This window comes from Stegostoma tigrinum, chromosome 49, assembly GCF_030684315.1.
Source record: "Stegostoma tigrinum isolate sSteTig4 chromosome 49, sSteTig4.hap1, whole genome shotgun sequence".
NCBI lineage: Eukaryota > Metazoa > Chordata > Chondrichthyes > Orectolobiformes > Stegostomatidae > Stegostoma > Stegostoma tigrinum.
The window spans coordinates 674084-746172 of NC_081402.1; the positions used below are offsets into that span (position 1 = coordinate 674084).

General features: G+C 44.4%; 1 protein-coding gene across 4 annotated transcripts; it reads right to left on the reverse strand.

Moving 5' to 3' along the window:
• Positions 1 to 7569: 7569 nt before the first annotated feature.
• LOC125450070 (uncharacterized) lies at positions 7570 to 24546 on the reverse strand. 4 transcript variants are annotated; one of them, XM_059643192.1, is made up of 4 exons: positions 24354 to 24546; positions 22022 to 22134; positions 15713 to 15863; positions 7570 to 9247 (listed from the first exon to the last, which is right to left on the reverse strand). In XM_059643192.1, exons 3-4 carry the CDS (start codon positions 15808 to 15810, stop codon positions 8596 to 8598), a joined length of 750 nt encoding a protein of 249 aa, XP_059499175.1. In that variant the 5' UTR covers positions 15811 to 15863; positions 22022 to 22134; positions 24354 to 24546; the 3' UTR covers positions 7570 to 8595. The 4 variants fall into 4 exon arrangements, with proteins under 4 accessions (XP_059499175.1, XP_059499174.1, XP_059499177.1 ...); XM_059643191.1 differs by lacking the exon at positions 22022 to 22134; XM_059643194.1 differs by lacking the exons at positions 22022 to 22134; positions 24354 to 24546 and adding an exon at positions 22602 to 22727.
• Positions 24547 to 72089: the final 47543 nt, after the last annotated feature.

The window sequence follows — 72089 nt, forward strand, 5'->3', positions numbered from 1 at the left end:
GAAAGGTATGACAGAAATGTGGAAGTTGTTTAAGGAGCACTTGCTATGAGTACTGGATGGGTTTGTCTCACTGATGCAAGGAAGGGATGGTAAGGTGAAGGAACCTTGGATGACAAGACATGTGGGACATCTAGTGAAGAGGAAGAAGGAAGCTTATTTAAGGTTGAGGAAGCAATGATCAGACAGGGCTCTACAGGCCTACAAGGTATACAGGAAGGAACTGAAGAATGGACTTAGGAAAGCTCGAAGCGGATATGAGAAAACCTTGGTGGTAGGATTAAGGAAAACCCCAAGATGTTCTATACTTGTACGAGGAACAAGAGGAAGGTCAGAGTGAGGGTAGGGCTGGTCAGGGATAGTGGAGGGAACATGTACGTGGGGTCGGAGGATGTAGGGGAGGTCCTTAATAAATACTTTGCTTCAATATTCACCAGGGAGATGGACCTTGTAGCTTATGAGGACAGGCAGATATGCTTGAACAGGCTCATGTTAGGAAGGAGAATGTGCAAGAAAGTTTGAAAAATATGATGATGGATACGCCTGCAGGGTCAGACAGGATATATCCAAAGTTTAGTATGGGGATCGAGGGAAGAGATTGCTGCGCCTTTGGTGATGATTTTGTGTCCGCACTGTCCACTATTTCTCGTTCCCAGCCCTGACCCGATGATCAACCTGACCCGCCTTCAGACCCCAGCCTAACCCCAGCAATCCCTGAATAATATCCTGGTTGCTACTATTAAATAGAAACTCAACTTCGGATCAGAATGTAATTAAAAAGCGAAGGGAAATAGGTACTCTCAAATGAACTGTGATTTCTTCTATTCTCACTTGCTGACTCTCAAAGCCTGCCCACTGAACAGGAATATGCAAGGAGATAGTCAAATATCCATAGATAGTCGGAACTTTCAGATGCTGCAGATGCACATCTGCCAATGTGGTATACTGCATCCACTTGATGTAGAAAGTCTTCTTGGGGCCTGGCATGTGGGTGAGGGAGGAGGGATGGGCGCAGGTGTAGCCCTTCCGGTGGCTGCAGGGAAAAGTGCCCGGTGTGGTGGGTTTGGAGGGGAGTGTGGAGCGGACAAGGGAGTCACGGAGAGAGTGGTGGCTCCAGAAGGTGGACAAGGGTGGGGATGGAAGAAATGTCTTTAGTGGTGGGATCAGATTGCAGATGGCGGAAGTGTCGAAGGATGATGCATTGGATCTGGAGGGTGGTGAGGACAAGGGGGATTCTTTTTTGGTGGTTGTTGCGGGGGCGAGCTGTGAGGGATGAGTTGCGGGAAATACGGGATACACATCGAGTGCGTTCTTGACCACTGTGGGGTGGAAGTTGTACGGGAGTGTAATGCCTCATCCTGGGAGAAGATACATCCTGTTGTGGCCTCCTCTACATCGGGGAAACCAAGCGGAGGCTTGGGAACCACTCTGCAGAACACATCTGCTCGGTTCGCAATAAACAACTCCACCTCCCAGTCGCGAACCATTTCAATTCCCCCTCCCATTCCTTAGACGACATGTCTATCCAAGGCCTCCTGCAGTGCCACAACAATGCCACCCCAAAGTTGCAGAAACAGCAACTCATATTCCGCTTGGAACCCTGCAGCCCAAGGGTATCAATGTGGATTTCACAAGCTTCAAAATCTCCCCTCCCCTACTGTATCCCAAAACCAGCCCAGCTCGTCCCCGCCTCCCTAACCTGTCATTCCTCTCACCTATCCAATCCTCCCACCTCAGGCTGCACCCTCATTTCCTTCTTACTAACCTTATCCTGCCCCATTGACCTGTGCGTCCTCCCCGGACTGACCTATCCCCTCCCAACCTTCCCACCAACACTCACCTTTACTGGCTCCATTCTCTCTTTAACTTGTCTGTCTCCTCTCCACCTATCTTCTCATCTATCCAACTTTGATTTGTTTCCCCCTCTCTCCCCATTTCTTCCAAAACCCTCTCCCCCTCCCGCTTTTCTGATGGAGGGTGTAGGCCCGAAACGTCAACTTTTGTGCTCCTAAGATGCTGCTTGGCCTGTGTGTTCATCCTGCTCTACGCTTTGTTATCTCAGATTCTCCAGCATCTGCAGTTCCCAACAAATGATAAAAATGTATAGTTTCTTTATGTGAATGCACACAGTGTCTGCAATAAGGGAGATAGACATGTGGCAGACAGAAGTGAATGTCTTTGATGACTTTGGTCCGCATGCACAAAAGGTGGGACAGAAATATCAGACAGTATCAGAAGTTGCAGGAACTCAGATGCTGGAGAATCCGAGATAACAAGGTGTGGAGCTGGATGAACATAGCAGGCCAAGCAGCATCACAGGAGCAGGAAAGCTGACGTTTCGGATCCAGACACTTCACCTTCACCCGAACCCTATCACAGGCCCGAAACGTCAGCCTTCCTGCTCGATGAAGCTGCTTGGCCTGCTGTGTTCATCCACCTCTGCACCTTAATATTAGAGAGGAGTCAGTTTTGCAGAGAGACAGGCAGAATGGAAATGCAGGAGGGAGGAACCTGTTAGTTAAGAATAATAAAAGCAAGACTGACAAAGTATTTCCCCTCAGGTTATGAAATACAGTCAGTAGGGAAGCAATTTGGAAGGACGATGTGCCAGGAAATGAAAGTGGGAGAGCAGTGTTTTTTCGGTCTGTCTAACAGCATTGCATCTTTAGACACTGCATTAAACTGGAACTTATTGGAATTTGTTTAAAAACAAGGCAGTAACTGTGGGAGAAATCAATCTTCATACAGTCCGGGTCAATCACATTGGTAAGAGTGATCTGGAAGAGGAGTTTGCAAAATGTTTATGTCGGTGCTTCCTGGAACAACAACAACATTGTGCAACTGATTCGGGATTTACCTGTTTCAGATCAAGCATAGCATCATGAAACTGAGTAAATGAGAAATGTCCCAGTAAGAGATCCTCCGTGAAATTGTGCTCAGATGGAATTCAAAGGGATGAGTGAGTTTTAAAGTGATCCCCATAAAGTACAAACAATAAATGGGGAAACAGAAGCAGAGGCCCATGAGTTGAGTCTGAGAGGAGCACTGACTGAGATAAACAGGTGAATCAGAGTAAAATGTCTGCTGGAAATGAATACTGCAAAACGTCTGCAGGAACAGGGGAAAATATTCCATAAAAAAGGACATTTTTTTGGCTCTGGGCACTCTGACCATCTGTTCCCCTCAGTGTACAACACGAAAAGCAGCATTTTCCAGCCTGAACAAGAGTTTGATCAGACGCTAGACATTACCTAAAAAAAAACTCGGATGCTGTAAACCAGGAACAAAAACAAGATTGCTGGAAAAGACTCAGATAACCTAGTTTGGAGCTGGATGAACACAGCAGGACAAGGAGCATCTCAGGAGCACAAAAGCTGACGTTTCAGGTCAAGACCCTTCATCAGAGATGGGGATGGGGAGAGGGTTCTGAACTAAATAGGGAGAGAAGGGGAGGTGGATCGAAGAGGGAGAGAAGAGAAGCTAGGTGGAGAGGACAGTACAGGTGAGGAAGTCAGAGGGGGCAGGTCAGTCCAGGGAGGAGGGGGCAGGTCAAGGAGACGGGATGAGATTAGTAGGCAGGAAATGGAGGTGTGGCTTGATGTAGGTGAGAGGAATAACAGGTGAGGGAGGCAGGGATGAGCTGGGCTGGTTTTGGGATGCAATGGGGGAAGGGGAGACTGATGTAGAAGACTTGTATTCAAGCCCCACGTGGTGCAGGGGTGCATCATAACATCTCTGAAGACGTTGGTTAAAAATACATATCCTGAGCAGCTCCTGCAGAGATGTGGCTGGAGGTGAGATGGCTGACCACTGATGACCACAAACATCTTCCAATGTGCATCATCCTTCCTACCTTGGAGTAAATGAGAGCGAAAACAAGTCTGACTAAAATACATCAATTCTCAAAAGGCTTTAAACGACATTGCTTCAACAGAGATAACAAGGAGTAGAGCTGGATGAACACAGCAGGCTAAGTACCATCAGAGGAGTAGGAAAGCTAATGTTTCGGGCCTAGACTTTTTTTCAGAAATTGGGGACGGGAAGGGGCGGAGGAGTTTCTGTAAGAAATAGGTTGGGAGGGGGAAACGGATAGAAGATGGATGGAGGAGAAGATAGGTGGAGAGTAGACAGACTGGTCAAAGAGGCGGGGATGGAGCCATTAAAGGTGAGTGTAGGCGGGGAGTTAGGGAGGAAATAGGTCAGTCAGTGGAGGTTGGACAGGTCAAGGGGACAGGATGAGGCTAGTAGGTAGGAAATGGGGGTGGGGCTTGAGTTGGGAGGAAGGGATAGGTGGGAGGAAGGAAAGGTTCGGGAGGTGGGGACAGCTGGGCTGGTTTGGGATGTGGTAGTAGGAGGGCAGATTTTGAAGCTTGTGAAGTCCACATTGATACCATTGTGCTGCAGGGTTCCCAAGCGGAAAATGAGGTGCTGTTCCCTACAACCTTCAGGTGGCATCGTTGTGGCAATGCAGGAGGCCCAGGATGGACATGTCGTCTAAGGAATGGGAGGGGGCGTTGAAATGGTTCGTGACTGGGAGGTGTTGTTGTTGTGTGCGAACTGAGCATAGGTGTTCTGCAAAGTGGTCCCCAACTCCGCTTGGTTTCCCCAATGTGTAGGAGGCCACAACAAGAACAGCAGATAGGGTATACCACATTAGCATCTGTGCAGGTGAACATCTGCTTGATGTGGAAAGTCTTCTTGGGGCCTGGGATGGGGGTGAGGAGGGAGGTGTCGGGGCACGTGTAGCACTTCCTGCAGTTGCAGGGAAAAGTATCAGATGTGGTGGGGCTGGAGGAGAGTGTGCAGCGGACAAGGGAGTCCTGGAGAGAGTGGTCCCTCCAGAAAGTAGATAAAGAAGGGGAGAGAAAAATGTCTTTGGTGCTGGGATCAGATTGCAGATGGCGGAATTGTCACAGGATGATGCATTGGATCCGGAGGTTGGTGGGGTGGTATGTGAGGATGAGCGGGATTCTGTTTTGGTTGTTTTTGCGGCAAGGGATGAATTGCGGGAAATGCGGGAGACATGGTTGACGGCGTTCTCAACCACTGAGTGGGGGAAGTTGCAGCCCTTGAAAAACGAGGACATCTGAGATGTTTGGGAGTGGAATGCCTCATCCTGGGAGAGATGTGGTGGAGGTGAAGGAATTGGAATACAGGATGGCACTTTTGCAGGAAGGTGGGTGGGAGGAGGTGTCTTCTAGGTAACTGTGGGAGTCAATGGGCTTGAAATGGATATCGGTTTCCAGGTGGTTGCCAGAGAAGAAAACGGAAAGGTCCAGGAAGGAGAGAAATGTATATGGTTCAGATGACATAAGATTGGGGTGGAAGGTGCTGGTGAAGTGGATGAACTTTCGAACTCCTCGTGCGGCAACGCCGATACAGTGTTCAATGTAACGGACAAAGAGGTGGGGCATAGGGCCAGAATATCAATGTGGACTTCACAAGCTTCAAAATCACCCCTCCCAAAACCAGCCCAGCCCGCCCCTGGAAGAGGTTCTTCAGGTTAGGCATACCTGGAAGAGGCCAGCTCGTCCCCATCTCCCTAGTCTGTTCATCCAACTACCCCTTCTCCCACCTCAAGCCCCACCCGATCTCTGACCTACTTGCCTCATCCCGCCCACTTGACCTGTTCTCCCTGTGTCTCTTTATGCAGTCCCTTTCACAGATCCAGGCTCAGCTGCTTCAAAGGGAAGTAACCGAGGTCTCTTTCCGAGTTCCTGAGCAACCACAAAACCATTTGCAAAATGTCCAACATTCTCCAATCGAGAGGAAGCAGACGAAATTCTCCCTCTCCTCTCCAGCTCTCCCTAATTATTTCAGAACTCCCTTCATCTCCGCATTTCTGAAGAAGGGTCTAAGCCGGAAGCGTCAGCCTTGCTGCTCCTCTGATGCACCTTGCCCTTCTGTGTTCATCCAGCTCAAGTATCATAGTACCTTATACTTGTCTTTAAATAGGAGAAAAAATGGAGCTCAGACTATCTCCACAAACTGTTTTGAGGGGGTTTGATCTGATCCATAACAAATGTCTTAAACATGTCCAAACTTTTTTGAAGACATGGACACAAATATTGCCAGATCTCCCTGATTCTGCATTCACTTTGATATGGTGTCATTTCCTTTCAATCCAATCATCGAACTGCCTGAGTGAAAAATCCTACAATATAGAGAGCACAATGGGATACTTTAACTGCTCACCTCAGGCTTAAGAATCAACACTCAATTCCCTGGAATTGAAAACTAATACCAGCTCCTGCAAAATAAAAATTGAACAACTGGCTCAGAAACTGGTAACAGAATTTGAGCTCAGGCTTTCTTGATCTGAAAGGCAAGGACAAAAATTTAAAAACAGGATTGCTGGAGCAGTGTCAGTTCACTGTTTTAGACACACATTCACATGAACTCTTTGTCTGATCTTTGTACTTTTATCTGAAAGTGATTCCAAATTCTGAGTGAGAAATTAATGCAACTGAACGTAATTTCAGGCCTACGCTGTTCCACCAGAACGGTGAAACGTTCAGAATCTAGCAGGCATTGCACAAGTTCAAAGGAAGGTGAGTGGGTGGAGGAGAGTGGAGCAGAAACTGGGATATATTCTATAAATGAGTCAAATGAAAACATCATGCAACAGGGCTCACAATCCTTGTTTTCAGAAATCTGTGCCCAAACAAATAGTTTAACTACTCAAATGATAAAGAGTCATTTGTTGATGTTGGTCGCATTCAATTTGTAAATGCGGCCTCATGTTGTGTCATATCAGATAGGGCAAGGTTATTCTAACAGTCACTATCATCATTTTAATTTTGTAAATTTACAGAAAAACATCACAATGGGTATTGTCAGGAGATAATGCATGGGGCAGCACCAGTGGCTGTTTAAGTGAAACTGCTGGGCACTGTTTCCATCAGGAGTCCGGGTGTTGAGTTCAGCTCACTGTCAGCCCCTCTGGATCTTCCATTCATGTCGATGATGCAGTTGAAGTCTCCGGCCAGAATGACCAGTCTGGATGTCGCCAGCAGCAGTGGGAGCAGGATGGCCAGCCCCACACTCTTTCCCAGTGGAGTCTACACGTTAATTACTCTAAGGGCAACTTTTCTGGATGAGTCCGGCCTAATCTACACACATCCCAGGAAATATATGGTGCCTGTAAACAGTCTCAAAGTGAGCCTGATTGATTCGCCCTCCTGTCAGTACCTTCCCAATGATTGTTGCCTGTTTCACAGTCAGCCTCGTCTGATCTTCTCTTCCTGTGAGTGAATCCTGTGCGTCCTCTTCCATTTAGCCCGTGCCTTTGAGAATGCATTTGGATTCCCCTTCATGCTGCATTTCATTCTCTTCACTGTCTCGGTGCTCCCATGCACATCACTAGTCTCTCCATTTCCCTCCAGAATAGTTCTTGTGAATCCCACTCTCCTCCCCGCCCCCACCTGCCAGCAGCAATGTTGGAGAATCACCACAATGGGCATTGCCATTACTGCTCCAGCTCATTCATACTTCTTGACAAAACAGAAACACAACTCATCGACAGGAATATCTGGCATGTGAATGAGATAAACCATCCATCCAAAAGCAGAATGCTGTTGAATAATTGGATTAACTTTATTTTATAGCATATAACAGAAGCAGAAAAAAATCACGTGTAGTTATACATTCAACTCATTTCAGTGAATACAACTGTGCAAAGAAATGAGATCTCTGCTGTTCAAAAAATTCCATCAGCACAGCACTGGAGAGAGAGAACATTTGGAAATGGGATAGAAATTATAGATATTAATGATCAAGCTTGGGGAAAATGAGCATGGTGTGCACTCAAACTCTTAAACCATTTCACAAATGTACTGCTTCATTCAGCCAATTAAACCAGTCTCCCTCATTCTTTACTGGCCACCCTCCCATTGAATCTGTTCCACGCTCTGGGCCACCCACAATGTGGGACTCCCTTTCCCTTCCCAATTTGTCCTCATTACTCCAGGGATGTAGTTGATTCTTTTTCGAGTGTGTTTGATTTTTGGTGGACATCGTACTGTAGTTGTGACCAGGTTGGCCAGCTGTACTTCATAGAATATGAGTTTGCTGATTGGGCCTGATTTACAGCCCAAATGAGGGATCCCTGGCTGACAGATGAAAAGGGTGGGTGTTGGAGATGCTGACACTCTAGCACAGCATCAGTCAGAGGCAGCTACCAAAGTCAAAGACAGTTCATGCGTAAATAAAGGGTGACTTGAAGGTGGATACCAGCCTCAGTGTAGTTATTTCACATATATCTCCAGCACTGGGTTTGAATGTTACTATATACCATTCCGATTGTTGCCAAGTGATCAGCAGGGTCAGAATAAGTATGATATGGAGAATGTCAGAACAGTATTGTGTTGCTTTTGCACAAGCCTTGATAGACAGGAAGGAGAAGTTCTGCATGGAATCGATTTTGACTGTGAGGGACACTTGAATTTATTGAGTTGCTGATCGGCTCGATTCATTCAGTGATAAGCACAAAGGATATGAACGTATGTTGGTAAATTCGAATTATGATACTGATGCAAAATATCATAGATGTGTTCGAATCGGCCTGGCAGCCATTCACAGAAACACCCAGATCCCTTATTATGTGACATTGATCGTTGGCGCCTGGGAGATGCAATATTCCGGTGCAGAGCATTCTGTGCATCTGGTCCTGCCGACTCTATTACACCTTCTGACATGAAACCCCAAATTCCTCACTGCAGCCAGTTTATCCCTTATTTCCTGATCTGGTCTCGGAGCTTCACCAGATGCATATATTTGGCTGAAGGCGAAATATTTGTGAATGTGAGGTTCAGTCCATATGTCCTGAAATGGGGAATTTTGCAAGGGAGTAATTATTTCGCAATTCCCTGTGTTCGTGAAACAGTGATCCAGGCACGGGCTGTAGGTGGTATAGAGAATGATACAGCCCACCGGTTGGTCATTGTTCTGGGTTCTGTTATTCAGCAGATTTTGCAAAATTTGAGTCGCGTTTCTGTTCTCATTGATCTGGCCAGGGTACAGCAATTTACTTTCTGGGCAACGACTGCCGCTGTTCGGGGAGGCAGCGAGGTAATTTTGTCCTGGGTAGTTGAGGGAAGACCTCACACTGTGCATAATAAGATGAATGTTGGTGGGTTTCAAATGGACAGGTCCATGAGGTGTTCCACATTGCGAAGCAGGTAAAGCCACCAGGAAGGCCACATGTCCACTACTTTCATCGTGTGACACGTACCCGGATGCTTGGAGGAAACTGAAAGGTGTAACGTCAGGATGTTGGCCAAGAACGTAGAACAGACAACACTGCAGCACATTACAGGCCAATCAGCCCTCGATTCTGTGCTGACCTATTATCCGACTGTAAGATCAAAGTACCTTGCAGAGCCTACATTTCACTACCATCTATGTGCCTATCCAAGAGTCGGTTGTGCGTCCCCAATGTATCTGACTCCACTCCCACTGCTGTTAGCACATTCCACACACCCACCACTCTCTGTGTAAAGAGCCTACCTCTGATATCTCCCCTATACCTTCTCCAATCACCTTATGCCCCCTTGTCTTAGCCCTAGCTCCCCCAACCTTTCTTCATAAGACCTGCCCTTCAGTCTAGGTAGCATCCCGGTAAATTTCCTCTGTCCCCTCTTTAAAACTTCCATGTCCTTCCTATAATGAGATGACCAGAACTGAACATAACATTAACTCTGATTTTAAAGACCTGCAACATAATCTGGCAGCTCTTCAACTCAATTTCCCTGCTAACGAAGACCAACACACCATACGCCTTCTTAACAACCCAATCAACTTGGGTGGAAACTTTGAGGGATCAATGGACATGTACCCCAAGATCCCTCTGTTCCTCCACACTGCCGAGAATCCTGCCATTAACACTGCATTCAAATTCGAACTTCCAAAATGGATCACTTCACACTTTGCGAAGTTGAATTCCATCTGCCACTTTGCCCAACTCTGCATCCTGTCAATGTCCTGTTGCAACCTACAACAACCCTCCACAGTATCCACAACTCCAAAAACCTTTGTGTCATCACCAAACTTACTAACCCATACTACCCATACTTCCACTTCTGCATCCAAGTCATTTAGAAAGATCACAAAGAACAGACGTCCCAGAACAGATCTCTGCGGAACACTGCTGGTTACTGAGCTCCAGGATGAACACTCTCCAACTACTGCCACCCTCTATTCGCTATTGGAAAGCTAGTACTCTATCCAGACAGCCAAATCTCCCTGAATCCCATGCTTCCTTCTGATCTGAAGGAGCCTACCATGAGCAACCTTGACAAATGCCTGACTGAAATCCAGATACACCACATCCACTGCTGTACCTTCATCAATGTGTATTGTCACATCCTCAAAGAATTCACGAAGGCTTGTGGGGCATGACCCGCCTCTCACAAAACCATGTTGACTACTTCTAATCAAACTATGCTTTTCGAAATAATCATCAATACTATCTCTCAGAATCCTGTCCAATAACTTGCTCATCACAGAAGGAAGACTGACTGGTCTGTAATCCCCAGGATTATCCCTATTGCCTTTCTTGAACAAGGGAGTAACATTTACTCCCGTCTCGTCATCTGGTATGACTCCAGTGGGCAGTGAGGACGCAAAGATCATTGCCATTGGCGCAAGAATGTTTTCCCTTGCTTCCCATGGAAACCTTGGGTACATCTCATCTGGACCAGGGGACTTATCTATCCTCATGTTTTTCAAACCTTCTAGCATATTCTCCTTTTTCACATCAACCTGTTCGAGCATATCTGCTTGTTTCACGCAGTCCTCACAAGGTCGCTCTCACCGGTGAATACTGATGCAAAGTATTCATTAAGGACCTCCCCCACTTCCTCTGACTCCACACACAAGTTCCCTCCACTACCCCCGGTGTTTCTACCCTCACTCTGACCATTCTCTTGTTCCTCACATAAGTATAGAACCCCTTGGGGTTTTGCTTAATCCTGTCCGCCAAGGCTTTTTCATACACCCTTGTAGCTCTTCTGATCCACTCTTCTGTTACTTCTTGGCTACCTTACAGCCCTCCACAGCTCTGTCCGATCCTTGCTTCCTCAACCTTCAATAAGCTTCCTTCTTCCTCTTCACTAGATGTTCCACATGCCTTGTCATCCAGATGTCAGTCACCTTACCATCCCTTCCTTGCCTCAGTGGGACAAACCTATCCAATACACATCGCAAGTGCTCCCTAAGCAACCCCCACATTTCTGTCATGCGTTTCCCTGAGAACATGAATTCTCAGTTTCTTCTCCACAGTTCTTGCCACAGAGCATTGTAACAACCTCTCCACCAACTACATACTTTCACATACCGTCTGCTCCATGAATGTTGCGAAGGTCAGGAAGTTGTGATCACTATCAGCAAAACGCTCTCCCACAGAGAGATTTGACACCTGGCCTGGTTCATTACCAAGCACCAAATACAATATGGCCTCCCCTCTAGTTGGCTGACCTACATATTGAGTCAGAAATCCTGCCTGGACACACCTGACAAAATCTGCCCCATCCAAACTATTTGCACTCAGGAGTTTCCAGCCGATATTATTGAATTGGAAGTGATCCATAATAACAACCCCATTACTTCTACACCTTTCCAAAATCTGCCTCCCAATCTGTTCCTCAGTGTCTCTGTTGCTATTGGGGTTTCTCTTGAAACCTCCCAATGAAGTGTCTGTTCCTTCCCTGTTTCTGACTTCCACCCATACTGACTCAGTCGACAAATCCTCATTGACAATTTCCCTTTCTCCAGCTGTGATAACATTCCTGATTAGCAATGACACTCCTCACCTCTCTCACCTCCCTCCCTATTTCCTTTGAAATATCTAAACCCCAGAACGTCCAACAACCATTCTTGCCCCTGTGTTCTCCAACTCTCTGCAATGGCCACAGCATTCTCGTCCAAAGTACTGATCCATGCTCTTAAGTTCGTCACCCTTATTCTAGGCACTTCTTGCATTAAAATAGACACACTTCAATCCATCCCTCTGACTGCAACTTTGCCAGATCAACTGTCTATTCTTCCTCACAGACTCTCTGCATGCTGTACCTGCTTCTATACCAGTCACCACTTCCTCTGATCCGTAGCTCTGGTTCCCATCCCCCTGCCAAACTCGTTTCAAACCTCCCAAAGAGCTCTAGCAATCATCCCACCCAGGGTATTGGTGCCCCTCCAGTTCACATGCAATCCATCCTTCTTGTACAGGTTCTACCTTCTCCAGAAGGTATCTCAATGATCCAAATATCTGAAACCCTCCCTCCTTCAACAGCTCTGTAGCCATGTGCTCAGCTGCACTCACTCTTTATTCCTAGCCTCACTAGCCCGTGGCACTGGTAGTAATCCTAAGATTACTACTCTGCTCACCCAGCCTTTTAGCTAACTCACTATATTGGCTTTTCAGGTCCTCATCCCATTTCCATGCTAGTCATTGTTACCGATGTGTACAACAACTTCTGGCTGCTCTCCCTCCCTTCTGTCAACTTCATCCGAGACATCCCTGTCCCTGGCAGCCGGGAGGCAACATACCATCCAGGAGTCTCGTCCAGGATCACAGAATCTCCTGCCTGTTCCCCTAAGCATTGAATCTCCAAGAACTACCACTATCCTGTTCTTCCCCTATTCCCTCTGAGGCTCAGTGCCAGTGACCTGGCTATTATGGCTTTCCCCGGAAGGTAAAACCCCCAGCGGTATCCAAAGCGGGATACTTATTATTGAATGGAATGGCCACAGGGGATCTCTGCACTGTCTTCTTATTCCCTTTCCCTCTCCTCACAGTCACCCAGCTACCTTTATCCTGTAAAATGGGTGTGACAACTTCCCTGTAATTTCTATCTATCAGCCCCTCTGCCTCCCGAACGATCCGGAGTTAATTCCGGTCCAGTTCACGAACGCGGTCTGTGAGCAGCTGGAATTGGGTGCGCTTCTCGCAGGTGAAGTCAGAAGGGACATGAACAGTGACCCTTATCTTCCACATCCTACAAGAGGAGCGTGCAACTGTCCAAGCTTCCATCCCCTCTACTCTAGTTGCCAAAAGAGATAAAGATAAAAAAAACCTTACTGTGCCCCCACACAGTCTTTCACCTTTGGTGAGAGGAGGAGGATGGATGGGAGACACTGCTCGTGTAGTGTTTTGGGTTTAGCCAATGCCTGAGTATATTAGCTCAGTTAGTTGGCTCCCCCCTGTGAGCGCACTCACCACTCCCACTGCTGAATTAGGGATGGATTGTGGGTGAACCATTCTTTTTGCGCTGTCAATGGGCTCAGTTTGAGCTGTGTTACTTGGAACATGTCCTATCATTTTGCAGAAACTGTAAATTTGCAATTCACAATTCAACTTCCTGCATTGAAAGGTCCAAGTTGATTGAGTTTTTTCCCCCCGCTGTCCCAACATTGTGGCAAATTCTGGGACCACATTGGTGACTGAGAAATTTAAATAGAGAGCCAGGGCAACAGGTCATGTGATGGACAGAAACACAGAGACAAGTAGAAGGAACTGCAGCAAAAATAGTCAAGTGGTTACATATGACAACAGAGAGAAAATGAAATGAAAGAAATCATGGAAAGTGTGAGTGAAATTTTGAGAAAGATAGAGATGTCAACTGACACAAAACGCTTCATGTCCAATTCCCTGCCTTTTCCCCGTCTTCCTTGATTCCCCGACTGATCAAGAGTCCATCAATCGCAACCTGAAACATACACAAAGATTCTGCTCCCACAGATCTCTGTGGCAAAGACGTTCAAAAAACCTGAACATTCTGCAAGAAGAAATTTCTCCTCTTCTCAGTCTTAGGTTTACATACAACTGTGTAGAAAGATGGAATGGTCCCTCGAGCTGTATTTGGCATTCCACAAGATTATGCCATCTCAGTGTTTCCAATTCCCTTTTCCCACCTTATCTTAATTATCTTGTCGAAGAAGAATCTAACCATCTCAACCTTAACATTCACTGAAATTGTCTCTACTGCATTGTGGACAGAAATTTCAGTGTTTCACAGCGCTCTGAGAGAGGAAAAAATATAATCTCATCTCTGTCTGGATAGGGGAAAACCTTTTGAAACATTGCCCCTAGTTCTACACTGATCCATAAGAGGAAACACCCTTTCCAATTCCATCCAGTTAAAACCATTCTGAACATTATAATGCCATCATTGCTGACTGCTCTGAATCCCAGTGAACAGAAGGGGAGTCTGTACAAATTTTCTGAAGACGCAGCTTGCTGAATGAAGGTAACAAATGAGCAAGCATCTCCAACTTATCTGCATCCTGCCTTAACCAAGGAGTCCAAAACCACATACAATATTCCAGACTGGTCTCATCAGTGCCCTGCATGACAGAAGCAGAACATTGTTACACGTCTTTGTGCAAATCCTCCTGCAATAAATCACAGAATGCCACCAGCCTTCTTCAGAACTTGCTGCATCTTCATTTTAAGACACTTTAACTGATTCACAATTCGATACCTCATGAGGGGTATAGATAAGGTTAATGGTGGGTGCCTTTTCGTTAGGATGGGGCATTTCAAGATGTGGGGGCTTTTTAAGTTGAGAAGCGAGAGATTTAAAATGGACATTCGGGGCAACTCTTTTTTTTAAAAAAACACAGAGAATGATTTGCAAGTAGAATGAAATTCCAAAGGCAGGAATGGATGTGAGTACAGTTATAAAGTTTAAAAGACATTTAGATAAATACATGAATAAGAAAGTTTTGGAGGGATATGGACCAGATGCAGACAGGTGGGACTGGTTTAGTTTGGGATTTTCAATGGATAGGACTGGTTGGACTGTGCTGTGTGAAACGATCATTCCATAATTGTGACCATGATGGAGGTACCAGTTTTGGACTGGGATGGACAAGGTCACAATCCACATAAGACCAGGTTAATGTCCAGCAGGTTTACTTGGAATCACAAGGATCAGAGCGCTGCCTCATCAGGTGGTGATTGTGTAGTTGTGGAACAGAAAGAGTTTGGGAGTTAAAGAACAGGTGTAGCACAACTCTTAACCAGAAGAACTGAAGTAAGAGACAGAAAGAAAACATTTGCAGACAGTCAGGAAATGTGTGTAATATTGAAGCAGGTTGAGGGAGACAAAGGCAACATGAGAGACAGAAATAGTAGGAATTGCAGATGCTGGAGAATCTGAGATAACAATGTGGAGAGTTGGATGAACACGGCAGGCCAAACGGCATCAGAGAAACAGGAAGACTTGATGTTTCGGGCCTAGACCCTTCTTCAGAAACGTTGAGCCTTCCTGCTCCACTGATGCTGCTTGGCCTGCTGTGTTCATCCAGCTCTGCACCTTATTATCTCAACATGAGAGATAAGCTGGATGATGCAGTGAACAGTCAAATCTTGCCTGAGTGTAATTTGGGCATTTTCTTCAACCCTCACTTTGATGATTTATTGCACTCTCCTTTTTTTAGGCTCAGTGGTCAGTGTCGAGTTCCCTCAACACTGTGACCCCGTGAAACCTGGCAACAATTTCATTGGATGTCCGTTCCTCAGGGGAGCAATGAAAATCTTGGTTTGTGGGTTGAGACATAATCCACACAGCTACAGAATCCTCACAAAACCTGCTATGCACTTTCCATTTATTACCAGTGTGCAACAGGCAAGGAGGCTAGATTTGATTGAACATTGAGTGCAGCCAGAAGCTCACAGAGCTGGTCAGGTAAGATCTGCTTCAGTTCCACTTACCGGAGAACAAGGAAAGACAAGACATCGTTATTCAGTTCAGCTGCATCTGACATGGGGATCGTGAACAGCAACAACAGGAACAGACAGAGTGTGCGCATTTTGAAATTTGTCAGCACCCTTTGATTGTACCACAGGGAGAACACGGATGAAACTGAAAAAAATGAAAAGAAAACAACTTGTTCAATTCATGACTTCATTAGGGAGAGACTGAAAGACTTCGAGGGACTCATGTCAGCAAACAGAAAATTTATCGCTATTGTTGCAGGTGCTACATTACCATTTTTTATACAGAAGTTCTGGTTGTAGCACGTGGGTACGACTTGTGGATAAAGATTGGGATTTCTTCCAGGAGTTACAGATTATAGCCCAGCTTTCTTGGTAAGTGTAACAGGCCAAAAGTTCTCTTGGGAGGTCATTGGAGGATATGTGTAATCAGTCTCCAAGACGAGCTGAAATTCGACAATCTCCACAACAATTTGCACTTAATAGCACCTTTCAAGGCTTCATCCATCCCATTGGATATTTCACAGCTTTCCAGCACTGCAGACTGATCACAAACTTGCCCTGAGATAGGAAGAACTGCCAAAGCAGGAGTCACAGATAACGCAGTGTCGAGTTGGAAGATCGGAGCATGCCAGGCAACATCAGAGGAGCAGGAAATTAGATATTTCAGGTCAGAACACTTCTTCAGAGCTTGGGGAGGGTAGAGGGAGCTCGGAAATAAATGGGGCGTTGTGCTGGGGAAGGTAGTTGGGATGGTGATTGGTGAGTGCAGTTAAAGGGTGTGGGGATTGGTCGGTGAGGTGGGAGGAGCAAATAGGTGGGAGAGAAGATGGAGAGTTTGTGTCAGGTCCAGGAGGTGGGGGTGAGGGGGAGGGTTGCTCATTGGAGGAGGCCAGGTGGGGAGATTTTCAAGCTGGTAAAACCCACATTTAGGCCATTGGGCTGCAGGCTCCGAAGGTGGAATATGAGATGCTGCTCCTCCAGTTTGTGGGAGATATCGTTGTGACAGTGGAGGAGGTCCAGGATGGAAATGTCACCCAAGGATTGGAAGGGGGACTTGAAATGGTTTGCGACTGGAAGGTGTTATTGTTTGTCACAAACACAGCGCAGGTGCTGTACAAACTGACCCTACTCTTGGTCCAGTTATTCACAATACATGTCAGTAATTTTAATAAGTAAATCCAGGGGAAAATATCCAGGTTTGATGACAATCCAAAACTGAGAATCATTGTGACTGATGTGAAGCAGGTGAGGAGGCTTCAGAATGATATAAACACATTGGGTAAACATGTGGAAGATGCAAATGTGAAGTTATCCACATCAGTAAAAATAAACAGAGCATGAGAGGATTCTTCAAATAATGATAGAATGGGGCACTATTGGCATCTGGAAGGAGTGTATGGATAGGATGGGACATTTAGCACTTGTGTGCAGGAGGCTGAGGAGTGAGTGACCTGACAGAGGTTGAAAAATCATGAGGGGCAAAGGTCAGCTGAACAGCAAAGGTCTTTTCCCTCGGGGAGGGGAGGGAAGTTCAAAACTAGAGAGCTTAACTTTTTTAGCTGAGAGGAGAGAGATTAAAAACATTTGAGGGGCAATCTTTTCACATAAAGGGTGCTTCATATGAGGATTGAACTGTCAGAGGAAGTGGGAGATGCAGGAACAGTTAGAAAATTTAAAAGGTGTTTCAGACAGGCACAAGAATATGAAAGAAGAAGAGGCATTTGAGCCAAACGTAGGCAAATGGGAACAGTTTATAGAACATAGAACACAGAAAAGTACAGCACAGTACAGGTCCTTCGGTCCTCGATGTTGTCCTGTGGACTAATCCTCATCCAAAAATAAAATAACCTAACATACATTCCGCTCCATGTGCATGTCCAGCAGTCGCTTAAATGTCACTAATGACTCTGCTTCCACGACTACCACTGGCAAAGTATTGCATGCACTCACAACTCTCTGGGTGAAGAACCTCCCTCTAACGTCTCCTCTACACCTTTCTCCTAACACCTTAAAACTATGACCCATCATGGCAGTCAATCCTGCCCTGTGGAAAAGTCTCCGGCTGTCGACTCTATCCATGCCTCTCATTACCTTGTACACCTCGATCAAGTCACCTCTCTTCCTCCTTCTCTCCAGAGAGAAAAGTCCGAGCTCAGTCAACCTCTCCTTGTAAGACAAGTCCTCCCGTCCAGGCAGCATCCTGGTAAACCTCCTGTGCACCCTCTCCAAAGCCTCCACATCTTTCCTATAATAGGGCAACCAGAACTGGACACAATATTCCAATTGTGGTCTCACCAGGGTTTTGTAGAGCTGCAGAAAAACTTTGTGGCTCTTAAACTCGATCCCCCTGTTAATGAAAGCCAAAACACCATATGCTTTCTTAACAACCTTATCCACTTGGGTGGCAACATTGAGGTATCTATGCACTTGAACACCAAGATCCTGCATTTCCTCCACACTGCTGAGAATCCTGCCTTTAATCCTGTATTCAGCACTTAAGTTCGACCTTCCAAAACGCATCACTTCGCATTTATCCAGGTTGAACTCCATCTGCCATTTCTCAGCCCAGATCTGCATTGTCAATGTTTCGCTGAAGCCTGCAATAGCCCTCGATACTAGCAACGGCACCTCCAACCTTTGTGTCATCAGCAAACATACTAACCCACCGCTCAACTTCCTCATCCAAGTCATTTATTAAAACTACAAAGAGCAGAGGCCCAAGAACAGAACATCGCCAATCACTCTCTGCCACCCGTCAGCCAACCAATTCTGAATCCAGACAGCCAAGTCACCCTGTACCCCATACATCTTGAGTTTATGAATGAGCCTGCCGTGGGGAACCTTATCAAGTGCCTTGCTGAAGTCCATGTACACCACATCCACTGCTTGACCCTCGTCAAACTGTCTCGTGAAATCCTCAAAGATCTCCATAAGATTTGTAAGGCATGACCTGCCCGTCACAAAGCTATGCTGACTCCCTTTAAGCATGCTATGCGTTCTTAATAGTCATAAATCCTATCCCTCAGAATTCTTTCCGAAACCTTGCTGACCACAGATGTAAGACTGACTGAGTTGGACAGATAAATGACAGATGGAGTTCAATCTGGGCAAATGCGAGGTGATGCATTTTGGAAGATCAAATTCAAGGGTGATCTTTTCAGTGAATGGGAAAGTCTTAGGGAAAGTTGATGAACAGAGAGATCTGGGTGTTCAAGTCCATTGCTCCCTGAAGGTGACAACGCAAGTCAATAGGGTGGTCAAGGCGGCATATGGCTTGCTTGCCTTCATTGGGCAGGGTATTGAGTCCAAGAGTTGGCAGGCCATGTTGCAGTTGTATAGGACTTTGGTTCGGCCACATTTGGAGTACTGTGTACAGTTCTGGGCGCCACACGACCAAAAGGATGTGGATGCTTTGGAGAGGGTGCAGAGAAGGATCACCAGGATGTTGCCTGGTATGGAGGGTGCTAACTATGAAGAGAGCTTGAGTAGATAAGGATTATTTTCATTAGAAAGAGATTGAGGGGGGACCTGATTGAGGTCTACAAAATCATGAGGGGTATAGACAGGTTGGATAGTAAAAAGCTTTTGCCCCAGAGTGGAGGGCCCAATTACTGGGGGTCATGAGTTCAAAGTGAGTGGAGGAAAGTTTAAGGGAGATATGCGTGGAAAGTTCTTTACACAGAGGGTGATGGGTGCCTGGAATGCGTTGCCAGCGGAGGTGGGAGACGCAGACACGTTAGCGTCTTTTAAGATATATTTGGACAGGTACATGGATGGGCAGGGAGCAAATGGACACAGACCATTAGAAAATAGATGACAGGTTAGACAGAGGATCTTGATCGGTGCAGGCTTGGAGGGCCGAAGGGTCTGTCCCTGTGCTGTAACTTTCTTTGTTCTTTGTTCTTCGTCTGTAATTTCCTGGGATTTCCCTATTCCCTTTCTTGAAAAGAGGAAGAACATTTGCCTCCGGTACGACTCCCAAGGAGAGTGAGGAAGCAAAGATCTTTGCCAGCAGCTTCGCAACCTCCTTTCTCGCTTCCCAAAGAAACCTGGGATAAATCTGGTCTGGTCCTGGGGACTTATCAATCTTCATGTTTGCCAAAATTTCCAGCACATCAACTTCCTCAATCTCGATCTGTTCAAGCCTGTTTCCCTCCTCCTCAAAGTTCTCATTCACAACAACGTCCCTTTCCTTTGTGAAAACTGAAGCAAAAAAAAAACTCATTTAGGGTTTCCCCTAACTGCTCAGACTCCACGCACAAGTTCCCTACGCTATCCCTGATCAGCCCTACCTTCTCCCTGATCATTCTCTTATTCCTCACGTATGAGTAATATGCCTTCGGGTTCTCCCTCATCCTTCCTGACAAGCCGTTCTCGTGCCCCCTCCTGGCTTCCCTCAGTTCCTTCTGAGCAAGCCTGTAATCCTCTAAAGCTGTGCTACACCCTTGCTTCCACCACCTTACATAAGCTGCCTTATTTTCTTTTTGATGAGAAGCACTTCTGTTCCTGTCATCCAAGGCTCCTTAATCTTACCCCTTCTTACCTGTCTCAGAGGAACAAATTTATGCATCACTCGCAACAACTGCTCCTTAAACAGTCTCCACATGTCTGTTGTGCCCTTTCTGTGGAACAATACTCCCAATCTGTACTTCCCAACTCCTGTCTGATATTGTCATGTTTTCCTTTTCCCCAGTTAAATATCTTCCTCTGGTAACTGCTCCTTTCCCTTTCCTAGGCTATGGTAAATGTGAGCCTGTTGTGGTCACTGTCACCAAAGTGTTCTCCCACCACAAGATCTGACACCGGTCCTGGCTCATTGCGAGGACCAAATCCAAAATGGCCTCCCCCCTCGTCAGGCTGTCCACATATGGAGTAAGGAAACCCGACTGAACACACCTGACAAAAATGGCTCCATCCAAACCATCTGCACTAAGGGGGTTCCAATCAATGTTGGGAAAGTTGAAGTCACCCATAACAACAACCCTGTTACGTTTGCACTTTTCAACAATCTGCTGGCCGATGAGTTCTTCGATCTCCCGACTGCTATTTGGGTGCCTGTAGAAAACCCCCAATGAGGTGACTGCTCCCTTGCTGTTCCTAACTTTCACCCATACTGACTCAGTCGACAAACCTTCCTTGGCAACCTCAACCCATACACCTCAGTAGACGAGTCCTCATCAAAAGTTCTTTCAGCCACCGTTATACTGTCCTTGACTAACAAAACCACACCTCCCCCTCTTTTTCCACCTCCCCTGACCTTAATAAACACTGGAACCTGCAACATCCATTCCTGACCCTGCTCTATCCAAGTCTCCGAGATGGCCACTGCATCGAAGTCCCAGACACCTATCCAAGCTGCATGCTCACTTACCTTCTACCTTATTTAGTTTGGGCATGGGCAAGTTGGACCGAAGGGTCTGTTTCCATGTTGTATAAATCTATGACTATGTGGCTGTCCTTGTCCAGTGGTCATTGAAATCAAAAATGAAGGTGTAGTAGGGCAGCAATGTGTTAGAAAGGCAAACAGCATGTTGGCCCTCCTTACGTGAGAATTTCAGTACAGCTTGTAACTTTGTACAATTAGTGAGGCCACAGCTGGTGTATTACGTACATTCTTGTTCCAGGTACCTACAGAAACAGGTACCTGCTGTGAAGAGACAGGAGTAAGAATTTCCCAGAATAATGAAAATCGAAAGAACTGTGTATAATGTAAATCAGGAATAAAAACAAAGTTGCTGGAGAACCTCAGCAGGTTTGGCAGCATCTGTGAAGGAAAAAAGAAAAACAGTGTTGATGCTTCGGGTCCGGTGACCCTTCCTCAGATCCTTTCCCAGAATAATCCCTGCTGTGCCAGGTTAGCCCTGTGAGGAGTGTTGAGCTTGAGTGAGTCTGCACTCACTGGATGATATTTGAAGGTGAAGTGTCTCATTGATGTGTATCGAATTCTGCCAGGGCTCAGGATGCAATGATAATGTTTCCCCCATCCTGGGAATCCAGATAAAGGGATCACAGTCTCAGGATACACATGGGAAACCACTTGTAATTGAGATGATGACAAATGTGTTCATTCAGAGAGTGGTGACCATCTGGAGACCTGTGCCACAAAAGGCTGTGGAGACGAAAGTACTGATTTTTTTTTTGTTCAAAAAAGAAACAGATAGATTTCCAGAAGCTAACATTGTAGGTGGGTATGGGAAATGAACAAGGATATAATTTTGCAAGAAGCCATCAGCCAGGATCATAATGGAAGGTGGAACAGGGCTGATGGGAAGCTCACCAATTCTCCCATTGCACATTTTTTACCTATTTTTAGCTTTTGTTGTCAGGTATTCAACCTTTCTTCTTTCCAGGCCTGCTATCCATTCTCTACTTGTTCACTCAACTTTTTCATATGTCATGGAATGGACCAAAACTCCCTAAAAAAAAGCAAGGAGATAATCTGGACATGAACTTTCATTTCCAGGCAAGAAAATGGTGCTGCATTCCGGATGTGATTTGAATCGTCAAACCACTGAGCTTTTTGCAAAACACACTGTATTCTTAGTCCATAATTAAAATGCAAACAAAAAATTGACAGAACGTTAACATTATTGAAATATTTAAATCATGTGTTGTTTGACGACTAATCAACTGACCCAATATTGCAACATCCCATGAACATCACTTGCAAATGCAAATCCAACAATTCAACAGATTCCACCCCAGAAGAAGGATCAACAACAGGATGAACCTTGCACGCAGAGAGAGAGAGCTGTATCTAGCGGTTCCAACTCCATCAAGTCAATTTCAACAATTAAAAGCAAAACTAAAACCTTGGGTCTGAGTGAGACTGACTCTGCCCATTCCTGCTTCTTTTGTTTACTTTGAACAAAAAAATACTTACTCTGCTATTCATGGAGCTGACACCCCAGCACCTGCTTCACAACTCCTTTGTGAAGAGAAACCGAACAGAACAAATCCCTCTGAAAGGTATATGTTGTCACACACACATCTCTCTCTCTCTCTCTTTCGGCTGTATTTTCATCACCCCTCCCCTGCCCATCACACCACCCCCGAACCCAGTCTTCAGTATCAATACCACTTCTTCCCGACTGCTGTCAGTTCTGTTGAATGGTCACCAGACTCGAAGCAGTAACTGTTTTCTTCTTACAGATGTTGCCAGATCTGCTGAGGTTCGATGTTTAGTTTAATAATTTCAAACACAGTTAGTGGTGGATAATGACGTTTGATTTAGCCAGCATGTACACCAAAATGCAAAAGCTAAAATTTCTCCACTGTTACTGCGGGGGTTCTGTCTGACTCCCTGTACTCTCATCTAGACACCGTACTATCTCTGAGCGCAGACAGAATCCAAAGTGCAGAGCCAAACTTATGCTTCTGCCCCCTGGAACACAATTGCCCGATAATCACCCCCTGAATGAGACACCGGCCTGCACAGAGTTCAGACTTTATTACATTGACCTGGAGTCATTTGCTCTGACTGCGGTTGGTACAGATCACACAAGCGTGGACCAACATACCCACAGTACAGCTGGAAATTGTCGTTTACCATCCATCCAAATGATATTGCAGTTAAAGGATTAGAATTCAATTCGTGCCTTTTCCACATTTTCACTGACATCATCTTATCAAACCCGGTATTCAGAAATATAATGTCACGAATTCAGTAACATGCTTCAGAAAGAGAGAGAGACAGGCTGACAGAGTAAGAGTGAGAAAGAGATAGACAGAGAGAGAGCAAAATTAAACAGAAAGAAGGATGCAGAGAGAAAGACACACAGAGAGAGAGAGAGAGAGTGAGACAGTGATGGGGTGGGGACAGACAATGAGAGAAAGAAACTGTGTGTTAGAGAAAGTGACAGGTGGAGACAGACAGGGAGAAACAGAGCATGAGAGACAGACAGAGAGAGAGAGAGAGATACAGAGTGAGGGAGACGGAGACAGGGAGTGAGAGAGATAGAATGAGGTGCATTTGAGTGAGAGAAACACAGAGACAGAGAAAGAGAGAGAGAGAATGTGTGTGTAAGGGAGAGGGAGTGAGTGAGGGAGAAACAGGCAGTGTGAGAGACATTGTGAGAAAGAAAGACAGTGAGAGAAAGAGAGTTTGAGACATGGTGGGACAGAGAGTGAGGGAGACAGTGAGACAGACATACAGAGCGAAGGAACGAGAAAGAGAGGCAGAGAGAGAGAGGCAGTGAGTGATCAATAGTGGGAGAGACAGTGAGAGATACTGTGATAGACAGAAAGAGAAACAGAGAGTCAGACAGGAGACACAGAGAGAGGCACAAGGAGAGAGAGGAGGGTAAAGAGAAGAAAGAACAGTGAGAAAGAGAAAGGGAGAGTTTGACAGAATCAGCGAAAGGAACAGAAAGAGGAAGAACAATAGTGAGTGAGAGAGAGAGGGAAAGAAAGAGTGAAAAGTAGGACAGAGAGAGAGAGAGAGAGAGAGAGAGACAGATGGAAAAAGTGAGTGAGGCAATCAGTAATTGAAAGAGACATCGAGAGGGAGGCCCTGAGGCAGAGAGAATAAGAGAGACAGAGCGCAAGAGAAAGGTGGGAGAGTGGGAGAGAGAGATAGAAATTGAACCGAGTGGAGAGAACCAGCCTGACAGAGGCACAATCATGATTCACTGACCTGAAACACCTCTTCTCTGAGCTACTGAACATCTCTGTCCTTGAGTCCTCAATTTATGTCACTGCCCATGTTGGGCCACTCCCTGCTTTGATTTGGGCAGACATTTACAGCTTGACAAAACAATGTTCTTGGCCAAATGAAATGCAGCATCCGTCTCTGAGGCCAACAGGCAGAGAATGCCAAGTGTAAAACAGAATTCAATTGTATTTGCATGTCCCTTTGATTCAGACCCATTTGATGACTAAACTCTGGGTGGCTGGTTCCAGACTGTCCTCAAGGTGAGACATTTATTCAGTATCCAACATTTCAAAACATGTGTTTAATTACATAAACTCGATATTTTTTAAATGAGGTAAATAGTTTCATGTGCAATACTACTGCCATCTGACGAAATACTGTTAAGTTGAACTCTCCTCTGGAAACGTATCCTTCCTTCATAAGATCAGCAATAGCATGCACTTTACTGAAAGGCACAAACCATTTGAAATCTGGCAAGTTGACAACCTGACAGTGAAGCATTGCCTCACCACTGCTCCTGTTAATGTGACTGTCTGTGTACTCTGTGGTTTGAACAGCTTGCATTTAAAATGAATATTTTAACTATTTCAACATTTGTGATAAATTTAAGTTCCAGCCATGAGTAGAAGTCCCACAAGATCTCATCATCGGGAAGGGAAAGATTGTTATCAATCAAAGGAAAAGATGTGCAAAGCTGAATTTGGGGTGAGGGGGGGCACCTTGTGGTGCAGTGGGAATGAACATGTTAATTAGAAAAATAGGTTACTTTAAATCAATAGTTACAAAGCTGACGTTAAGCTCCAGGCCTGGGGTTCGGAACACTTTTAAATTCAGCAAATCAGGACTCATAAAACAAAGCATTAAGAGAGAAAACAGCATGAAATTAAAATAGTGAGAGACATAATCATGAGTTTTTGAAAACTTTCCCTACTTTTCCATGATGAGATCTTGTTGGACTTCTGCTCATGACTCGAACTTGAATTGGTTACAAATGATGAAATCATTAAATCCTTCGGTTTACAAGCAAGCTGTGCAGACACAGAGTACACAGGCTATCACATTACCAGGAGCAGTGGTTCATTGCCTGGTTGTCCAATTGTCAGATTTCAGGTGGTTTGAGTCAAGTGCACATGACTGGTGATCTTCTGAGGGAAGGACGTTGCTTCCAATGAAGCTTCTGACAGTAGTATTGCACGCTAAATTATTTATCTTGTTAAAGGAACAGGAGAGTTCATTGAACACGTGTTGAATTGTTGTATGATGAATAAATCCCTCACCTATGGAGCGTCTGGAATCAGCCACGAGAGTATAGTCATCAAATTAGTCCGAAGCAAAGGAACATGCAAATGCAATCAGCATTTTTGTTTAGCATTTTGCATTCTATCCCTGTTGGTGTAAGAGATGGATGGACCTGCTGTGTTGAAGATCGTTTGGCCAAGAGATTGATGTGCAAGATGTGCTGACTTGGAGGATGGCAAATTTTGCCAGTGTGAGGCGAGAACTTTTAAACGTTGGTCTTTAATATTGTTAGGTAAAGGGACAGCAGGAAAGTTGGAATGCTTCAAAAGTGAGATAGAGAGAATCCAGAAACAGTGTGTTCCTGTTCGGGTGAAGGGCAAGGCTGGTAGCTACAGAGAATGTTGGATGACGGCAGAAATTGAGGCTTTTTCTGAAACAAAGAAGGTTGCACAGGTCAGGAAAAGACAGCAGGGATCGAGTGAATCCCTGGAAGAGCGTGAAGTCATCAGGAGTATATGTAAAGGGAAAAGCAGGAGGGCACAAAGGGAGCATGAGAGAGCTTTGGCAAATGAGAGTAAGGAGAATCCAAAGGGATTCTACAAATACATTAAGGACAAAAATAAGTAACTGGGGAGAGAATACAGCTCAGTAAAGATCAACTTCTGTGTGGAATCACCAGAGATGGGGGCAGATAGGAAATCAGTAGTTTGCATCAGTTTTTTTGTGGTGAAGGATATGGAAGCTCAAAACTTGGAGAAATAAACAAAAAATGTACATATTACAGAGGAGGAAGCGCTGGGTGCCTGAAAATACATAACGGTGGATAAATCCCCGGGTCCTGATCAGATTGATTTCAGACATCTGGTCCATTTTGCGGTTTGGATCAGAAATTGTCTAGCTGGAAGAAGACAGAGGTTGGTGGTTGATGGGAAATGTTCATCCTGGAGTTCAGTTACGAATGCTGTACCGCAAGGATCTGTTTTGGGGCCACTGCTGTTTGTCATTTTTATAAATGACCTGGATGAGGGCGTAGAAGGATGGGTTAGTAAATTAGCGGATGACACTAAAGCCGGTGGAGTCGTAGATAGTGTGGAAGAATGTTGCAGGTTACAGAAATACACAGACAAGCTACAGAGATGGGCTCAGAGGTGGCAAATGGAGTTTAATGCGGAAGAGTGTGAGGTGATTGACTTTGGAAGGAGTAACAGGAATACAGAGTACTGGGCTAATAGTAAGATTCTGGGTAGGATGGATGAGCAGAGAGATCTCCTTGTCCATGTACATAGATCCCTGAAAGTTGCCACCCACATTGATGGGGTTGTTGAGAAGTTGTACGGTGTGTTAAGCTTTATGAGTAGAGGGATTGAGTTTCGGAGCTATGAGGTCATGTTGCAGCTGTACAAATCTCTGGTGTGGCCCCACTTTGAGTATCGCGTACAGTTCTGGTCGTTGCATTATATGAAGGATGTGGAAGCATTGGGAAGGGTGCAGAGGAGATTTACCAGGATGTTGCCTGGTATGGAGGGAAGGTCTTACGAGGAAAGGCTGAGGGACTTGAGGCTGTCTTCATTCGAGAGAAGAAGGTTAAGAGGTGACTTAATAGAGACATACAAGATGGTCAGAGGATTAGATAGGGTGGACAGTGAGAACCTTTTTCCTTGGATAGTGATGGCTAGCAGGAGGGGACATAGCCTTAAATTGAGGGCTGACAGATATAGGACAGATGTCAGAGGTAGTTTCTTTACTCATAGAGTAGAAAGAGCGTGGAATGCGTTGCCTGCAACAATAGCAGACGCGCCAACTTTAAGAACATTTAAATGGTCGTTGGATAAACATATGGATGATAATGGAATTGTGTAGAATTGATAGGCTTCAGATTATTTTCTCAGGTCAGTGCAATATCGAGGACTGAAGGGCCTGTACTGCACAGCAATATTCTATGTCCTATGGTCAGCATGGACGAGTTGGGCCAAAGGGCCTGTTTCCATGCTGCCCAGCTCTGTAACTCTGTGACTCTACATGGAGCGTTTCATGGTAACGAGGCCAGTCCTATCCATCGCAACACTGGGTATAGGAAGAACGTCATTACATAGTGACAGTTGGTGTTTCTGTACTAAGGGTCTACGCACAGCTTGATGCAGCCCCACACTAAGGTGGCCATCAGGATTAGGGTGTTGTTGGGTACGTTCCCCCTGTTTTTCCAGAGTTTTGTGTATGGAGTGTCTGCAGACATCTTTTCCCTCAGGCCTCCAGATGAAGTGAAAGCTGGCTCAGGTGACAGAAACAGCACAGTTTTGGAGGATGGAGCAGACCTGCCCATCTCCAGCAACAGAGAGAGTGCCTCACACTTTGAGCTTCGATATTCCCTTGTCTGCCCACTGGATGGAGCTGACTGTGAGCCGGCGGGAGGCAGTGATGAGAGAACAACACTGGCTGGATGTCAATTGATCTGACTGAGAATGTGTGGGATGCAAGCAGGAAATCTATCCTTGAGCCGATAGACCCGTCTGGCTGCAATTAGGTTTATCTGCGCTGTGTTCCATCTGCAGAGGTGCGAGAGGTATCATGCAGCTTGGACTTTAACTTTTTCCACCAGGAATCTGGACATGGATTCCAGCTCACTGTCAGCCCCTCTGGGTCATCCATCCACATCAATGATGCAGCTGGATATCCAGCCAGAAGGACCGGCCCACACATCGCCAGCAGCAGTGGAGGGGGGGGGGGGGGGGGGGGCGGGGTGAACATGTTAATTAATCTCAGGGGAAAATTTCTGTCTGTAACATCTGCTGCAAGGAGGCACCCACCCACCACCTCCTTAACTTCAGAGATGGGGAAGTTGCCTCCTTACAGCAGAATACGCAGGCCGGAGGAACGGCTGCCATTTCCCCCTGAAAAAAATCAAAGACCCATCGATCCATAATCTCGACCATCTCCTGTAGCTGCTGAGGTGCAGTATCCCATACTCCTGCAGAAACAGACACCTGCTTTGACATTGCCCAGGTAAGCAAATGTGGTAACACACTGTGTCATAGATTCAAAGCTACACACAGTAACACTGGAAATTTTAACACTCAGTTTAAAAGTTTATAGAATTACCCAATGTCCATTCACCCAGTCTTGTCACTGGGGGAATCCCTGAAACCCCACGGTTCAGGCGGACTGTTGGATTCTCTCTGCACTGCGGTAGCCGCTTTGTTCCTGCCTGTGGGAGATCTTCCAGCTCCAGTCACATCGGGGTGAGAACAAAGACAGCAGGGTCCAGTGCTGGGTCTGACAGAGGGACTGACAGAGTGTTGCTGCTCACAGTTTCCTGAAGCTGTGGTGTGGTGGCTACCCCGTGGTTCTCAATGGCTTGAAGATGGGCTTTGCTGGACACCTCAGATTGGGGGGGGGGGGATCCTCTCCTTGTGGTACTCTTTTTTTGTGTGTTGATGGCCATCCCTCTGCATGTCTTCGCTGTGAGAGGAGCTGCAGGTGCAGCCATCATGTAACTACCTCGTTCTGTTTCGCTGTGGGACTTTGAGGGCGTGACACATTTTCCTTTTCTGGTTGTTTCTCCACAAGTGACTTTGAGAAGGTGGTAAGCTGCCTCCCTGAAGCATGTAGGCCCCCCAGTATCCAGCAGGAAAATGAGAAGCTAATTTTTAAAGAGATACCACTTATCTGGAAGAACAATAGCGTGTTCACTGTGGTGGGGTGGGGTTTAAATTTACATTCAAATTTAAATCTCTTAGGAAATAAGGTCTATCAACTGACTGATTTGTCAGTGGGGGAGAATTTTGAGGCAAGTTTTAAAATAATTAGAGAAAATAGAACAGCGCGTAAAGTTGAAGTTCTAAATTCAAGAAAGATTAATTTTAATGTTATTAGGGAAGAACTTTCAAAAGTTGATTTGGCATGTGTCTTTGCAGGTGAAGGAATACCTGAAAAGTGGGAAGCCTTCATGAATGAGATAACAAGAGTCCAGAGACAGAATGTTCCCATTCGGATGATGCAGGTGCAGGGAATGCTGGATGACTGGAAAAATTGAGGTTCTGTTCAGAAAATGAAGGAAGTAGATGTCAGGAATCGAGAGCAGGGATCAAGTCAATCCCGAGAGGAGTACAAGAGCAGTAGGAGTATACTTCAGAAGGAAATCTGGAGTGCAAAATGGAGACATGAGATAGAGTCAGGGTTAATTCCATATCACTGATACTGAGACTGACATATACCATTCAATATGCAACTTTATATACATAAAATCAGATTGTAGTACGGATTGTCTTTACTGTATTTTACAATCTGGTTTCCTGAGACCCCGAGACAGGAGCATTACTCCTGGACCTCCCAGTTTATTGTCCCGCAGTCGAAACAGAAACATTCAGAGGATGAGAAACAAATTGAATCAAACCAGGATCTTGTCTTTTCTCCTTCTTGGATGTCCCAGGAAATGCTGAAAAATAAACAACAAATTAATATTCAAAGTTTGTTGAACTGATAATGGATTTTGACAGGTCCCACTCTACATACATTTGGATCACAGAGCAAATTCTGTTTGTAAAATAAATTACCATCTTTAAAGCCTTTAAATGTCCCTCCACCCGGTCTCATTCTGACAATCACAATTAATCTCCGTGCAGACACTGACAAGCCTCGTAATGTTTGTGGAACATGGTTCTACTGCAGACTCTTCAGTTCAGGCATTTTTTTGAACCGCTTGTGTTTTACTGTAATAGCTGTAAACTCCATTTCTCAGGAACTTTTGTGTCAATATTCTGTCCTGTTAGAAATTCTTAAGTCTTGCAGCATTAGTTCAGAGAGAAGTAGACGTTTTAATTCTCCAAATTGTGAATAATTTGTTTCCTTTCCTCGTGCAGATATGGCTCAATCTGTGATAGTTCTACAATTTGTTTATCAGTTCGAGATAGTAAAGAATTACCCCAACACCAGAGATTTGTGAACTGTAGGTCTCAGTTGCGGAGGCCTTTCACACTCAGTGCTGCAGTGATTCTCGATGTCAGCCGTACTGTCATAACAATTTCTCAGTAACATTTCATGGTTTAGTATTTACTGTTGAGTAAATTGTTGAAGATTTTGTTCACAGCTTCAGTTAATTTACCTCCAGCAATTAAATCTGTGATTGGAAAACACTAGAAAGTGAAGAATGATCAAGAAATGTTTCAATATTGAGTTGATTTTAATCTGTACTCAACAAGAAGATTTCAGAATGGGCAACATTCTCAGAAAGTTACAACATTCTTAAAGGGATAGACACAGTTGATGTAGAAAATGGGTTTTGCCTGGTTGTTGGGCTTCAAGTAAGGGAGCACAGACTCAGAATTAAAGACAAACAATTCAGATCAAGAAGGACAGGAAGCTCTTCACTCCAATGGTGACCCCAATGAATTCTCCACCCCTGATGGCGATGTAGACTTGATCATTAATTAACTCCAAGATGGAGACTGATGAGATTTCCTGTTAGTAATTCCATCAGTGATACAGGGCTAGCTTGGGAATATGGCATCACGGGAGATGATTACCATTAGCTAGACTAAGCAAGAAGGGGCTCGAGAGGCTGAATGGCCTCATTCTGTTCCTATGGTCCGATGTTAAACATTCACATTCTACATTACCAATGAACAGTTGCAGCTGTGTGTGCCAACTGAAAAAAAAACAGAAATTGCTGGAGAGACTCAACGGCTCTTGGAGCATCTGAGGAGTTTTCAGAAAGCTTTTTCAACTCTTTCGCCATTCCGTTAGAGTCACAGCGTCCAAATGCTGGAACTCCATCCCGAACAGCATTGGCTGTTCTGACACATAAAACATAGTAAATAGATTCCGGAGTATGTGCTTCAAGCCTAGCTCCGTTATTCACTATAATCAAGGCAGATAATCCACTTCAGTCCCCTGTTCCCATTTTCCCCCCATGCCCCTTCCTGCTCGAAATCAATACATAGGTTGCAATTAGCTGGCGCCATAGCACTGGTCACTGTGGAACATCACGAGTCACTGGCAGCTACTCAGAAAAAAAAATTCATTTATTCCCATTCCGTTTCCTGTTTGCCAACTAGTTCTGGATCCAAGTCAGAACATTGCCCCAATCACGTACTTCCATTTTGTATTCTAATCTCTTCGACCAAAACTTCCATTGGATTTGTCCAGCATTATTTCTCTTCTGTAACTCCATGCTGACTCTTCTACCGTTTCCCAAGTGCTCTGCTGTTAAACATTTTAGAATGGGCTCTCGCATTTTCCCCACTCCCAGTGTCAGGGCAGTATGTCTCTAACTGCATGTTTTCTCTGTCCCTCCTTTGCCTTTAAACATTGGGGTTACATTAACTCCCTCTTCTGTTCCACAATCTCTAGAACTTGAAAAACGACCACCAATGCATCCATTACTTTTAAGGCCACCCCAGGAAGGACTCTCCAACGCAGATAATCAGGCTCTGGGAATTCATTGGATTTTCATCTCATTCATTTTCCCAACACAATATCCCTTTTGATATTTATTTCCTCTGATAAGCTTCATTCCAATACTTTATGGAATTGTGACTGGAATATTAATCCTGAGCCTTTGGTAATGTTCAGACAACCTGGATTTGAACCGCACCATGGCAGGTGCTGAAACTTGAAGTTCAATAAAAATCTCATGATAACCTTGAAACCATGTTGAAATAAGTTCCTCCAATTCACTAATTCCCTTCAGGGAAGGAAACTGCCAACCTTACCTGGTCTCGTTTATATGCTACTCCATCAATATGTGCTCTCAATGGCCTGAATTTAGCCATATACATGACCACATCAACATCAGAAACAACCCTATAATGAATGCTATGAGAGTTTTAAGATACTCATGGGTCGGGACAACAGCAGACCTCAGGTCAAAGTGGGGATAAGTGAACTACAACAATATTAGGCAGGAACTGGGGAATTTTGACTGGTTGGCACACGCACGGACAAAGGAGGGAACCTATTTGTGTAGCCAGAAAAGTTTGGTGAAATCCTAAACGTGTACTTTGTGTTGGTATTCAGAAGTGAGACGAAATTGGTGGAGGATGATCTCAAGGTGTGGAGGGTCAAATTTCAAAGCCAAGCTATTGTTACAAAGGAAGATGTTTTGTGTGTACGAAAAAGTATGGATGTAGATTAGTCGCTGGGCCCTGATGGAATCTATGCCAGAATATTGAAGGATATAAGAGAACAAATTGCTGCAGCATTGCAGGCATCTTTGTATCCTCTTTGGCCACACATGAGGGCCCAAAGGTTTGGAGAATGGCCAATGTTCTCCCATTGTAGTCGAGTAGCAGGGATAATCCAGGAAATTACAGGTCCGTGAGCCTCACATCAGTGATAGGGAAATCAGTGAAAAAGATTCTCAGGGACAAGGCCTTTACATTTTTCGCAGCAAATGGACAAATTGGTGATAGACTGCATGACTTTGTGCAAAGGAGGTGGTACCTCACCAACTTGACTGAATTTTTTGAGGAGGTGACAAAGGTGATTGATTCGGGAAAAACAGCTGATGTTGTCTCCATGGACTTCAGTAAAGCCTATGACATGACCCTCATGGCAGACTGGGACAAAAGGTGAAGTCACATGTTGAGCTGGCAATATGGACAGAGTACTGGCTTAGTCACAGGAGACAGTGGGTAGCAGTGGATGGATGCTTTTCAAAATGGAGAGTTTTGAATTGTGTTGTTACACAGAGATCAGGGCTGGGACCTCTGCTGTTTGTGTCCAGATAAATGATTTTGAGCAAAACGTGGCTGGTCGAAGTAGTATGTTTCAGGGCAATAGAAAATTTAGTGGAGTTGTGGAAAGCGAGGAGGATTGTTCGAGGATACAACAAGATATAGTTCAGTTGGAGGCATGAAAAGGTAGAAAAAATCCAGATGGAACTTAATCTGGACAAAAGTGAGGTGGATCACGGACAGGTGTAAATTCAACAGTAAATTGCAGAACCCTGAGGATTGCCGATATGCAGACAGATCTGGTTGTGCAGGTCTACAGATCACTGACGGTGGCAGCACAGGTAGATAAGGTGGAAAAAACGCTGATAGCACACTTACCGTCATTGTAAGGGGCATTGAGTGTTAGCACAGGGAAGGTATACTGCAGATTTATAGAACTTCCATTGGGCCACACTTGGAATGTTGAGGATGGTTCTGGTCACCACACTACCAGAAGGATGTGGATGCTTTGGAGAGTGTGCAGAATACGTTCACCAGATTGTTACCTGGTATGGGGATTTTTAGCGATGAAGAAAGAATAGATGAACTGGGTTTGTCTTCACTGGAGCGCAGGAGGTGGAGGGGCGACTTCACAGAATTTTATAAGTTTGTGAATGGCATTGCTAACATTGGAAAGTATGAGACTTTTTTTCCAAGGCAGAGGTGTCAATTACCAGGGGATACAGTTTCAATTTGTGAGGTGGGAGCAAGTTTGAAAGAGATGTGCAGAACAAGTTTTTCACACAAAGGATGTTGAGTGCGTGGAGCTCACTGCCAGAGGAGATGGCGGAAGCAGACACAATTGCAGGATTCAAGAAGTACCTGGACAAATACATGAACAGGGAAAGAATTGAGGGATATGGATCCTGTATGTGAGGGCAGTGTTTGTATGGAAGGGAAAAATGAGGTGGCACAGGTCTGGAGGGCTGAAGGGCCTGTTCCTGTGCTGTATTGTTCATTGTTCTCTTCTTCTCTTTGTTCTTGGATACAAAGCCTGAGAAGCTTTAGCTCCATTAGTTTGCTCAATACCCCTTCCACAGAGTGAATACCCCTTTCACAGGAGGAGAGAGAGGGAGAGGTATTTGAGATTGAAAAACAGCAGCAATGTTAGTTTCTGAAATTCGGGCTAATAATTAACACTTTACCAGAATTGCATGGGAGAAAGGAATCAGATTATTGGGCTGTTCCATGTGGGATCTTGCTGTGCATCAATGCCATCTTAGCAAGCAGTGAGACTTCTAATCAGCAAACTCATTTGTTTTGTGAAGTTTTCAAAATGATCTGGCCTGAAAAATCAATTCCCTGCTGACACATTTAATATTTCGATGTTACTGAGAGGAAATCTCTCAGATGTTGTTGTGCCATTTCTCGAAAGATTTTCCAATTCTGTTTCTTTTCTCCCAGGAAATTGTTATTCACTTAGATGATCCAAAGAAAGTGACACAGTTTGGGGCAAGGTCATCTTTGAATAAGAGCATCCTCCAAGAATGGCCCAGAGTCCTGAGGCTTATTCGACAGGCTGTTCTCCTTGGGGCCGACGAGTTCTGTCTCGTTTTTCCCCCAAAGTTTGATTTCCTCTGCTGGGCCCTGGCTTTTTTAAAGGGACGTCTGGGTCACTAGGTTCTGTCAGATTGTGGCCCTGACATTTTAAGACAGGTTTGACACCTGTGGTTACAGTAACTGAGATCTTGGGATTTGGCACAAACTTGTGAAGCTCCACTATCCCCAGTGTGTGTCTGACAGACAGGACTTCCCAAAGAGAGAATTTAAACCCTAAATGTCCTACTGTCTCATATAAACTTTCTGTAATGTCAAAATAATAATGTGTAAAATTAAAATTGACATTGGGAGTGAGACAGAGAGGGGGTTGAAAAAGGGAGAGGGGCAGTAGAAAGAGAGAGGGGCATTTGAGATGATGGAGTATTAGTCATGACGGTGCCTGTGGTAGCAACAAGCATTTAACATTTAAGCAGTGCCCATCAAAAAAACGAACCCATCTTCCTGCTGGTACTTTGCTGCCTGTCAGGTTTTGCTGTTCTCCGATGGCCGGCAGCAATGCGATCGTAGCAACAACTGTTTTGTTTAGCTCATACTTTTACGGCTGCTCAATGTTTGTGGTATTCAAACCCCCAAACTTTATTCCTCAATTTGATCATTGTTGGGTTTGCTGGCGGTTATTTTGTGTGACAGAATGACTTCTTGCTGTGTAATTTGTTGAAACATGTTCCCCCCATTCCAGTTCCAATACATTTCTCGCTCACACTCTATCCACCCATCCCACACAGGAATTTTTATTTCGAAACTGTGACAGGACAAGGAATGCTTCCCTTGGACAGAAATTTCCCCAAGAGGGGAGGGACGGGCGTTGGCCTGAGGCCTGTTCGACAGGCCACACACCAATGCGGCCCACATTATTTGTGCCTGTTGATTACCCTGAGGTTCCTCTGGGGGCCCCTGGTTTTTTAGGTGCCTCTGGTTCATTGAATCCCGTCGGATTGCGGCGGTGCCATTTTCAAACAATTTTGAATCGTTGGGTTGAAGTTACTGGGGTAATACAAACATATTAGCCCCCCTCCCATAGTGAGTGTCTAACAGACAGGACTTCCCAAAGAGGACTTTAAAACCCTGAATGTGAAATTCTCCTTAAACACTTGGCATAATGAAGAGTAATATGTGATTTGTGTGGGGCAGGATCATACAACCGCAGCAGTGAAAGAAAGAGATACACTGGCAAAAGAGGGACAGGAGGAGAGGCAGGGAGAGGTATTTTAGACACTGAAACAGCAGGAATGTTAGTTTCTGGAGCTCAAGCAGATAATGAACACTTGCGCAGCATCACAGAGGACAGAGCAATCAGATTACCTGTGATTTTACCCAGGGAATTTGAAAGTCAAGCTTGAAATGGCTGCAATGAGTGCGGGGCAGAAAGAGAGATGGACAAAGACAGAAACAGGAACGGAGAGAGAGAGGGAGAGAAAGATTCATATCTAGGAATCACACTGACAGCTTCAAAATCCCCAGAGAGAGAACCTCAGAAAATATCCCCATGGTCTGGCCACTGCTGTGTATGTTGGGGGTTTTAACGGCAGAGAATCTGCGATAGAGAGAACAGCCTATCATCTGAGAGGCTTGTGTGGGATCAATGTTGAATAATTTCAAGTTGCACTGATATCAATTAACAAAGCTTCCTTTTAAAAATTAAATTGAAACAAGGAACAGTCAATCTGTGCTGCCCTCGAGTTAACATGTCAATGTGTCAGAGAGCTCTCGGGGGCAACTAAGACGTTCCAGGGGTGGAGACAATAAAGCCCTCACTAAGAATAAATCTGAAGAAGAATGCATCAGATTCATTCTTAAATCCTTTTTTTTTACCCCTCTGTCTATGAAGAGAGTCACCAGCTCTCCCTGTCTGGTCTGTTCCAGATTGTGTGTGTGTGTGTGTGTGTGTGTGTGTGTGTGTGTGTGTGTGTGTGTGTGTGTGTGTGTGTGTGTGTGTGTGTGTCTGTGTGTCTGTGAGTGTGTGTGTGTGTGTGTGTGTGTGTTTGCGTGCACGCTCGTGTTTCTGGGAACAGAGAGAGAGGGAGAGATTGGGATAGAGAGAGAGAGAGAGACAGAGAGTGGGAGGGAGAGACAGAGAGAGGCTTTTGAGATGAGGTAATTTCTGGAGTTACAGCAAGCAGTTAACATTTAAGCAGTATCACAGAGGATAAACGAATCAGATTATCAGGCTGGCTGTTGCTGTAATGTTTGACAGAGATCTTGCTGTGCAGCAATGTCTGCAATGCCATTGTGACAGGCAGTGAGTGTTCAAAGCAGCAAACTTGTCACTTTTGAAGTTTTTGGAAGGAGCCCAGCAGATAAACTCAATCTGTAACTGATACGCTGCTGAGAGATTGTCAGTGTTCTGCTGAGACTGGAATCACTGGGATCATGCTGTGCCATCTCTCCCCAAGATCCACAATGTCCTCAACAGCAACTCTTGCATTTCCACACTTCTGCCCTCAAACGCCCTCCTCACAACAAACATGAGGACAGAATCATCCTGGTCCTCACATACCATCCCACCAACCTCCACAACCAGCACATCATCCTCCATCTCTTCCACCATCTGCAATCCGACACCACCACCAAAGAGATATTTCCCTCCACACCCCTACCTTCCTTTCACAGGGCCCACTCACGTCGCAATTCCCTCATCCACTCCACACTCTGCACCAGCCCCACCACACCCAATAACTTTCCATGCAACCGTGGGAGGTGCTTCACCTGACCCTACACCTCCCCTCCCATTTCCGTCCAAGCCCCCAGGCAAACTCTCTTTTATTCAACAGGGGTCACCTGCAAATCCTTCGAACTGATGTACTGTATCTATTGCTCCCAATGTGGCCTCCTCTACACCAAGGAGACCAAGCACAGACTCTGTGACCAATTCACGGAGCGTCTGCGCTCTGTCCGCTATCATCAACATCACCTTCCGGTTGCCAACCAATTTAACTCCCCCTCCCACTCTCCTGGTGACATGTCCATCTCAGGCCTCCTCCAGCACCGCAATGACACCGCACTCAAACTGGAGGAACAATACCTCAAATTCCACCTCAGGAGCCGACAGCCCAATGGCCCCAACATTGAATTCACCAGTTTTACAATCTCCCCACCACCGGACTCGTCCTCTGTCCAACCCTCCCTCTCATCCCCAACCCCTAAACCTGACACAACCCGTCCATCTTCATTCCCACCTCTCTGGCCCTCCCTTTCCACTGACACAATCCCCAGTGCCCCCTCCCTGAATCCACCTATCAACATCGCACCTACCATCCCCAGCCCAACCCCTTCTCCCTGTATTTATTTCCCAGCTCCGTTCAACCTCCCCATTCCTGATGGGGGGGCTGTCGGCCTGAAATGTCAACTTTCCTGCTTCTCTGCTGCTGCCGGACCCGTTGTGTCCTCCAGCTCCACCTTGTATTGATTCTGTCTCCTGCATCTGCTGTTCATGCTGCCTCCTTTAACTAATCCTGTCTCGTTCGTCCCGGGGAATTGTTGTTCACTCAGAAGATCCACAGAGAGAGAGAGAGAGAGAGAGAGAAAGAGAGAGAGAGTGACTTTGGGACAGGGTGATCTTTGTACAAGAGCGTCCTCCAAGATGGGGGGCCACAGCTCTGAGGCCTGAGGCCTGAGGCCTGTACAACAGGCAATGCTCCGCGGTGTCCATTTGAGCTGTTTCTGGTTATTACCCCGTGGTTTGATTTCATTTGTGAGCCCCTGTTTTTTTTTAATGGGCCACGAGTTAACAGGGTCCTGTTGGATTGTGGCCTTGTAGCTTTAAAACATGTTTGGAAGTAACCGGGACCTTGGGATTTGACATAAACAGGTAAACCCCTAGCGAGCCTCTGAAAGACAGGACTCTCCCAAAAGAGGAACTTAACACACTAAATATGAAACTCTCCGAAAGACATGTTATTATGTCAGAGTAATGTGCGGTGTGTGGGGGCAGGATGATACAATTTGAGAATCACGCTGTTGGCCACTTTAATTCAAATCACTGAGTATCTGGGAGGAGGGTCTTTCTCTCCCTCTCTCCTGTCTGCAATCCTCCCCAGCTTCCTTTTGTTTCTTAAACAAATAAAACATCCCACAGCTTGAAGGGCTGAATGTTCTCCTCCTGCTCCTATTTTCTGTATTTCTATGTCCAATGCATCACTCATTTTCTTGTCATACTCTCACATCCAAACAATGAAAAGGAGTGGACCCAGCACCGATCCCTGTTGGACACCACTGGTCACAGGTCTCCAATCTGAAATGAAACCGTCCACCACCTCTCTCTGTCACCTACCTTCAAGCCAGTTCCGTATCCAGATGGCTAGTTCCCCAGATGGCTAGGATTCCATGTCATCTAACGTTACTAACCAGTCTACCATGCAGGACCTTGTCGAATGCCTTACTAAACTCCATATAGATCACACTGACCGCTCTGCCTTCATCAATCTTCTTTGTTTCTTCTTCCATAAACTCAATCAAGTTAGTGAGCTACGATTTCCCTGCACAAAGCCATACTGGACAAACCGAGTCAGCCGTGGCCTTTCCAAATACATCCAAATTCGGTCCCTCAGGATTTCCTCCAACATCGTGCCCACCATTGATGTCAGGCTCACTCTTCTATAGTTCCCTGGCTTTCCTTTACCATGTTTCTTAAACAGTGAGACCACTTTTGCCAAACTCTGTGGCATCGGAGATACAAGTACCTCAGGAAGAGGCGCAACAATCGCTTCCCGAGCTTCCCACAGAGTTCCAGGGGACACCTGATCAGGTCCCGGGGATTTATCCTCCCTGATGTAATTTAAGGAATCTACACTACCTCCTCTGTAATATGGACATTTTTAAAAAGAAATAATAGTTTATTTCACCATATTACTTCCATATCCTTCTCCACAATAAAAACTGATGCAAACTACTCATGTCGTATCTCCCCGCATCTCCACCTATTCCACACATAAGTTGATCTTCGATGAGTCGTATTGCCTCCGAGTTACTTTTTTATCCTTATGTATTTGTGGAATTCCTTTGGATTCTCCTTACTCTCATTTGCTGAAGCTGTCCCATTTCCCCTTTTGCTTTCCTCCTTTAATATACTTCCAGTGACTCTCTCCTCTCCGAGGGATTCACTTGATCCCTGCTGTCTATTGCTGACCACTGCAACCCTCTTTGTTTCAGAAAAAGCCTCAATTTCTGCCGCCATCCAATATTCCCTCCCAGCCTACCCCTTCTCGGCAACAGGAAAACACTGTTTCTGGATTCTCACTATCTCACTGTTGAAGCCTTCCCATTTTCCAGCTGTCTCTTTCCCTGTGAATATTGAAACAAACTTTTGAAAGTTCTTGCCTAACACTGTCAAAATTTGCATACCTCCAATTTAGTACATCTTGCAAAACAAACTCTTGGCCAACGATCTTCACAACAGAACATCCATTTGTTTCTTATGTCAACAGGGATAGAATGCAAAGTGAAAAACAAAGACGTTGATTACATTCACATGTTCCTTTGCTTTGGGCTAATTTGAAGACAATTTGCTGGTGGCTGGTTCCAGACTCTCCTCAAGGTGAGACATTACCTCGGCATCCAACAATTCGACAGATGTTCAAAAAACCTGACTTTTTTTCAACAAGGTAAATGATTTCACATGCGATGCTACTGTGAGAAGCAAGTTATCTGAAGGAACACTCTTATGTTGATCACTCCATTCGATGCAACATCCTTCCCTCATACGATCAGCAGCAATGTGCACTTGACTCAGAACCATCTGATATCTGGCAAGTGAACAATCAGACAGTGAAGCGTTGCCTCACCACCGCTCCTGGTAATGCAACAGTCTGTGTGCTCTGTGGGCTGCACAGCTTCCATTCAAATCAAAGTTTATAATTGTTTTGTCATTTGTAACAAATTTAAGTTCTCAACATGAGCAGAAGTCCGACAACACCTGGTCATGGAATACAGGGGAAAGCTTTTAAAAAGACATGATTATGTCTCTCACTAGTTTAATTTGATGTCGTTTTCTCCCTTAATGCATTATTTTGTTCGTCTCGGTTTATTGAATTCAAAAATGTTCTGAATCCCCAGGCCTGAGGTTTAATGGCAGCTTTATAGATATTGTTTTAATGTAACTTATTTTTCAAAACAACCTGTTCATTCCCACTGCATCACAACGTTTCCCCCATCACCCCCAAATTCAACTTTACACATCTTTTCCTTTGGTTGACAACAATCTTTACCTTCCCTTGTATTCCATGATTTGATCTTGTTGACTTCTGCTCATGAGCAGAACTTAAATTTGTTACCAATGATGAAATAATTAAATTTTTCTTTTCAAATGCAAGCTGTGTAGAGCACAGAGCACAGAGCACACAGACTGTCACATTACCAGGAGCAGTGGTGAGGCAATGCATCATTGTCAGGTTGTCCACTTGCCAGATTTCAAATGGTTTGTGCCTTTCAGTAAAGTGCATGCTATTGCTGATCTTATGAGGGAAGGATATGCTTCCAGTGGAGCGTTCAACTTAACAGTATTTTGTCAGATGGCAGTAGCATTGCACATGAAACTATTTACCTCATTTAAAAAAAGCAGAGTTTATGTAATTAAACACACATTTTGAAATGTTGAAAACTGAATCAATGTCTCACTGAAAAATGAAAAGGACATCCTGGAACCAGCCACCAGAGTTTAGTCATCAAATGGGTCTGAAGCAAAGGAACATGCAAATGCAATTAAATTATTGCATTCTCTGCCTGTTGACCTCAGAGACAGATGGACATGCTGCATTTCATTTGGCCAAGAAGATTGTTTTGCCAAGTTGTAAATGTCTGTCCAAATCAAAAGTAGGAGTGGCCCAACATGGACAGTGACGAAACTGAGGACTCAAGCAGAGTGGTGAATTAGCTCAGAGAAGAGGTGTTTCAGGTGAATCTTTTTTGTTCCTCTGTCTGGCTGTTTTCTCCATTAGGTTTGATCTCTGCCTCTGTCTCTTCCTCTGTCTATCGCAGTCTCTCCCACTCTCCCTCCCTCTCTTGCACTCTGTCTCTCTCTCAGTCTTTATGTCCCAGTGCCTCCCTCTCTCTCTGTCCCTTTCAATTCACATATTTTCTGTCTATCTGACTCACTCTCTGTCCTACTTCTCACTCTTTCCTTCTGTCTCTCTCGCCCACTGTCATTCTCCCTCTTTCAGTGTCTCTCATTGTCTGTGTAAAACTCCCTTTCTCTCTGTCACCGTTCCTCTTGCTCTTTCCCCCTCTCTGTCATGTTTGTCAATCTATCTCTCTCTCTCCTTGCGTTGCCCTCTGTGTGTACTGTCTGACTCGCTGTCTCGCTTTGTGTCTCTCACAGTATTGCTCTCCTCTCACCGTCTCTCTCACTTTTGATCTCTCACTGTCTCTCTGTGTTTCATTCTTTCGCTCACTGTCTGTCTCACTGTCTCTCTCTCTTTCTTTCTGTTGCACCATGTCTCAAACTCTCTCTTTCTTCCCTGTTTCTCACTCACTGACTCCCTCTCCGTCACATACACATTCTCAATCACTCTCTCTCTCTCACACACATATCATTCTCTCTGTCTCAGCCCCTGTCTCCCTCTCTTTCTCCCACTCTGTGCCTCTCTCTGTCTCTCACCGCTATCTCTGTTCCTCACTGTATATCTCTCTCCCTCTCTGTCTCTCATGCTCTGTTTCTACCTGTCTGTCTCTCTCTCTCCCTCTCTGTCTCTCATGCTCTGTTTCTACCTGTCTCTCTCTCTCTCTCTCACTCACTCTCTCTCTCTCTCTCTCTCTCTCTCTCTCTCTCTCTCTCCCTCAGTGTCTCTCACGCTCTGTTTCCACCTGTCTCTCTCTCATACACACAAGGTGTGGAGCGGATGTATACGGCAGGGCAGGCAGCATCTTCGGAGCAGGAAATCTGACGTTTCAGGCCTAGTCCCTTCATCAGAAAAGGGGTCTAGTCCCAAAACATCAGCTTTCCTGCTCCTAAGGTGGTGCTTGGCCTGCTGTGTTCATCCACCTCTACACCTTGTTATCTTGGATTCTCCAGCATCTGCAGTTCCGACTGTCTCACACTGTTTCTTTCATATTTTCTCTCCCCACTCCCTCTCACAGTATCTATCTGTGTTTCTTTGTCTCTACTATTCTATTTATTTTTGCTCTATCTTTTCATCTCTCTTTCTCACTCTGTCTGTCAGCCTGTCTCTCTCTCTAACTGTCTCCCTCTCTTTCTGAAGCAGGCTGCTGAATTCATGACATTATATTGCGGAATACCTGGTTTGACAAGATCATGCCCGTGAAAATGTGGAAAAGGCACAATTTGAATTCTAATTCTTAAACTGCCTTATCATTTGGATGGATGGTAAAAGATTGTTTCCAACTGTACTGTGGACATGTTGGTGCAAGCTTGTGTGATCTGTTCCAGCCGCAGTCGGAGCAAATGCCTGTGGGTCAGGAAACAGCAGCTCAGTGACAATGTAATAAAGTCTGAACTCTGTGCAGGCCAGGGTCTCATTCAAGGGGTGATTATCTGGCAATTGTGTCCCAGGAGGCAGAGGCATGAGCTTGATTCTACACTTTGGTTCTGTCTGTGCTCAGAGATGGCACGATGTCCAGACGAGAGTGAGGCGGTACCCCAAAGGTCACAGTGGAGAAAGTTCAGGATTTGCAATTTGGTGTTTTTATTGGCTAAATCTAAAGTCATTATCCATCACTAATTGTCTTTGAAATTCATGCAGTAAAGCCTCAAAACTGAGCAGGTCTGACAGCATCTGCAGAGAGAAAACAGAGTTACTGCTTCGAATCTGGTGACTCTTTGTCAGAACTGATCGCATCTGGAATAAGTGGTATATATCCTGAAGACTGGGATGGGGGTGGTGATGTGGTGGGGAAAGTGAGGCATGAGAAGGTGGCGGAGATAGAGCCTAAAGAGAGAGAGAGAAATGTGTGACAATATGTGCCTTTAAGAGGGATTTATTCTGTGATAATGGGAACTGCAGATGCTGGAGAATCCAAGATAACAAAGTGTGGAGCTGGATGAACACAGCAGGCCGAGCAGCATCTCAGGCGCACAAAAGCTTTTGTGCTCCTGGGATGCTGCCTGGCCTGCTGTGTTCATCCAGCTCCACACTTTGTTATTATAGAGGGATTTATTCTGTCTGTTTTCTCTTCACACGGGAGTTGTGAAGCAGGCATATCTGCTCCATTAAAAGCAGAGTAAGTAATTTCTGTTCAAAGTAAACAAAAGAAGCAGGAATGGGTGGAGTCAGGCTCACACAGACCCAAGGTTTTAGTTTTGCTTTGAATTGCTGAAATTGGGTTTTTGGAGTTGAAACTGCGAGCTCCAGCTCTCGTTGTCTCTCTCTCTGTGTGCTGCTAGTTTCAACCTGTTACTGATCCTTCTCCTGGACTGGAATCTGTTGAATTGCTGGATTTGCTTTTGCCAGGCTACGTTCATGGGGTGTTGCTTTATTGGATCAGTTGATGAGCAGTAGTTCATACATTATTTAAGTATTTCAGTGGAATTAAAGTCATGTCATTTTTTATTTGCATTATTGAGTTATAATTATTGAGTAATGATAATTTGTGTTTTGCTAAAAGCTCAGTAGTTTGACCATTCAAATCAAACATGGAGTGCAGCAGCATTTACTTGCCTGGAAATAAAAGTTAGTGTTCAGGTTATCTCCTTGCTGTATTTTGGGAGGTTTGGTCCATTCCACAACATATGAAAGGGGTGAGTAAACAAGAAGATAATGGATAGCAGGCCAGGACAGAACAGGAGCTGAATATCTGAGAATTAAAGCCAAGAACAAAGTTAAACATTTAAACATAATAAAAGCTTTTCTGATGAAGGGTCGAGGCCCGAAGTATCAGCTTTTTTGCTCCTAGGATACTGCTTGGCCTGCTGTGTTCATCCAGCTCTGTTTTCTCGGATTCTCCAGCATCTGCAGTTCCCATTATCTCAGAAAGGGGTTACCTGTTTTGTGTGGACTCAGTGGCAGACGAACTACTTCCCCTGTCATGATCCAAATCTCAGCAAGTCGAGCTTTTCTTGAGGAGTAATGAGTAGTGATACACTGGACGGAGCTGAACATGACAGTTTATTTGTTAGAAACCTAGGATTCAAATCAGTTGGGGTTGTGGAAATTGCACAACATCAGAGCAAGAGCTAGCTTCAAATTACTGATATTTGTAGTTGAGATGGAAAACATAAGGTAGTGTACACCTGGAAGATCCACAGTGAGAGAGATAGTGTTCACTCTGTAGGTGGGAATAGAGAAGAACAGTTAATATCGCACTGTCTGTGGACATCCCAGTCGGACAGAGAGAGATATATCTCATGACTCACGCAGATGCCCAAGTGAGCGAAAATGTAGGGACCACACACTCAAATTATTGCCCTCAATTATCCAACAACGGCCATTTCATAATTTATCTTCCATTATATTTCCTCTTCAATTGACGCTTTCTAATGATAGTTTTGTGATCCCGGTCCCAGAGTATCACACAGTGACATGAACACTCTACTGCTGGTTCTCAGCTTCATTAGCAAGTTCCTTGCCATTTATTCAAACTTCACTCTGTTTATTTATTTTAATTCTGCAGGAACACCTCCCATGGTGCATTTGTGACGTTCTTCAAACAATGTCACTGTTCTGGCACGGTGATAAACGGAAATGTTATGGTTTGCAATAACAGAGGGCATAATCTGACAGAATAAACCCTAGTGAGTAATATACTGAATGGGCACAATTCTGTCAAATTTCCTTCATTGTTGCTAATTGTACACCGAAAATCTTTGATTCTTTTTGAAAGGACAAAACAATGGTCTTTCTTAATGAGACAAACACATCAATTTTGGAGTTCACAGATTCCAACAGAATGGTTACAGGAGAGATGGAGGCCATCCTGTACACCGTGACTCTGCTGCCTCCCTGAATGATTCATTCACCAAGGATCAATTTTCCACAATCGCTCTGTAACTCTTCACCTCCTTCCTATATGGACAGGTCAAAGGGGCGGGATGAGGTTAGGAGGTCGGAAATGGAGGTGAGACTTGAGGGGGGAGGAGGGGATAGGTGAGAGTAAGAACAAGTTAGGGAGGCGGGTACGAGTTTGGCTCGTTTTGGGTTGCAGTGGAGGGAGGGGAGATTTTGAACCTCATTCCGCCCCCTTGACCTGTCCGTCCTCCCCGACTGACCTATCCTCTCTCTACCTCCCCACCCTTACTCTCCTCCCCACCTATCTTCTCCTCTATCCATCTTCGAACCGCCTCACCCTCTCTCCCTATTTATTTCAGAATCCTCTCCCCGTCTCCCTTTTCTGATGAATGGTGTAGGCCCGAAACGACAGCTTTTGTGCTCCTAAGATGCTGCTTGGCCTGCTGTGTTCATCCAGCTCCACACTTTGTTATCTCGGATTCTCCAGCATCTGCAGTTCCCATTACCTCTAAACACTCTGAGAGAGCTGGTGGGAGTTACGGCCCATTTGTAACTCCGGAACATTAAACTAATCTCCTTCAGCCCTGGCTGTGAAGCCATCACCTGTTGCAAAGTAAAAATGATCACGAATATATTTCGGGAAGGACTTGTTGTACTTTTATATAATGTAAAGCACAGCCCACTGATAATCCTGTTTCACAATCTTTAAAGCATTTATCACGACTACTGGAATACAGTACATATTTCTTGTCTCCATATACATCGTCCCCTCTAGAAGCACAACACTGAATTTTGTTTCTGTATCACTCTGTTCATCCAGGAGCACGGGACCCTACTGTGAATACGACATCCTCCCACATTCGTCTCCGCTAGGAGCACTGTGCTCTGTTTCAATTTGGTTGAGCCAATCATGAAGGAGACCATCAATATGAGACATTTAATCATGTATCCAATGGAGAATTTTGGACAGACCTCTCTGTCTGGCAAAATGCTGTGAAGGTTGGTCTCACGGCCAAAGAGAGGGGGATTTCAGTGAATTTCTGTCATATGTTTAATTGAGTAAAGCTCGATGAACATATCAGAGCACCAGATGATACATTAATGTGAGAATATGAACAGCTCATGTAAAGTCTTTAAAACGTGCGGAACTGGGACAAGGGTCAACAGGATGTTCGAGGGATACATGGACAGACGTTACCGAGAGTGGATGGAGAAGAAAGGGGGCGCAGATTTCCGTCCTCCCTCCGATTCTAAGAGTCGGGTAATAATTGTGACCAGGTCAGGATCAGACTGTGTGATTATTATTTCAGTTCTGGTGGTTGGATGGTTCCGGAGAAAGTTGTGCAATTTGATCACTGTTGCACAAGGAGTACGGGCTGGTTAAATGGGATTACCACATTTTAACACATCAGATCTCATCCTCTGCTCAGCACTTTCGACAATAATTTTAACCTTTTGGATTAAAATAAATAAAAACTCATTGCAGGCCGTCATCTCTACGTGAGCGAAGGTGAGGTTACCACGACCGTCTATTTTAACTGGAATCGGAATGTTACAGCAGCCAAAACACCATCATTTAGAACCGCTCCAGTTTTTTTTGGGTGAGTTGAAGCCGACACCCTTCTGTAACGCTAGATATTGTACAGGTAGATCATCATTTATTAATCACTCACAATGAGGTTCTGAGATGTAACGTGTTGCTCTCAGAATGTTACATGCACCCCTCACCTTGCAAACGAACAAACCACAAACGAATGAGGTACAATACGAAGCTATTACAATGTTGTGGAGAGCAGCAAGATTCTGAAAAAATATCACTTTCTCTCCGTTTCCAAGGGAAACTAAGGTTCACAGCAGAGAGCAAGAATAATTCTAACAGAACAGATATAATCTCGCAAGTTCTACTGTAGTTCAGATGTTGAAGTGAGGGAAATTGAATGCAAAGATTTATTTGCATGGAATGTAATGCCGGAGGATGTGGGAGGTTGTGACGGAGGGAAGAGAGTCCAAGTGATTGAAGAGAGTCGACTACATATCATAGAGGAGTGAAATGAAGTGTTGGAGGTGAATGAGATGCAGTGACGTACAGGCATGGAATGCAGTGATGGAGGAAAATGGGATTCAGTAATTGACAGCATCAAGCTGCATTGACTGCGGTGCGTAGGACGTAGTTAATGATGGGAGTTGGAGGCAGTGTCTTAACCAAGTGTGAGATGATGATTTGAGAAGTAGCGACCAGTGAAATGGAATTTAATAATGGAGGTGATGGGGATGCGATGACAGAGGTGGGTGAGATATTGTAACTCAAGAGAGAGAACTGGCAGAACAATACAAAGCAGAAGTACCGAAGAGGCCATGTGGCCAATGAAACATGACAACTATCACAAAGCCTACTTCCTCCAACTAGGCCCGGAGCCTTGGGTAATATAAGACTTCAAGTGCTGGTCCACTGCGTTTAAAAGTTTGAGGTTGCCTTCCTGAACTAACCTCCTAGCCAATGTTCTCCAAACCTCAGTCGTGTCTGTGCAAGTACGTTTTTAACGTGGAAAACTTTCTAAGCCTTCTACTTTTCACTTGAAAATTATACTCCCTTTTATTTTAGCTCCGAGTAAGTGAAACAGCACTTTAAAAAAATAATAATTCCACCCCCTGCCCATGTCCCTTCTCATCTCTATACCGCTGTCAGGGCCAGTTTGAACATCTTCCTCTCCAAAGAAATCAACTCAATCTTTTCCAGCCTTTCTACATAGCTCCATCCCAAGCAAATTCCTGGTAAATATTCTGTGGTCAACCTCCACTGCAGTCAAATCTTCTTGTTGCTGCTCACGGTCCTCCAACAATGTCCTAAACAAAGTCCTGAACAGCTGAAACATGACCTCCTTGCGCGTATGCACTCAAGGATGCCTGAGAAAGGGAACTACCCAATGTGTCTCATGGACTACTCTGTTCACCTGCCTTGCCACATTCAGGGACCTGATTCCCTCCTTCCTCTCTGACCTCGAATGTCCGGCCATTCATTCAGTAATGTTTTGCATTTTTCCTCATTCCAAATTGCATCGTCACATGAATGTCAGGGTTAAATTTCATCTGGTATAGATACCAGCATCTGGCAAACCATTTACATCCTCCTGTAGCCGAATACCTTCCTCCTCACTGGGATTACTTGGCCAATGTTTGTGTAATACATAAACTTAATAAAGATTCCCACCACACCACACTCCAAAATATTCATCTAGACAGCTGCGTTATTTACGAGTATCACAAAGCTGAAGCAATCCAGTAATGACCACCGTGGTATCCGCAGCTGCCAGTTCCACAAATTGACCTCTGCCATAGCCACCGCCCTCCAGTCATTAGGAAAAAGCTTGAATCCAACTTGCCCAATTACTCTGTATACCATGGATTTTACTTGTTTTCCCCTGATGTCCGATTTGGTATCTTGCTAAAGAAATTGTGGAAATTCGTGTCAACTACATGAACTGCTAAACAAATTGTAACGTCTGGGAAATATTCCAAGAGGTTTCTCAGGCATGACGTCGCTCTGGCAAGCCTCAGTGAATTCTATTTCAAACTTTGTTTCTCCAAAAGTACATTAATTGTATGCTTCACTTTTTATCCCCCAAGAGGTTTCGTGCCAATTAAATGAGGCCCTTGGTTTACAGCACCCTGGTCTATATCTAACACATTACATGGAGAGTGTAAGCTGGTGCATTAGCTGTTCTCCAATCCTCTCGCACCTCTTCTGTGACAGGAGACGATTGGAAAGTTTGGCTCAGTCCCCTGTAATTACCTTCCAGGCCAAACCCAGGATGCTTGTTAGTCGGACCTGAGTATTTGTCAGCTTTTGAATGCACCAAACCCTCCAATACCTCCTCGTTTCATACATCAATCTGATAAGGAACTTTACAGTCCATCTTCCCACATTCTGTGCTTTCATTGTCCTTCTCCAGAATAAAGTCATCTGTGAAGAATTTTTTTTAGCATTCCACCAATGTGCTCCTGTTGAAGCATAGATTACTCTCTTTACCTCAACAGGACTGAAACTTTCAATGGATATTCACGTCCCCTTGACAGATTTGCAGAATATATTGGGATCCGCCTTTCTGTTGCCTGCCAGCGTTTCCTTATTCACCTGTTTGTTCTTTCAGTTATTTTCTTGCTTTTCTGCATCAATATACTTTGTGTCAGAAATGTTTTTGCTTCCAGGACTCTGTATCCTGTAATATCTGTGTCCTTGTGATGATCCGGTAATATCTGTGCTCTGATTCAATCCCATTTACCCTGTGAAAGTATATGGCTGAGGCACACAGTGCTAGTGTGGATTAGTCTTTGTGGAATGAGTGAAGAAACTAATCATTTTTTAAACGCTCAAAACAATTTATTAAGGGGTGATAGACATAGGAGAGATGTCAGAGTTGGGTTCTTTACTCGGTAGTGAGGGCATAGAATGCCCTGCCTACATCAGTAGTAGACTCGCCAACTTTAAGGGCATTCAAATTGTCATTGTATAAACACATGGATAATAATGGAATAATGTCGGTTAGATGAGCTTCAGTTTGGTTTCACAGGTCGGCGCAACATCAACGGCTGAAGGGTCTGTATTGCAGTGTAGTGTTCTCTGTTCTATGTCTGCAAACTAACGAACCAGTTCAGTGAGCGAACCACAACCCGAACTACGAATCTACTCAAGAACCTTCGAGAAACACAAATGCAGAAGCGCACTAAACTGCACTTACAGGGCGTGCGTCCACAAACAGACATAGGTACAAACAGATAGAAACAAACATATACAAAAACAGATATGCACACTCTTACTTATACAGAGAAAAACTGACCCACTCACAGACATACATTAATGCCAGTGACACTATCACGGAGTCTCACAGCGAAAACAGACACTTGCCAAGTATGAAACACAGATAAACGTGAATCACATCTGTGCATTCACAAGCAAAGCTGCATCAGCGTGGACACATAAATATTGAACTACATACACAATTTCACAAATAGTTATGCAATCAAACACGCACATAGAAATGCCGAGACAAGCAAAGAGAGGCACGCTCTTACACATACAGTCACAGCTGCTGGTCACATTAGTACACACACATATGCACACACACACAGCTGCAATCACAAACACATACTAAGTACATACACAGTCAAAGAAGAAGACACTGGGTACTGAGTTAGCATCGCAACAATGGGATTTATCAAAGAATTACAAGGCTGATCACTGTTGAGCTGAATGGATTGACTGTAACAGATTGTGCAAGAGTAAACTGATGAGTCCCGTGAAATGCTCAGTCATCGATTGGTGTTTGGAACATTGTTGTCTTCATTCCAGGACGTGCTGTTTCAATCTATTCACTGCATGAGGCAACTGTCAGTTTAAAGACGTGCATAAGGAAAGAATGGGGAAGATGTGGTCGCAAATTTGGCAAGTTTCATTTGTTGGACGGTGTACCCTTACAGTTTGTTCGAATCCATTCTCCACCAGGCACGGCAAGAGCAGGTGAGTTTGATAAGCAACTGCCAGCCAGCAGGAGGAGATCGGTATTTTAGGGAGGTGGGTAACATATCACCTGAGTGAGGTCGCTAATAGGTTAATTTGCCATGAGGAGAGGTTCGATTCTTATGTTTCTTCAATATTTGAACAATAGATGTAACAGGATAGCTCAAAACGCCTCTCAGCTATCCTCTGAATTTGGACTGCATCACCGCATAAACAGAAATATTTGTACAGCAACTTAAATTCTGCAGCATTACACCAACCTGTTGAAAGGTAATTTCTGACTCTGTATAATCCCCGGGATCTCTTCACATTATGTTGTAGTATATCACTTCTATTACATACACAGACCAAAGGAGGATGAATTTGCCAAATATCGGGAAGAGTAAAATCGCAGATTTCCTTCTGCTCTCCATCACTGGGTCAAGACGATTTTCTCTTCAGTCCCTTACGGGCTCGACTGGCCAGTAAAATATGTCTGACTGTCCCAGCTTTAATCAACAAAACCAAACTGAAGGGTAGAAAGGGAGTTAGAATCTTATCAAACCAGTCAAAACCCACCCAACCAGGATGAGTACAGTAGCTTGGCTTCGCAGAACAGAGCTAGGGTACGTTGTTGATTATTGTCCAAGGTTCATATATAAAGTATAAAGGAATGTTTTGCAAACAAAGAAGAATGCAAATTGTTGCTAGCACCACAGCTGCTGTTTTCGCAGTGCAATACCGTGTTTTCAGCAACAAATGACAATAAAGTGATCAAAGGAGAACATGACGGTAAACCAGACAGAACAGTCTGTAGCTACACAAAGCAGGACAGCAGTTAAACTACACATAGGCGTGATATCCAGGAAAGAAATTGAGAAACAATATAGATCGACATGGATCAAGATGACTTCAGTGATAATGACAAGTAGGTCTGCCATTGCCATGGCCACCAGGTAGCGAGTAATGCAAGTGGAGAGGCCACACTTTCTGTGGGACATGATCACAATCCCCAGTAAATTCATTGAAGAAGACAGAACTAAAAATGAATGAAAATCACTTCCTAAAATTCATCAAAATCTGACATTCACCTTCAGCACTAAATGGACCATACATTCATGTGTGTGTGTGTGTGTGTGTGTGTGTGTGTGTGTGTGTGTGTTTTTGTGTGTGTGTGTGTGTGTGTGTGTGTGTGTGTATGTGTTTGTGTGTGTGTGTGTTTGTGTGTTTGTATGTGTGTGTATATGTGTGTGTATGTGTGTAAATGTGTGTGTGCGCGTGTGTGAACGTGTGCGAATGTGTGTGTGTATGTGTGCGCGTGTGTATGTATGTGTATGCAGACGCTGTAAGCTTTAAACAACCTGCCCTTCAGAAAATCCTCAGTCTTCAACACACTCGCCATCCTTACAGACTTTGTTTCCGACTTTAAAAGTCTCTCTAAGTAGGTCCCAACATAAGAGTTTGTGCAGGAAGGACCAGAATAGGCATTGTGAAATGGGACTGAGCATGCGTGCCTGATGCTTCGCAGGTGAGGAACATGCACTGGCTTTTCATCTTCCCTCAAAATTAATTGCTGTGTATTGAGTCAGACTCATGGCTGAGTGAGACAGAAGTGAGAATGTGGCTCTGCTCAGGATGAGAACACTTGTGAAATGGAGCTAGTATTGGTCACACATTGGTCAATTAAAGAAGACATTGTCAGGATTTCACATACAGCAAAAAAAGTGTGCATCCTCATCAGCATCAGATCTCCCCTGGGACTGTCCTTCTCTCAGTATAGAATACCTGTTATAATTTGCCACATCTTAGGGCCAGAAACCAAGCATGGTGTGACCTCTTATCAGAATCAGTCACAACAGAGTATCAGACAGTCCAGACTGGTTTCCCTTCAGAATGAGGCATTGTTCTTCATCAGGCTTCTCTTAGAATCAGGGACAATGAGCCCTGTCTTTGGATAGATCTCTGATTATTGTGAAAGAGGTGGTGCAATGTTAATATCACTGAAGTAATAAACGAGAACCCAGGCAGATTTCTGGGGACATGGGTTTTAATCTCACAATTGTGGTTTGTGAAATTTGAATTCAATAAAACTTCTGGCCCAATAAAGGACGGTGAACAAGAACAAAGAACAACACAACACAGGAGCAGGCCACCAGGCCCTCCAAATCCACAGCGCCACATTTTGTCCTTCCAAACTAACATGGTCATCACTTACAGGGTCGGAGATAATAAAATGTGAGGCTGGATGAACACAGCAGGCCAAGCAGCATCTCAGGAGCACAAAAGCTGACGTTTCGGGCCTAGACCCTTCATCAGAGAGGGGGATGGGGGGAGGGAACTGGAATAAATAGGGAGAGAGGGGGAGGCGGACCGAAGATGGAGAGTAAAGAAGATAGGTGGAGAGAGTGTGGGTGGGGAGGTAGGGAGGGGATAGGTCAGTCCAGGGAAGACGGACAGGTCAAGGAGGTGGGATGAGGTTAGTAGGTAGCTGGGGGTGCGGCTTGGGGTGGGAGGAAGGGATGGGTGAGAGGAAGAACCGGTTAGGGAGGCAGAGACAGGTTGGACTGGTTTTGGGATGCAGTGGGTGGGGGGGAAGAGCTGGGCTGGTTGTGTGGTGCAGTGGGGTGAGGGGACGAACTGGGCTGGTTTAGGGATGCAGTAGGGGAAGGGGAGGTTTTGAAACTGGTGAAACCTCCTTCAGCCCACAATGTTGTGCTGACCATTGATCCTCATGTGTGCACCCTCAAATTTCTGTGACCATATGCATGTCCAGCAGTGTCTTAAATGACCCCAATGACCTTGCTTCCACAACTGCTGCTGGCAACGCATTCCATGCTCTCACAACTCTCTATGTAAAGAACGCGCCTCTGACATCCCCTCGAGACATTACACCAAACAGCTTAAAACTATGACCCCTCGTGCTAGCCATTTCTGCCCTGGGAAATAGTCTCTGGCTATCAACTCTATCTATGCCTCTCATTATCTTGTATATCTCAATTAGGTCCCCTCCCCTCCTCCTTTTCTCCAATGAAAAGAGACCAAGCTCAGTCAACCTCTCTTCATAAGATAAGCCCTCCAGTCCAGGCAGCATCCTGGTAAACCTCCTCTGAACCCTCTCCAAAGCATCCACGTCTTTCCTATAATACGGCGAGCAGAGCTGGACGCAGTATTCCAAGTACGGTCTAACCAAAGCTTTATAGAGCTGCAACAAGATCTCACGACTCTTAAACTCAATCCCCCTGTTAATGAAAGCCAAAACACCACATGCTTTCTTAACAACCCTGTCCACTTGGGTGGCCATTTTAAGGGATCTATGTATCTGCACACCAAGATCCCTCTGTTCCTCCACACTGCCAAGAATCCTATCCTTAATCCTGTACTCAGCTTTCAAATTCGACCTTCCAAAATGCATCACCTCGCATTTATCCAGTTTGAACTCCATCTGCCACCTCTCAGCCCATCTCTGCATCCTGTCAATGTCCCGCTGCAGCCTACAACAGCCCTCTATACTGTCAACGACACCTCCGACCTTTGTGTCATCTGCAAACTTGCTGACCCGTCCTTCAATCCCCTCATCCAAGTCATTAATAAAAATTACAAACAGTAGAGGCCCAAGGACAGAGCCCTGTGGAACCCCACTCACCACTGACTTCCAGGCAGAATATTTTCCTTCTACTACCGCTCGCTGTCTTCTGTTGGCCAGCCAATTCTGTATCCAAGCAGCTAAGTTCCCCTGTATCCCATTCCTCCTGACCTTCTGAATGAGCCTACCACGGGGAACCTTATCAAAAGCCTTACTGAAGTCCATATACACCACATCCACAGCTCGACCCTAATCAACTTTTCTAGTCACATCCTCAAAAAACTCGATAAGGTTTGTGAGGCATGACCTACCCCTCACAAAGCCGTGTTGACTGTATTTGATCAAGCCATGCTCCTCCAGATGGTCATAAATTCTATCCCTCAGAATCCTTTCTAACACTTTGCAGACAACAGACGTGAGACTTATTTGTAGGTTCTCAAATTGTTTGAGTCATGTCCTTCACTCGACTGCGACCATTCTGCTCTTGAAATTCAAGTGAGCTGTTTTGATGAATGAATTATGGCAAACTGGTTGAGCATAGAAAATTATTGTAGCTACTTTACGTCAAAGAGTGATACATCATAGAAACAGATCATTCAGCCCATGTCTGTGCCACCCAACAGAAACAAAATAATACTGAGGAATGAACTGCACTTAGCCAGTAGCCTGACATTTCCTTTCACGTGAAGAGTTCGCTCAGAAACTTCTGAAATGTTGCGAGAATACATACCTTCACCAGCCTCTCAGGCATCATGATCCATCAATCTGCTGCCCAAGGCTGTCCAAATGCTTCCTGAACATTTTCCATTTTAACAATTTACCTCTTGACCTGAAACTTAAGTCCACTTCTTCAAAACATGTTTGCCATGGAAAATGCTCTCACAAACTCCCGTTACTGCATCAGTCATAATTTCAGCAGACCTTAACCAGAGAGCACCTCATCCCATCTTACTTTTCTCTGGTGTAACCAAACACAGAAAGTACAGTCTCTCCTCATAACTGGTATAGTTATGGGCCAAATGCTGGGAAATTGGAGTAGATTAAGTAAGGCTGTCCTGACAGCATGGACGAATTGGGCTGCAGGATCTGTTTCCGCGCTGGATGTCACAAAATCTCTGCAATCATGTATTTTTTTGGTACAGCCAACATCTCTGTACATTCTTCAAGATGAACAGCGGGAATTTACTGAAGATACCTAGACAAAACTTTCCACCCCACGGTCACTTACATCTGGAGGCAAAGGGGCCGCAGAAACAGTGAAAGTCAACAGTAGTAGTTTGATCACTGGCACAGCAATTGACTCTGTGTTACATCTGGAAATGTCAAACTGCAGGCGATCTGCTGGGACTGGGCATTCCATAGTCAGGGACAAAGAAGCCTGTGCAAGACTTCAAGATGATATGTTATCACCTTCCTTCCAGGGCTAAGGATGCCTCTGAGAGGACATAGGTTGTTCCAAAATGGGAGAGTTAGCAGATAGACTCTGTGGTGCATATTGCCATCAATAATATGGGCAGAAAGGGATATGGGATCCTGCAACAGGGCTTTAGGGAATTAGATGGAAAGATGAAAAATAGAAATTCTAGCGTTGGAATGCCTGGATTAACTCCCTCTACCATGTGCTAGTGAGCTCAGAAATTGGATGATAATGCAGTGGCTAAACGGTGAGTGTCAGAGGAAAGGATTGATCTCTCTGGATCATTGGAATCACTACCAGGGCAGGAGGAGCCTGCAGGATGGATTGCGTCTCAGCTGGAGAGGTTCCAATATCCTTGCAGTGAAACGAGGGGATGAACTAGTATTGCAGGTGGGTGTGAACCAGGTCCAGCATGTCAGCAGAGATTGTAGGAACTGCTGATGCTGGAGAATCTGAGATAACAAGGTGTAGAGCTGAATGAACACAGCAGGCCAAGCAGCATCAGACAAGCAGGAAAGCTGGCATTTCGGGTCTAGCCCCTTCTTCAAAAATGGGGGAGGGGAAGAGGATTCTGAAATAAATAAGGAAAGTGGGTGAGGTGGATAAAATATGGATCATGGAGAAGATAGGTGGAGAGGAAACAGACAGGTCAAAGAGGCGGGGATGGAGCCAGTAAAGGTGAGTGTAGGTGGGGAGTTAGGTAGGGGATAGGTCAGTCCAGAGAGCATAGAGAGGACAAGGAGGCAGGATGAGGCTGGTAGGTAGGAGATGGGAGTGAGGCTTGAGGTGCGAGGAGTAGATTGGTGGGAGGAAGGTCACGTTAAGGAGGCGGAGATGAGCTGGGCTGGTTTTGGGATGCGGTCGGGGAGGGGAGATTTTGAAGCTTGTGAAGTCCACATTGATAACATTGGGCTGTGTGGTTTCCAAGCAAAATGTGAGATGCTTTTAGAACATCGAACATTACAGCACAGTGCAGGTCCTTCGGCCCTCGATGTTATGCCAACCTGTCATACCGATCTAAAGCCCATCTAACCTACGCTATTCCATGTACGTCCATATGCTTATCCAAAGGCGACTTAAATGTACCTAAAGTTGGTGAATCTACTACCTTTCCTGCAAGTGTTCCTGTTCCTGCAACCTTTGGGTGAACACCTTTCATTGCGACACTGCACGAGGCCCAGGATGGACATGTCGTCAAAGGAGTGGCAGGTAGGAGTTGAAATGGCTCACGACTGGGAGGTGTAGTTATTTGTCATGAACGGAGTGTAGGTGTTCCAGAAAGTGGACTCCAAGCCTCCACTTGGTTTCCCTGATGTCGAGGAGGCCACATTGGGAACAGCGGGTACAGTATACCACATTAGCAGATGTGCAGGTGAACATCATTTTGATGTGGAACGTCTTCTTGGGTCCTGGGATGAGTGAGAGGGAAGGTGTCAGGGCAGGTGTATCAGTATCTGTGGTTAAAGGGAAAGGTGCCAGAGGTGATTGGGCTGATGGGGAGTGTGGAACAAACAATGGAGTCATCGGGAGAGTGGTCCCTCAAGAAAGCAGATAAGGGTGGGGAGGGAAACATGACTTTGGTGGTGGGGTCAGAATGCAGATGGCAAAAGTGCCGGAGGATGATGCGTTGGATCCGGAGGTTGGTGGGGTGGTACGTGAGGATGAGCAGGATTCTGTTTTGGTTGCTATTGTGGGAAGAGGGTGTGAGGAATGAATTGCGGGAAATGTAGGAAACACGGCCCACGGCATTTTCAACTACTGTGGAGGGGAAGTTGCATCCCTTGATAAACGAGGACGTCCAGGAGTGGAATGCCTCATCTCAGGAGCAGATGCAGCGGAGGTGAAGGAATTTGGAATATTGGGTGGCATTTTTGTAGGAAGGTGGTTCAGAGGAAGTGTATACTAGGTAGGAGTTGGTGGTATTGAAATGGATATTTCCAGGCAGTTTCCAGAGATGGAAACAGAGATGTCCAGGAAGGAGAGAGAGGTGTTGGAGATGGTTCAGTTAAACTTAAGGTTGGGGTGGACGGTGTTACTGAAGTGGACGAACTGTTCAAACTCCTCTTGGGAGCATGAGGTGGCGCCGGTACAGTCATCAATGTAACGGAGGAGGAGGTGGGGAAAAGGGTCAGTGTAACTTCTGAAGATGGATTGTTCCACGTATCCTACAAAGAGGCAGGCACAGCTTGGGCCCATGTGGGTACCCATGGCCACCCCTTTTGCCTGTAGGAAGTGGGAGGAATTGAAGGAGAAGTTTTTCAGGGTGAGGGCGAGTTCAATGAAGTGAATGAGGGTGTCAGTGTCGGGGGACTGTTCGGGCCTGCAAGACAGGAAGAAGCGGGTGGCCTTTAGGCCATCTGTATGGGAAATGCAGATGCATAGCGACTGGATGTCCATGGTAAAGACTTCATGTTGGCGACCAGGGCCTCAGAAGCTTTGGAGGAGGAGGTCGGCATGGATGGTGTCACAGACATTAGTTGCATGTCCCTGAGCAACGGGGAGAAAATGGAACTGAGGTAAGTGAAGATAAGATTGTTGGGGCAGGAGGAGGCGGAGATAATAGGTTGACCAGGGCAGTCAGGTTTGTGGATTTTGGGAATGAGATAGAAATGGGTGGTGCATGGTTGGGGAATGATGAGGTCGGAGTCTGTGGGTGGGTGGTCACCTGAAGTAATGAGTTTGTGGATGGTTTGGGAGATTCTGTTCCTATATCTTGTGTGCTAATTGTTGTCTAGTCAGGGAACACTTCCTAGTGTCTTCCTTCACTTTTTACAATCCAACTTCTATTTTCCTGATTAGATTGCTTCTGGAGACCTTCATAAAAGCTAATGGTACAAGATTCTCAAGGTTATAAATTCCTGCACCTGCAACCCAGTAAAAAGCCTATTCGCAAAGCACTTAATGTTACACCATATTTCTTGACAGGCTTTTATTTCTCTGTAACCCTTTGGTTAGTGCCTTTTGGATTACCATGCATTACGTCAGATAACGATTTTCCCTTCGCTACCTCGTTGTAAGAACCATAGAACCCCGAGAGTGTGGAAACAGATCCTTCTCCACAAGAAATCCACACCGAACCTCAGAGCATCCCACCCTGGCACATCCCGCATAACCCACCTAATCTGCGCATTTCTGAACACTTTGGGCTATTTAGCATGGCCAATCCACTCAAACCTGCACGTCTTTGGACTGTGGGAGGAAACCAGAGCATCTGGAAGAAACCCATGCATACAAACTCCACATAGACATTCGCCCGATGCTGGAATTGAACCCAGGTCTCTGGCGCTGAGCCAGCGGGCTGCCAAAAGTTTGCTTTCCCTCATCCACAAAACAAAATCTTTTTTTTGGAAAAGTCAAATTGAGAACAGGATAAATTTGGTACAACATAAATTAATGATGACCCTGCAGTGTGCATTGTGACGACTGTGATTTTAATTCTTCTATTTTGTTTTCTCATGTTAGGATTTTACAAATTTTGTCACTGAAGTGATGGTTGAAAAACGAGATTGCATGCTACACAGCAATTAAGAGGAAATCCCTTTCTTTAGGGGACACCAATACCCACGTTTATAATGTCGTTCACTTCTCCCCAGCCCAGTTCTATTCAAAGGAAATTCATAGTTGAATGGAGTACTGAGTTACAGTGTGCCCAAGCTCTCACAGGAGTTATTATTACTGCAAGAAAATCCATTTTCAGAGATGAAAAGATGTGTGAGCTTCCATTTTAGTAGGACTGACATGAAGTATTGCAAAATCCTTATTTGTAAATAATTTTATCGGTGATGGGTTCACTTTGGTTGTCATTCAGAAAAAAAAATCTAGATGAGCATTTTGGAGGAATCGTAGTGAGTTTGCAGATGGCACCCACATTGCTGGTATTGTGGACAGTGAAGAAGGTTATTGATGATTCGAAAGAGAACTTGATGAATTGGGTCAGATGGAGTTTAATTTGGATAAACACAAGGTTTGAATTGTGATAAAGCAAGCAGCTGCAAGGCTTAAGCAATGAAAAGTTGGGCCTTGGGTTGTGTAGTACAACCCAAGTAGGCGAATGTTAGGTATCTTTTTCTCCATGGTATGGGAGCTTTCAAGACTGAGGGGAATCATTTTAATGTGAGAGGTGAATAATTTAAGAAAAGACATGTGGGTATTTTCTTTTACAGAAAGTGGTTCCTGTGTCGAATGAATTTCCAGAGGGAATGATGGATGATGGTACAGTTACAATGTATCAAAGACATTTCGGGAAATACATGAATAGGAACTTGAAGGGAAATGGGTGGCATTCATTAAGGTGGGACTAGTTTAATTTGTGATTATGGTTGGCATGGATGAGTTGGATTAAAAAGCCTATTTCTGTTCGAATGAATGTATGACTGCATGACGGTATTTACAAGATCCTGTTCTTATGAACTCAGAGCAAACATTCACTGATAATTGTGTTCGCATGAAAAATAAAATGGGTGAGCAACCCGAACTGACATAAACACTGTCTCAGAATTCCTCCCCTTGAATCAAATAAAAATATGAGGACATAGAACAGATATTTATTCTGAGTGAGAACAAAACAGCTGATCAGATCTTCTGCCATGTTACTGCGAACTGGAGACATGTTTCACAGTGTTAGCACATTGGGGAGGGGATGTATGACTGAGATGACAAGAGAGTTTTCAAACAGTGACTACTGCCTTCTGTGGCATAAAATCACGTAATCACATTGGAGACGTTCAGGAAGTAGATGTGTGCGTTTCTGAGGGCTGCAGGGGTGAAAGATGATTGGGAGAATGCGGAAAAAGTGTTACAGTGATCTGATCATTCCTATATTAGATATTTTCATGACTCTATGGTTCATATGTGCACTCATCAGTGAATGTTTCAGGCATCATACAGACGTGTATTTTCGGATAATTTACAGATATTGCAGGCTGCAGCTGTTCAATGAACTAATTTTTAAATCAGTATCATACAATAACCAGGATAGCAAGATAGGACATTTATTTTGGGGCTTGTTTTACCTGCTTGATGGTTCTGCGTGTGACGTTTCAATGTTTAATTTTGTCGGAGACTGGGGTCCATTTCCTGCGATATTAACTCACAATATGCAGTTTCCAAGTTTGAGACAGTAATATCTTTGATTGTTCTCCCAGATCGCAATAAACTTGACCATCGTTAGAACTTGATGCGTTCGATTTAATTAGCTGTAGTGGATTAATTTACTTATCAGTTTCATTGGCATGGTCTGAGAATTCGATAGTTGGCAGGAAATAGCAAATGGTGTTAAGGATTTTATTTTGCTTTGGTGATCTAGATCAAATGGGGTTCAACAGAAACAGTGCTGGGACCACAAACTTTTACACCTATGTTCATGATTTGGAGGAAGGGAGCACTTCTTCCAAATTTTTAAATGCCAGTGCTAAAGCCACCTTTTTAAAAAATCAACTTCGACATGAGTTGCAAAATATTATCTTTGAATAGGTATACTATCTTCAAAATTCAAAGAAAAGACCTTAAATAACTGAAATAAACACACGTGTTTTTCAGTTAATCAAAGAATTTGTTTAATAGAGATTTCACAACATTCTTCAGTTCTTCTCTGAATTTGTTCTGGGTTACTGCATAAATACATGGGTTCAGGAAACAATTCAACGACTTGGGGATATTTCCTGTTTCAGTTGCAACATATTCAGGACTGTTCAAGTCACCTCGGTAATAATTAGGGTTTGACAGTCTAGTAATGGCCAAACTCGTAGAATGTTTCAACCACAGTAATATAAAACTGATTGATACTGAGAACAATAAAATGATGGACTTCCGACGGTTTTCCATCTCTGAGTTGTTATGAGTCTTAATTCTGTGACCCTTAAGTCCAATGGGAATCCTATTCACAACAACTATACGGTGGATGGTTAAAGAATTAAACAAAAACATGAGGACGAATGGAAGCCAAGCAATCCAGGCACTGTAAAACCAGACAAACGCGATCCCTGGAGATGAAGTGAAACAACTTGCACTTCTTCGGCAGCCCCACTGGATTTTGTTGACGATTTGCTCTGGCTCATATGCAAACAAAGCCGGTATATTCTTTAACAAGATCAAGACTGAGATGATTGTTAATACCGTGGTTGCAGTTCTTTTGGTGCAATATTTTGCTTTAAACCTCTGGCAGCAGATCACCACAAATCTGTCAAATGTGAAGGAAACGTTGAACCAAACAGTTAAATCGAGACTCATGGCACTGATATATACAATAAGCTTACACACAGGTGTGTGGGACAGGAAGGAAAATGGAAAGTGATAACTCAAAACGTTATATATGATAATGCTGTTGATAATGACTAATAGATCCGCTGTTGCCATGGCCACCATGTAAGCTGAGATGCATTTGGAAAGGCCACAATTTCTTCGTAAGAGAATAAAAACTATTGTCATGTTCGCTGTAAAAGAGACAATAAGAAGTACGTGATATTGCAAAGCACGTTTGAATTAGAGGTGAAGGTACTTATTAAGAACATTTGAACACATTGTGATTGTTTTAAAAATCGAAAATTTACCCAAACATTTAATATGTGGCATCAGTCATCATTCCATATTGTATTGCCACACAGTCTAAAAATCATCAATTTTCAATGTAGATGACACTTTTAGTGTATTATTATTACAGGAGTTGTGTTTTCGGATAAAGTGAAACAAAAAAACAGTCAGTGTCCTGACATGTTTCTTGATATTGTTCTGGCAACATTGACACGAGGAAATACACAATATGTGGCATTAACAAGGAGAAAGTAAAATCTACTAAAAGCAAACAAGTGAGAATGACTTACCTGGAAGACAAGCAGCTGTGAGAAGTGGATAGTAAATCTCTATCAACAGCAAAATCGGTGGTTTTCTCATTTATGAGAATGGATCACTTCTGTCAATGTTGAAGGTCTCTGACAGTTGTATGACCAGGTTATGGAAAGCCAGTCTGTACTTATATACGCATCAGATCTCCAGAGGATTAAATGTGTCAAATCATCACTTCCATTAGTTACAATCACTTCGATTTCTTTTTGCCTAATACACTAAATGAAATCGGATCTGACCCTGATATCATACATTTAACTTGGATTGTCTCCCCTGTTGTTTGGACCTTGATGTCACGCGTATTACTTAGTTTCTGAAATTAGACAGTTGTCCTTTGTCTAAAATAAGCCTGACTCATGAATCGGTTTCAATTTTTTGTTTGTCATGAGTTCCTGTGTCTACAGTACTCTACTCCACCAAACTGCCGGTAGCTACAACTGTAACATACATGATTGCTCACAATTTGACACAATGTCTTAAATTGCATACTCAGTCATGATTACTGGGTAAGGAAATTCTAATAGATTGATTAACATCTGTGAGATTCACTTCAGTTTTTTTTCTGCAGTCATCTTAATTTCACATGCCCTCTGCCGCAAACAAATTCTAGACAACTGAGAAATCCTCTGGACTTTATCTACAGGCCTACGTATGAACACAGAGCCATAAATGAATTTTATTTTTCTCCTAGAGAACAGAGCGGCATGTAACATCTTCGAACAAGCCATTCTTGCAAAAGAATATAGAGAAGTATTCAGTATCAACACCAACACTATGAACATTGTACCAGAAAAAAAAACTAATTGCTCTAAAGGATGATTTGCTTTCTGGTACTGATGATTTGCATCCTGAGATTATAAAATAAGTAGCTATAGAGAGGGTAGCTACATTGGTTTTAATTTTATCAAAAATAAATCCTTGAATTCCAGAGACACACCAGAGGATCCTAAAACTACCAATGTGTCAGCCTATATATAAACAAAAAAGGAACGAGGCAAAAAATAGTTGTTAAATGTAAGCCGATCAGCTAAACACCTCAACAGCAATGATTGAATGGCAGAGGAGACTCGATGGGCCAGTTGGCCTAGTTTCATCTCCTATGTCTTGTGGTCTCATGTCATTATGCTCAAAATTCCTTTGACATTTTGAGAATGTCTGAACTGTAAAGGGAAAATGAAAGAAACAATTGATGGATTACATTTCGACTTTGAGCAAGCATTTCATAAGGGAGCTTACAAAAGGTTAAGACATGAGGGACCACGGTATTGAAAAGTTTATGAGGCGTAGTTTGAGAATTCGATATTTGGCAGGAAATAACGAATCGTGTTATGGAGTTGTTTTTTGTTTGGTGTTCACTCTAGTGGGGTTCAAATGAATCAGTGCTGGGACCACAAAACTATACAAAATCTATGTTAATGATTTCGAGGAAGGGAGCAAATGCGCTTTTGCCAAATATTCAGATGACACTCTCAAATGTGAAAATGCAAATTCTAAATGGGATACAATCAAATTGCAGAGGTATTGATGGATTAAGTAAGTGAGCAAAATTTTCCACGATGAAAATTATTTTAAAAAGTGGGAAAATGAGAAGTTGTTAATTTTCAAATGGAAATCAAAGAAACAAAACATTATTTGCTTGAAGAGCACACGACAAAGGAGCAGAAATTAGGCCATTCAGCCCATTGAGTCTGCTTTGCCAACCCCACTGTACTGCTTTCTCCCTGTAACCCTTAAACTCTTTAACACAGTAGTGTGGTGTGAATTCCAAAGGTTCACCACTGTGTAGCTGAAGAAGTTTCCCCTTATCTGTGACCTAAAATGCCTACCCTTTACTCTAAGGCTATGCCCTCGGGTCCTCGACTCTCCTGACATTGGAAACATTTTCCCAACATTCACTCCGTCCAGGCCATTCAGTACTCTGCAAATTTCAACCAGATGCCCCCACATCCTGCTCAACTCCATCAAGCAGAGATCCAGAGTCCTCAAATATTCCTCATATAGATCATAGATCACCGATCATAGAATCCATTGACCCATCAAGCCCACACTGAGCCGTCCTCCTGTAACCCACCTTATCTCCACATCCCTAAGCACAAAAGGCAATTTAGCATGTTAAGCTTTACATTTCTGGGACCATTCTCATGAACCTCCAAATCCAGTGTATCCTTTCTTAGATATGGGGACCGAAGCTGCTTAAAATATTCCAAATGTGGCCTGGACAGAATCTTCTCGAGCCTCAGAAGTAAACCCATGCTTTTGCATTCAAGTTCGCTCAAAATAAATGGCAACGTTGCATTTGCCTTCCCAACTATTGTCTCAACGTTCAAGCTTACCTTGAGAAAATCCCAGACAAGAAAATCCAAGTCTCTGCACTTCAGACTTCTGAATGTTCTTCCCATTTTGAAAATGGTTCATTCTTCTATTCTTCCCACCAAAGTGCATGACCTCTCACTTTCCCATTTTGTACTCCATACCTCACACTTTCCCACATTATACTCCACGTTGTATTCGTTGTACTTCATTATTTGAATGAGAAAAACCCACAGAAAGCTGTAACACAGAAATACTTAAATGTACTTATGCATGAAGCACAGATGTGAGTGAGGAGTTGCAAAAGGTAATCAGGAAATTAAGTTGAATTGTGGCCCATATTTCAAAGTGGTTGGTTCAGAAGAGTATGGAACAAGTACTACAAGGTGTTGGTGCTGGGAAGCTGTGAGCAGTTTCTGTCCCCTTATTTAAAGAAAGCTATCATTCCTTTGGAGGAATTCAGAGAATGTCCAGCTACACAATCCCCTGTGTGGGTGGATTGTAATATAAACAAAGGCTAAACAGGCTGGGCATCTACTGTTTGGAGTTTAGAATTATGAGAGGTGATCTCCTTGAAACATGAAGAATTCTGAAGGGATTTGAACAGGTAAATGCTGAGAGAATGTCTACCATTCATTGGAGAGCCTACAATTAAAGGATATGGCAACAGAATATAGGCTAGTCAAATTGAGACAGAGATAAGATAGAATTTCTTCTCGCAGGGGATTGCTGTCTTTGGAACTCCTTGCCACAGAGAGCTGTGGGGGACAGAGTCCATGTGTATATTAAAGTCTGAGACAGGTTAGTTCTTGATCAGTAGAGGAATCACATGTTACAGGGAAAAGGCAGGAATGTGGATGTGAGGAACATTGGAGCGACTATGTTCCTGTTGGATGTCAGAACAGGCTCTAGAGGCAGTTTGGTCTATTATTCATATTTCTTATAGTCTTATATCTTTAGTATGTACGGATCATTGCCTACAAATCATTGTAGTGATTGTTTGGTCAATCTGTCCATTGCTCGCCAGAGAATTATTTCTGTTTGTTTTGCAGCATAAGCTGGTTGGCTCATATTTTATGGAGCATTCTGCAATCGTTATGATTTCAAAGACCGCATTAGCGACTGTAATTAATTCTAAGGATTTCCTCGAGAACTCCACGTTTACCATACTTCTCTTACCCCATCAGTGTTGACTCTCCACCTCCATTAAACATCTATTTCAGTGAAAACGTTTGCCGAAAATTTTGAACAGAGATAATGGGAACTGCAGATGCTGGAGAATCCAAGATAACAAAGTGTGAAGCTGGATGAACACAGCTCCTGAGTGCTCCTGAGATGCTACTTGGCCTGCTGTGTTCATCCAGCTTCACACTTTGTTACTTTTGCCGAACATTTTCGTTTTCTGTTTAGGGGGTCTTAACTTCCAATGTTTTCAAAAGATTGAATCAATTTCTCGTGTCTGTTTCAAGTAAAATGATTAACTTTTTCGCAGCTTGTCCCATGCTTTTAAACTGAAAGTTATAACTTGATGAGAGCTGAAAACAAATAGGAGTCTCAGAAAAACCTTGATGCTCTCATGTTTTTCCATCTGAACATATTAATCACCCATGCTTTTTCTGACTGTGCTACGTTGAAATCGTTTATTAGCGCATATATCGATCTCATGTAAGCAATTCCTCTTCTGTTGCTTCCGGGCTGTTCGTTTCACATTATTCATAATATCACATTTCCACTCTGACTCCACGATAGATGATGATACCTTACCAATTTCAACTCAGTCATCTTCACCAACACATGCAAAACGTAAACTTAATGCTGATGCCACAGTTCTTGGTCGTAATTTGAGGTATCATTTCACAGTTCTCTCTCAGCATTCACAAGTCGCTTGCATCTGTTTATTGTTTCTGTCCTTCAATTGCTGCCCTGGCTTCTAAAGTATATAACAATGTCCACTGATAAATGTTTTGTAGACACTGCATAAATCTTCTACCGCAAAACACTCCACTGCATGTATTCCAACACCATTTGCTTCATACTAATTTCTGAACCTCTATAATGTACTATGACTGCTCCAAGGCATTTCAAACAAACTAACTTACTTTATATTTGACGCATAACCTTTTCTTTCAGTTCGACCTTTGCCTCATGCTCAAACTGAGAGCCCTTATAATGATTTTCCAGTCTGCAGCCTTAACATTCCACACGCTAAACCGGGTTTAATCTTCATTAACTTAAAGCCTTTCCTTCCAATTTTTAGTTTCAGCCAACAAGCCTCGGTACAGAAATAGAGATGTGAAAACATACAGACTTGAAACTGGAATAATCGAAGTTTTTGTGGAATTCTACAGGACTAGGATGTCATATCCATGCCAGTTCCATGAAAAGGGGAACATGGTGTCGCTCTATGGATTGGCGACATTAGTGGTGAGCAGGGGGTAAGGTCATGGCTAAGAAATACACCAATTTTACACTGAACGCACTGTAAACGCCCGCTATAGCAGCACAACAATATCCCAGATATGGATGTGATGAGAAGTAGATAATTACAGCTCCACAGTGTGAGTTCTACCTGATTTACTCCCAAGTTCAATCGGGATAGAAAGTGTAGAATGGTGCCGTTAACCTTTGACACAGCATCGTCAACCCACCTCTGTGTACTGGATCTTAAAGTTTGGAATCGTATTAAATCAGGATTCCTACAACCCGACCTTGTCCTGCCATATCAATCAGTGTCAAAAATAATGTCGTCTGAGAAGACAGATGCGGCTTTCCGGAAGAAATGATTTGCCCATCTTCTGTCCTTGTTATTGAAAACAAAAGCAAATTGCATTCTGCTCCTATTTATCAAGCGAGAGATCTACTTTTCTTTCCTACTACTTTCAAGAATTGTATTTGTGAATCATGGGATCCTCCTGTAACATCGTACCATTCAGTCCTGACAGTTGGTTTTCATACCAGCTTCCAAAATGCGTTACTTCACACTTCTATGTATTAAAATGCGTCTATCCTATGGTCGACACTTTTTTTTCTTTCCATTTCCACTTCCTTGAATGCAATTACCTGTCGTCCTGAAGATTTACAACGTTCGCACTGTGTGGAAACTGTTACAATATGCCTGATTGCTTGTTGTGTGAAATTGTCTGGCAAGATCTGAGAGCCTGGGAGAGAATGGAGACTGAACACAATAATGGAGCAATATTTATTCACCATAAACTCTGCACTGATTCTTGATTGAGATTCAAATGCTCCATTTGTTTTCAGTCATGTGTGAGCTGATTTAAAGAATTATCGCTCCTGATAGACGTGCACAGTTAAAGATTTTTTTCTGCACTCACCATCGACATATATCAAATAACAATCCCAGCGCCGATGGAGCATTGCCATCGACTCTTCTCCAGTCTGAACAACAAACATCATCAGCACATCTTGATTTCTGACTCTGCAACAGTTTTCTCTTCAAATTGCTGCTGTCCCTTCACAGCCAATAGCTTAACATTTACTCAAGAGTCAACTTGTGTCACATTTTATCAAAAAAACCCCTTTGAAACTCTATTGATATGACATTCATCTGATCTTCATCAGCCCTCTCTGAAATACATGGGGTGATCTGATTAATTGCACGGGATGCAGAAAATCAGAGAATGAGGAGATTTTTCATCCCATCCTGAACCTACATGTACTATTTTGTTCAACTTCCACAATTTTCCGCTACCAGGAGGATGGCTCTGTCCCATAAAACCAAAAGAAATCAGAGCGGGAATATACCATTTGGTCACTTGAGTCTGCTGTGCCATTCAATTGGATCGCAGCTGATCCGACGTTCTTCACATCAGCATTTTGTACCCTTTCCACTTATCTTTTGGTGCTGTTTGTGGACAAACTGAATATGGTCGATCAGCTATGTCATTACGGGATTTGAGCAGTTTCCGTGTGAAATCAGGTGGCATCCTGGAAGTGTATAAAACAATTTTTAGGCCACAGATCCCGACTTGTGTGCATTCCTGGAATGTCCATCATTGTACGGTGTGATAGCCCTGTGCGCCTTGGGAGACCATGTACCACGGAAAAGTCTGGGCTTTATACATGTGGAGGGATCAATATTCTAGGTTTGTTTTTTCCATGGACCCGAGTTTACTCAGGGGAAATGATTGAGAAGTACAAGATTCTGTGCAGCATACTGGACGGAATTTTTCCAATTGGTGAAGAGATCAGTAACTGAGGTAGGGATTAGGGTGATGTTGCAGTTAAGGTGAGCGGCAAGAGGTCTATGGGACATGTGAGTAAAAAGAATCACCCAGTTGGTGACGGGAATCTTGAAGTCATACCATTTCAGAAGAATTTAGATGTGTACTTACGATGACAATGCATACAAAGCATTGTACCAAATACTAGAGAATGGTGTTAAAATGATTCAGTGGTTTGCCGTTGACTGGTGGAGACTCGATGGACCGGACCGCCTTTTCCTGTGCTTTTGATTTCGAAATCTTTGTACTGACATAATTTCAAAACAAAAGATTTTTTTTTAAAAAAATGACCACAGGAAAAAGAAATTAAATTTATAGCTGAGATAGTAAGAATAGCCGATGCTGGAGTCAGACATAACACAGCGCAGAGCTGGAAGAACACAACAGGTCAGGGAGCAATCAGAGGAGCAGAAAAGCTGACGTTTCGGGTCGGGAACTTTCTTCAGAAATCAGAACACCGCATATACCAGAGGAATAGTTCCTGAAGGCTGACTGGGATTCAAGTCTTGTTACTCCGATTTAATAATTTTGCACATTGCACCACGTGATGATCAATGCAAAGCTGCCAAAAATAAAGAGTTGTTTTCGAGACATTTCCTACGATATCCTTCTCTGCTCCTGAGAAGAAATTCCGATCAAAAGTGCGACAAAACACCCTCCATAGTTGCTGTTAATTCGTGCACTGCAGCGTTTATTCGGCGTAACATGTTGGCAGCTTGGCCTGCATGCACAACCGCATCCTGAGTCACGGAAAACGTAAACTTCCTCAACAACAATAAGGATAAAGTTGCTGGGAAAGCTCAGCAAGTCTGGCAGAATCTGTGAAGGAAAAACACAGAGTTAACGTCAGATAACAAAGTGTGGAGCTGGATGAACACAGCAGGCCAAGCAACATCTCAGGATCACAAAAGCTGACGTTTCGGGCCTAGACCCTTGATCATAAAAGGGAAATGGGGAGAGGATTCTGAAATAAATAGGGAGAGAGGGGCAGGCGGACTGAAGATGGGTAGAGGAGAAGATAAGTGGAGAGGAGTGCATGGGTGGGGAGGTAGGGTGGGGATAGGTCAGTCTGGGGAGGACGGTCAGGTCAAGGAGGCGGGATGAGATTAGTAGGCGGGAAATGGAGGTACGGCTTGAGGTGGGTGGAGGTGATAGGTGTGAGGAAGAACAGGTTTGGAAGGCGGGGAAGCGCTGGGCTGGTTTTGGGATGCACTCGGGGGACGGGAGATTTTGAAGCTGGTACCAGCTTCAGCTGATATGTACCAGCTGTACATTGATACCATTGGGCTGCAGGGTTCCCAAGCGGAATATGAGTTGCTGTTACTGCAACCTTCGGGTGGCATCATTGTGGCACTGCAGGAGGCCAATGATCGACATGTTGTCTTGGGAATGGAAGGGGGATTTAAAATGGTTCGCGACTGGGAGGTGCAGTTATTTATTGCGAACGGAGCAGAGGTGTTCTGCAAAGCGGCCCCCAAGCCTCCGCTTGGTTTCCCCATTGTAGAGGAAGCCACAACAGGTACAGTGGATACAATATACCACATTGACGGATGTGCAGGAAAATGTCTGCTTAATATGGAATGTCATCTTGGGAAATGGGATGGGGGTGAGGGAGGAGGTGTCGGGGCAAGCATAGCAATTCCTGCGGTTGTAGGGGAAGGTGCCGGATGTGGTGGGGTTGGAGTTTACGAGGGAATCACGGATATAGTGGTCTCTCCGGAAGGCAGACAAGGGTGGGGATGGAAAAAATGTCTTGAGTGGTGAGGTCGGATTGTAGATGGCGGAAGTGTCGGAGCATGATGCATTGTATCCGGAGTTTGGTGGGGTGATATGTGAGGAGGAGCGTGATTCTCTTAGGGCGGTTATTGCGGGGGGCTGGGTGTGAGGGATGTGTTGCAGGAAATGCCGGAGACATGGTCGAGGGCGTTCTCAACCAGTGCAGGGGGTGTTGCGGTCCTTGAAGAACATGGGCATCTGGGATGTGCGGGAGTAGAATGCCTTATCGTGGGAGCAGATGTGGCAGAGGCGAAGGAATTGGGAATCGGGGGGGCGGGGGCGGGGTGGGTGGGAGGAGTTGTAATCTAGGCAGCTGTGGGAGTAGGTGGGCTTGAAATGGACATGAGTGCCTAGCTGGTTGCCTGAGATGGAGAAAGAGAGGTCCAGGAAGGTGACGCAACACAGAGTTAACATTTTGGGTTCAGTGAACCTTCCTCAGAACTGACGGTGCCGAGGATATGTCAGTTTAGTTGCAGATAAAAGGGAAGCGGGAGGGAGTAAATGATAGGACAGACACTAAAGAGAGAGAAGAGCACTTGGATAGGCAAAGAGTTGATAATCATCAGGCTGTGAGGGAGGAGAGCTGGTTATGGTGACTATCTGTGGCTAACAACAGGTGTTGTGTCATGGCAGGCTTTGTGTGAACCAGGC

What these genes read in the sequence shown, in the direction of transcription:
- LOC125450070 (XM_059643191.1), bottom strand. Translation starts at nt 15,810, where the DNA reads ATGCGCACACTCTGTCTGTTCCTGTTGTTGCTGTTCACGATCCCCATG. An exon ending in TTGTCTTTCCTTGTTCTCCG is followed by an intron (nt 9,248 to 15,712) that starts GTAAGTGGAACT and finishes TACACCTTTCAG; the next exon opens with TTTCCTCCAAGCATCCGGGT.